At 49.3% G+C, this 71,102-nt stretch overlaps 2 protein-coding genes across 2 annotated transcripts; both read left to right on the top strand.

Annotated features, from left to right (window-relative positions):
• Positions 1-14,373: 14,373 nt before the first annotated feature.
• Positions 14,374-51,268, top strand: LOC306804247 (uncharacterized protein; the record flags this gene model as incomplete). The annotated part of the gene is made up of 13 exons (XM_079310564.1): positions 14,374-14,430; positions 14,545-15,323; positions 15,567-15,714; positions 15,922-16,112; positions 16,657-16,714; positions 16,882-17,025; positions 17,255-17,431; positions 17,554-17,709; positions 17,868-17,969; positions 18,334-18,436; positions 50,771-50,827; positions 51,109-51,123; positions 51,243-51,268. 13 exons carry the CDS (start codon positions 14,374-14,376, stop codon positions 51,266-51,268), a joined length of 2,013 nt encoding a protein of 670 aa, XP_079166690.1.
• On the top strand, positions 46,831-50,361 carry LOC306804236 (maestro heat-like repeat-containing protein family member 6; the record flags this gene model as incomplete). Its single annotated transcript, XM_079310555.1, has 10 exons — positions 46,831-46,932; positions 47,120-47,268; positions 47,592-47,739; positions 47,984-48,171; positions 48,261-48,398; positions 48,669-48,783; positions 48,955-49,095; positions 49,304-49,480; positions 49,614-49,769; positions 49,927-50,361. 10 exons carry the CDS (start codon positions 46,831-46,833, stop codon positions 50,074-50,076), a joined length of 1,464 nt encoding a protein of 487 aa, XP_079166681.1. The 3' UTR covers positions 50,077-50,361.
• Positions 51,269-71,102: the final 19,834 nt, after the last annotated feature.

Below are 71,102 nucleotides of genomic sequence, written 5' to 3'. Positions count from 1 at the left end.
CCCGAGGGGCTCATTTTCTGCAAAAGTTTGCTTTTAAAAATCACCCCTCAAACCATTTTTGGAGCTTTCCCGTGCTCAAGAGCTGGGTTTTTGCTGGGTGCAAAACTCGTGCGTTCTCCACACTTTTGGGGCGGAATAAACCCAAGAGTGGTGTAAATCCTGATGCCTTCGCCATGGACTCCCCCTGCTCCGGGGGAGCTTTGGCGGCGGAAAAACAAACCTACGGTGTGTCCGTGTGCTGGCTTTGGGATTCCCCCGAGGCACAGCATCTTGGAGAAGGGCTCCAGGCGGTGGCAGTGCCGCTCCGCCGGCTCGGGCATCACTTTTCCAAGGAAAAGTCCCCGCCAGCCGCTTCGATCCCCACCGCCCTTTGTTGCCGCCAGCTCTGCGCCGACGTCGCTTTGACATTGGGACATCTGAGAGGAGCGCTGTCCTCACCTTTTGCCCCCATTCCCAATTATCTCGCCTTTTCGGGAGGCGAGGAGGGGAGCAAAGCGGACGGCAGCTTGTGATGATGCCGGTGGGGGAAGCTTCGCTCAGAGCATCCCGGATTGCCGCCGGGAACTCTTTGGTTTGGGAAGGATTCTTCTCCCGGGGGGCGTTGCAATCCCACATCCCGATGCCATCCTCCTTCCTGGTGGGTCCAGGGGGGAAGGCATGAGCTGATCGCTGGCACTGCTGGCTGTGTTGGGCCTGGGCAGAATCGCAGCTCCTCATTATGCTCCTGCTCCCTGCAGGGAGATCATTTCGTTTTGGGGGAAAAAAATCCCGTAAAAATGGAATGGTGGAGAGGTTTCCTCAAGAGGGCACTAGCTGCAAGAGAAACTGCCTAAAAATCCAAGGAAGCTGGGCATCCAAACATCCCACTGTCCTTCTCACTTGAGAGATTCTTTCTATGTGGTGGAAATTCGGCTTTTAAAAAAATATTTAGTTTTACTTTTCTTTTTTTTTTTTTTTTAATTTTTTTTCTTTTTTTATTTTTTTGAACAATAGAGGAAGCTTTTGCAAGCATGTGCTGCATCCTCCCCTGTCTTTCTTCCCCAGTTTTCCAAAGCTGTTGAAGACTCTGCTAACATTTCCAGGGAGGAAACATGCCAGAAAGAAATACACTTCTTTTCGAGTTACCAAGATACAATGCAGCAAATTTGTTGCATTTTCAGGGTTGTTATAAATCTGAGAGGTTTGGAAGAAGTTCCTGGGGTTGTTTGGAGCCTGGCCTCAGCAAGGTGGCATCATCCAGAATATCTGGACAGTGATGGAGACTGCCTGAGCCAGCATCCCAGAAAACCACAGGGTCATTTATTTCACTCAGGAGTTTCTCCTCAATTCAGACACCGAAAGAAGAGGCCAGACTCATAAAACAGCTGAGCACGTTGGAAAATCTATCCCACTGGCAAAGCTAACCACGTTAAATTAACGGGAGGGCTCCTTGACTTGACAGCATCCTGATTTTTCTTTGGCCCACAGGCTCGGAAAGCACTTAAAGACATGGCTGCCAGCTGCTGCAGAATTGTAAAGTAAATTTAATGTGATTTTTATTCAGCTCCTGGTGATGATGGCAGGAAAATCGCAGCAACCCGGTTGTGCTTTGCATGAATTTTAAAGCAGGGAGGGAAATGGATCCCAGTTCTGCCATCCTGGACAGTCCAAGCAGCTTTCAAAGCAATACCAAGGCATTTCCTGAGAAAAATTAGCAGAGATTTGGTGACAGGGATTCATTTTCTCAGTCGTTTCCATGTGCTGCTGCCTGTGATCTGGAGGTACCCTCTGGAAAGATGATTGCAAGTGGTTTCCCTTTCTCATCTGCTTGCAAAGCTTTGTAAGGGAATAAAAGACTCATGATGGAGAAATTAAGATGCAAAAGGGCGATATGGAACAATAGCACAGTAATTTGATGTGAAAGTTAAAGAGAATGGTGCTAAAGGGTCACGCTGAACCTCTCCACACCCTTCCCATTCCCTCAACAGCCTGATTGGCACTAGCTGGGCTGATCTGAGAAAAAGCTGGACCCAAACACATTATTTCCTTCCATGACATCAAAGGGAAAACGCCTCGTTTTTAGGAGCTGAGCCCATCAAAGGAAACAGTGAGCAGCCAATGGGAAATCATCATTGCTTTTGCCCCAAACAAGCTTTGTAATCTATTGCATTTCCAGAGGGGCGTTGGTTTAAACTCCAATAAACAAGAAGCTAGCTGGGATACTGCGTTTTCCCTTTTTCTTTTTTTTTTTTTTTTTTCGTGCCCTCATCCTTGAATTTTCAGCTCAAACCAGATGTGTCACTTCCACAGGTTTATCCTCCAGCATGGTGGTATAAATACCTGGCACAGGGTGCCCAAAGAAGCTGTGACTGCCCCTGGATTCCTGGGAGTGTCCAAGGCCAGATTTGGATGGGGCTTGGAGCACCCTGGGGTAATGGAAGGTGTCCCTGCCCATGGCAGGGGATGGGAATTGGATGGGCTTTAAGGTTCCTTCCAAACCATCCTATAATTCTGTGATTCTACAAAATAAAGGCAAAAACACCCCTAAATCAGAGAGGCTGATGAGCTTGGAGGATGTGCAGAAGACCAAAAAGCGACCAGAGTGGCAGCAAGTGATGAGGGTTGTCCACCCTGCTGCTCCGGAGCAAATCTGCCCCAGAGCCGAGATCTGGGGGTGGCTGAGCTCCTTTCTGCCCACCCTGGACACCTCCATCCCCCTCCTCTTGTCTTCCCTGTGAGTAATCAGGAGCAATGGCTTCTGCCGGAGACTCTGGAGACAAAGGTTGCCCTTTCTTAACCAGCCAAGGTGATAAGAGACCCTCTGTGTATTTAACCTAAACTTTGTTTTTATGACTTTCCAGGCTTGTCTGTGTATTTTCCTGTTTTTGCTTTGTTCTCCGGGATCCTCAGCCAAGTTTCTGTCCCCTCCTTGGCTCCTGGGCCAGCAGTTCTTGCTCTTCACATATTTTATTCCTCTGTGGCAAAGAGCTTTGGTACCTTTGAGCAACGTAGCAGCTCTTCTCTTGATTGTTCCCTCAAGCACGGGCTGATTGGGGGATGGAGGGATCCTGCTCCAGCTGAGGCATTTGAGGAATGGAGCAGGTGGGTCCCATGTCCAACAGGGATTTTCAGAGGTATGAACTGGGGAGGGTCTCTAGTGCAGTAAGGAGCATTTGAGGGATGGAGTGAGTAATCCCCGGTCCAGCTGGGGCATTTGCAGGATGGAGCATCCCTGAGCAGGAGCCCCTCTGCAGCCAGTGCCCTTCTCAGCAGGATGGGAAGCACAGGGCTCACAGGGCTTCCTCCTTTGGCCTCCCAGGTTGTGCTGGGGCTGGCGGGGGGAGCTCCTCTCCTGTGCCAGGGAGGCAGAGGCTCCTGCAGAAACCTCCCTGCGCGGCTCAGCATCCCTCCTTTCAACAGGAGCGCGACGCATCGCCGTGTCTCCCGGGGCACGCTTTTAAATCCGCTAATCTCCCGTGATGGCACGCGTGTTAAAAAACACCTGTCCCTCGCCAAAGCCACCGGGACAGCGGGCGAGTGCTCGGGCGAGCACAATAAAAGCCGCAATCAGAAAGGCGGGCTTTGATCTCCGGGAGGGAAGGAGTTCAGGCAGCTGCGCCGAGACCTCTCCCGCAGCCACTCTTGTACTTTATAACATCCAAACAAAGAGGATCTTGTGTCTGCAGCTCCTCGTTCCGCTCCTTGTTCCCAGCCCGCGGCCACCTGTCCCTCCCTGCTGTCCCAGCGCGCTCCCGTCCCGTCCCTGCCGCCGGGGTCCCTTCCCGATCCCTTCCCCGGCGCTGGGACACAAATCGGATTTCACGGCCCCGACGGGCTTTGGCTCGCCCATCACTGCAAGTGCCCGTCGCAATGGCCTCTTTGTCCCGCCAACAGCCTGCCAACAGCTGGGCTCTCCATCCAGCTGTGCCGGGATGCAGGGAGGGAGCCGGGATGCAGCACGGGACCCCTGTGTCCCCCCTCCAAAGAGGGGACACTTCCAGTTCTGCGTGGGGTGAGGAATCTCTGCGCATCCTCTCTGCATCCCACACAATCATCCTGGCCCAGAGGCTGAGGATTGTAGCCAGGCAGGTTGGCCACTTCTCCAGGTAACCAGTGACAACAGGGAACGGCCTCAAGCTGTTCCAGAGGAGGTTCAGGTTGGACATCCGGAGGAATATCTTTGTGGAAAGGGTGGTCAGGCAGTGGAAGGGACTACCCATGGAGGTGCTGGAATGCCCATCTATGTTGGGTTGATGTGGCCAGCAATGTGTGTTCTGTCCCCATCTGTTGAGCCGGGTAGGGCAGTGACCCTGATCTCCCATCCTCCCTCCAGGAAGATATCATCTGCTGCTGGCCCATTCAGTGCCACTGTGGGACTGATAAAATTACATCATCCCACTGGGAGATGCTCCAGCCAGGGGAGCAGCCAAGCCTTTCCTACCCAGATAAAAACTGAGATTTTGGACAGCAAAATACTTTCTTTCCACTGGATTCCAGAGGAAAGCCAGACCTTCCCACATCATCCCGGGACCTTCAGAGGAAACTGCACCTTCTCCAGGAGCACTGCTCCAGCTGAACCACATCTGTCCCTGCAGGAGGATGCAGCCACCATTGAATGGGACTGCTGCCAACACCCTGACTGACTGACAGGTGTCAGCTTGGATTCTGACTCTGTCAGTGTTTGGGGATTGTTCTTTCTAATACTGCATTCCTATTTTAATTTTCCTGGTTAAAACGGTTATTTCTAATTCCCATATCTTTGCCTGAGAGACCCTTAATTTCAAAATTATAATAATTTGGAGGGATGGGCTTTACATTCTCAATTTCAAAGAGAAGCTTCTGCCTTTATGGGCAGACACCTGTCCTTCAAACCAGGACACCATCCCTGGAGGTGTCCAAGGAATGCCTGGATGTGGCACTCAGTGCTCTGGGCTGGGTGACAAAGCGGGGATCGGTCACAGGATGGACTTTTCCAACCTTAATGATTCTGTGAAGCTCCTTCTGAGGAGATACTTTGGTGAGACTAGAAGAGGAAATGTGTTGCTTCTTTGCTCTTTGATTTCCAAGGATTGGCTCAAATCTGCATGGTATAAAGCAGAAAATTCCAGAATAACTCCCAGGGTTTATTGGAATCATTAGCCCAGATCCTGGATCTCTCTGAATTTGGAAGGAGCCAGTGCAATGCTGCACCCCACACATTGCTATAAATTCTCATAGAATCACAGAACCCTAAATGGATCTCTGTCAGCAGGATGGCAAGGAGGGAAGTTCTTCAAAAACAAAGTTAAAAACCCCTTCCGGATTTTTGCCGCATTTTTCCCATAATTCCCGGAATAAGGCGGGTCTGAAAAGGAAGAGAAGTGGATATAAAAGAAGAGGAGGGGGGGAAAAACAAGTTGGAAAAGCAATCAAGGATGCCACACAGAATAAATATGTCATGGCACAGGCAGGCACACCCCAGGCTATCTGAGCCCTTGGGATGGAGGGGTCGCTTCCCATGGTTTGGTGTCTTCCTACACTGGGAGAGGACGTTCCCAGTGCCCCACTCCCCAAGGAATTTCAAAGTGCCCACACCCCTTGATAATTTTGCAGGGTCTTTTCTTCCAGCTTGGTTATGCTTGGTGGGAAGTGCTGATATTCCTGCTATTCCAGACTGTGCTGGTCACGAGAGGGTCCTACTCTGGTCCCTTGCTGGTGGGGGTCTGTCACCTCCAGGGGGAAGTTGGGATGGGGATCAAACAAGTGGCAGGGGAAGGGTTGTGGCCAGTAGGATCTGGAAGCTACCCTCTCTCAGTTTGGTCTCCAAAATTCGCTCCAGACCTCATTTCCCAGGTAAAACCCTCAAATCCATTCTCTTCCCCTCCTCTGCCACTTTTATTTCCATGGAAAACCCCGAAGAAAGGAAATCCAAGAAAGAAAGGGACAGATACCTGCCACTAATGGGAAAAAACATGTTTTTCACCATGATCCAACAGGATTTTCACTGGGCTCCTGGGTGCAGAAGGGTGGGATCTCTTCCTCACACATCCCAGCCATCCTCCCTTGCCTGAGGCAATGGTCCTCGCTGGCTGTGAGAGGAGAGCAAAAGATTTTCATTAGACACAGTTCAGATTCATAACAAACTTCATACATTTTTCTAAGTATTTTGTATCTCAGGGAGTGAAAACTCACTCTGGAAGAGGTTTTGTTTAGCTGAAAAGCAACTTTTCCATCAACCCCAGCAGGTCTTTGCCTGTTAAAAGGAATGGGGTGTGAGACAAAACTCCTCCTGACCTGCTCAGCTCTGGGGTTGTATTTTGGGTGCTCAGCTGGGAATTTTTCCTTGTTTTCTGCAATATCTTTTACAGTATCTTAGGCAAGTGCAAATCTGCCCCTCAAAACTGGAAATATTTGCATGTACCTTTATCTCTGGCACAATCAGATTTCACTCCTTTGTTATTTCTCCTGGGAAGGATGGGATGGCCAGTTGGCCCTTGGTCAGACCATGAGTTTATGGAAAATGATGTTTTCTCAGGAAAGAAAAGATGAAGGAGAGCAAAAGGAAAAGGTGGAGTCCATGAGCTGGGCAGACTCTCTGGCAGAACCAGGATGTGGCTCCACAAGCTTGAAGTGCCAGGGCAAAGGGGAATGGCTTCCCACTGCCTGAAAACAGGGTTAGGTGGGATATTGGGAAGGAATTGTTCCCTGTGAGTGTGGGGAGGCTCTGGAATGGAATTCCCAGAGCAGCTGTGGCTGCCCCTGGATCTCTGGAAATGTCCAAGGCTGGGATGGACAGGGCTTGGAGCAACCTGGGCTAGTGGAAGGCGTCCCTGCCTGTGGCAGGGGTGGCACTGGGTGATCGTTAAGGTCCCTTCCAATCTGAACCAGTCTCAGATTCTATGAAGTTTCTGGGACTGTGGGAACACCCCTTGATGCAGGAGCATCCTTGTTGCTGACAATGCACAGCCATCCCTTCACTTCCTTCTGATTTTTTCTCCAGAACTTAGTTTTTTTGCAGGATTTTGTGGCATTGAATGCAGCACAATTTTAATGATCAGTAATCAATAAATAATCTCTTTTCTGCACAGTTCCTACATGGACTGAGCATCATCAGATGCATCAATGGAGTAAGGTGAGGATGAGGAACAAAGGGATTTAGAAGGAGATTAATAAAGGTCCAAGAGTGTGCTCCTCATCATTAGACAGATGTGAAGCTGCTGTGGCTGCAGGAGCTGTTTGCAGACAGCTGGGCAAGGGGCACTGTGAGTAATTCCCTTTGCACATCTGCCTGTGGCTCAGAAAGTCTAACACTGGCAGAGCCAGCTGGAAAAGAATCCCTGGAACACTGAGTAAAAGCTTGCCAGGCAATTAGCATGGCTCGTACACATTTCAAGATGAGTCCCCATCCCACTCTCCTCCCTCTCCACACCCTTTCCTTTGCAGTTCCCAGCACTTCAATGCTCTGAATGGGGACTTTTTCCCATCAAAAGCTGAGCTGAAACTGCCTTGCAAGTGCTTCCACCCTTCCCAGAGGGCTGGGGCAGGGGGACACAGCTGCCCCACTGCTTAGAGGGTCCCCTCTGGGAGCTCCTCTCCAGGGGGATATTTTGGGATGCACCCAGCACCTCCATATTTCACATCCCTATTTAATTTAAGCAGCAGAGCTGTTTATTCTGTAAGAACACTGTGCTTTTATTAGCCAGTTATTTCCAGTAGGAGGCATTCCCCAACTCAGGAATGCTGGAGACCATAGGACAAAGCTATTTCTTTTGGAGCCTGCTCCAATTTACACTCACCATGGAGGAGGGATCCCTAAAAAGGCTGGGGAGCAGAGCAGGGCCAGCAAGAGGGATCTGGCAACACAGCCTTTGTGAGATGCTGTGCTTCCCTCCCTATAAACATGGGCTGGGAGCAAATCTGATTTAGGGGGAGCTTTTTTTTTAAGGAACATCCCATGAGTGAGAGCCAGCTGGGAGGCACAGAGCCAACCAGTGGTCCCCATCACCTTCCTCCCATAGGATGTGCAGAGCTGGAGCAAAGAGGTGCAGGTATCTCTCAGTAATGGGCATCTCTCGTGAGGGATCTGGGTGAAAAATGTGGAAAACATTGGCTTGGGGCTGGGAAAAAAGTGTTGATCCCATGTTTGGGTTGGTTTGGCACTGCAGGACACCAGGTGTGCTGTGCCTCAGTTTCCCCCTCTGCAAATGCTCGTGGTTTGCACTGCAGACAAAACTCCTCACCATCATCATCAGCTCCATCTGAAAATTCCCACTGCTTCATCCCATCCACACAGACTCGCAATTTGCTTTTATGAGGACAGAGCAAGATTTAGGAATTGGTTTACGAGATGCATTTCCCTCTGTGGCACCCCAAAGGTCTCTTAAGGAACCCTGGAACACCAAACATATGGATGCAGCAGCAAAAAATATGAAACAACAGTACTTTCATTGTTTTGTGGCCTTTTATAATCCATCCAACGATTTTTAAACAAACTGGATGGAAACTAATGGAAATTCCAGGCCCCGGAACCCATTATTCCCACATGCCAAGCCTGATGCCTCTAATTGTAACAAGGATTTAAAGTTAATGAAATTCCTGCCTGAACAAACTTTTGTCCTGCTGTTTAGGAAAATGGCTTGTGCATCATAAAAGCAACATCACTCAAGCTGTTAAAATGCCGTCTGTGGGAAGGAAGGCAGAGGAGCAGGAGGAATACATTTGTTAAATTCCATAGAACCAGCAATATACATTTAAAATATATCCAGTATATGCCTAAAAATTATCTTGATTAGGTTATTGGAGGTTGTGGGCTTGAAAGCACGAGGGTGAGTTGATCAACTGCTGTGCAGCACTTGAGGTCTCCAATTTAAATTCATCTCCAAATTTTCAGTGATTTTCATACAAAACATCCATCCATCACCCCACCACGCCTGGAAAAGCTCCATTCCTAAAGCAGTTTTCTGGAAAAAAAGTGTTCTGTTGACATCCAAATGAGTAAATGACCACATCCCTTCAAAGCCCCCAAAGGAGCATTGGTTTTGGTTTTTTTTCAAGAACACGTTTCAGATGACAGCATCTCCCTTGCTTCTAAAATTCCTGATGATCTTCCCATTGTGATGAAAGATCTGTTTTGCATGAGAGGAGCTTTTGCTGGAAGAAACAAGTTCTTCCAGCCAGCCCTAATTAAGTTTTGCTTTGTCCTTTTGAAGCACATTTCTAGAGCTGGGTTTTCACAGCCCTTGTGTCTGCCCCAGCTGCCCTCCAAAGGGCTGGAAAACACCCTTGGAAAGCTGGAGTGCACTGATGGCTTTTGGAAGCCCTGCTAGGGAATATATATTGATTATTGCCATTTCATCCTGTTCTTTTCTCCATCTCTGGAAGTGTTCCAGGCCAGGTTGGACAGGGCTTGGAGAAACCTGATCTAGCACAAAGTGTCTCTGCCATAGAACAAGAGGAGCTTTGAGGTCCCTTCCACCCCAAACCATCCTGGGATTCTATTACACAATCCCAACAGATTTTCCAAAGGACTCACTGGCACAATGAGCCTTCACCTGCAGGGAAAGGGCACAGCAAGAGATGGAAATCACCTGGATTTAAGCACATGCCCAACCCTTAATGAAGCACAATGTTTGCCCCTTTACAAACACCCCCAAAACCTGGCTGTCACCCACCCCTCCACCTTCCCTGGGAAACCTCTGTGGCTTTTGGGAGGAAAACCATTTTCCCTGGAGAATGCCTTTCTGCATTTGAGGAAAAGGCAGAGAAAGCATTTTGGACTGAAGATCTCTTGGAAGAAATCACTGTTTCTCCTGCTGCTCCACTGACATAAGCCTGGAGGGTTTGCTGTGTATTTCCCCCTGAATTTCATTGGAGTTGTCACTCCCAAGCCCATACCTTGGAAGATTCCAGCACTGTCCAGCCTCAGTGTTGAGTTTTTGAGGTCCCTGGGTGCCCCAGCAATGCCCCATTACTCTTCACACCCATCCTGCAGCTTGAAAAATATGAGCTGCTAAACACAGGCAGATGGGAAAACACCAGGAGGAGGGTGGGCAGTTGATGTCTTTAACACCTGCAGAGGCTTCAGCCTGGAGGCCAGGTCGGGACATGGACACCTTGTGCCATTCCCAGGTGGAGAGAGGATGGAGTGTGCCTGAGATTCCAGCACAGCCATCTCCCAACAAGTCCTGCTCCCTGTGCAGGCGTCTCTCCAGCACATCATCATTTCAGCCACGGGCTTAAGGCATGGGCAGGTCTTTTTGCCATCTGCTCCCTGTCAGCCTCTGAAACTACCTGAGGCTGACATGCAGCAGAGCTCCTTGGAGAATAATCTTAAAAGGCACAGGAAGGTCTCTCAGATGATGGGAGATCACAGAATCACAGAATGGTTTGCGTTGGAGGGGCCTTAAAGCCCATCCAGCCTCACCCCCTTCCACTAGGCCAGGTTGCTCCATGCTCTGTCCAGCCTGGCCTGGGACACTTCCAGGGATCCAGGGGCAGCCACAGCTTCTCTGGGCCCCCTGTGCCAGGGCCTGCCCACCCTCACAGGGAAGAATTTCTTTCCAACATCTGAACATTCTCTCTTTCTATTACTCTGTGCCTTTCAAAAATTCTCTCCATCTTCCAGCACCAGCCAGCCAATCACAATGACTGAATGTATCTTTGAACTTCAGGTTCTCCTTGTTGCAAACACACCTTGACACATCTTCTTCCTTCACAGAAAAGGTTATTTGAACAACAGTTGGTTTGAATGCAGAGAAGAGACACTTTTTTAGGGGCATGTGTTATTTAAGAATATCTCACTAGAGCATTGCAGCAAATAGAGACCTCGTTGAAAATGAAAATACTCATAGGAAAGAGTGACTCCATATGAGTTTTAAGTTTCAAATTTCACAAAATGTTTTGCTATAACATGGAAACCTATGGGCTTTAATAACAAATCCTGGCAGACTTTCCATATCTGATCAGAGCTGCCAGAAATGCAGTGAAGAAAGCAAAAGCAGAATGCACATGTACAAAAAAAGCATCAGCAGCATTGAAGGAGAGCAGTTTCGATGTTGCTAAGTCTGTTTCAGCCCAGGGTATATGCAAAAAAACCTGTGCAAGACACTAGGGGACATCTGGAAGAAGTTCTTGGGTGAGCAGTTGGCTCTCCCTGTGTCCTACCCTGCAGGAGTGGGCTGAACCATCACCCAGACAGCACATTGCTGTGTTCTCCTAGGAGGGACTGTCTGGGCTGGCTGGCTTGGCAAAAAAAGGAAACAATCCCAGAAAAACCCAAAAGATAAGCTTTTCTATTCAGTGTCAATTTTTTGTAATTGACTCTCAGTGGACCATAATAAGGCAAATGAGTTGCTGTTTTGAGATGGGAAGCAGATTTGCAAATATTTCATATCCTTGGGTCATGCCAATTGACTTGGAAAGTTTATAATTTTATTTTTAACTACTTGTGTTGAGCAAAGGGAAGTAACGTGCATTCCTGGTTTCCTGAATTCAGGGATATGAAATGCCAGATCCTTCTGGGCCTTCACAGCAAAGATCCTCAGCTTTGGGATGCCTAGGGAGTGTGACACAACTGGGTGTAAGTAAAATCAGAGAACAGGTTAAGCTTTAAGAATCAAGATGCTCCCAGATAATTTCAAGGCAGAAATGTGGATACCTCTCTCGTGAATGTGTTCTCATCTAATCAAAGTACTAGACTGGGAAGAAAGGGAGGATTTAGCAGTAGGAATCCGATTTGGTTTTGCCATGTGAGCCTTTTGTTACAGAACTGATGCCTGGAAAGGATAAATGAAAGAAATAAACAGTGCTGAATTGTGACCAGCATCCTTGTGTGAGCCCCTCAAAGCTGAGGTTGGTGTAAAAGTATGCAATGAGAATCCACATGATGAGATAAGAAGATAGATCAGCGACTGCACCAAGACCCAGATTTGGCCTCTGATCCCCAAGGAAGGACACACTTGTGTCTCAGCTGTTTGATGGGTATTTGAGGTATGAAATACGCTTTATCCCTTTCTTTTCAAGTAGCACTGAGCCTATGTCAGGTAGCACATGCCAGCTCTAAGAGCTATCCTGAGCTTTACAAAGTGAGGGTGATGATGACAACACACTGTGCTTTCCTATGCTAATTGGTATCTGTGTTTAGACTGAGTTTATGACTTAACATCTGGGACTTGAGTACCACACATAAGGAAAGTCTCACTCCATGAGTCACACCTACAGCAAAACAAAGGGAAGTGTATTTAGTTCAAACAATTTACTGGAATCCAACTTGTGTGTGTTGCACTTTGAGCCTGGCACTGGGGCTGCCCTGCCCTTAAAAGAATTAATACTTGGAAACAACTGATGCCTAAAAGTATTTATACTTTTAAAAATTACTTGGCTGCATAAGTATTAATTGCTTCCAGGTATTTAATGCTTAATGCTGTTTCTGTGGTAAATCACTACCATAGAATGGTAGCCTTCAAGCCCACAAAATGGGCTGAGCCTTGATCTGATGGGTCAGCAGTGCTGAAGAAGTAGCAGATGCTGAGTAAAAGTAGGGACTCCTGTGGCTGAGGTTCAGGGCTGGAGGGAAGCTCTTGGAGGAGCTCTGTGAGGAGATGGTCCAGTTCACAAGCTCAGGCTTTGCTGCTATAAGCTCTTGCTTTGCTCTTGCTGGAGGCCATTCCCTAGCAGTGCATGGCCCTCCATTGTTCCTAGATCAAGTCGCATGGACCTGTGGCCACAAGTCTGTCCCATGTCCATCTGACAGCAGGAAAGGGCAGGACACGGCTGCTTCCAGCACGTCTTGGCTGCTCCTTCACAGTGCTGCACCATAATGAGAGACACGGAGCAGCTTTTCCTCCCAGTTATCCCTATTCTCTGCACTTGCCATTGCCTCTACCTTGATGTTCACTGGGGAAATTCCCTGTTTGTGGTCAAACATTGCCGTGCTCAGCAGGCACCCAGCTGTGTTTGGACATGAGCTGCCACAGCCAGGCACGCAGCAACTGGAGCACAAAATGTCAGGCTGGGCAGAGTCTTTATTTCCAGAACTCAAGAGTGTCAGAAAAGCACAGGAAAGCGTGATAGTCTCTGTGTACAATCCAGTTGTCCTGGGAAACTGAGCTGCTGATGGTGTTGTGGTTCTCCTGCCAATCTCTTCCACGAAAAAATTCATTGCAAGAAGGATCAACATCATCTGACAGGCAGCAAGTGTTGCTAGCAGTTGCTCCAGGTGCTCCTGCCAACAGCCCCTGTAGGAAGGAGCACAGCCCCCGGTGGACGTGGGCTTTGGCTCCCTCTGGCACAGAAGCCCCCGGGGCACAGGTCTCTGGGGCAGGAGCCAGGCACCAGCGCTGCCAGGGCTCGGGGGGTGGCAGATCTGCTTGGGCAAGGACTCTGCCACACCTGCTGATTTCAGTGCTCGCAGGGCCCAGGGGTCAGAGCAGCATTTGTGCCCTGGCCCACACGATCCTTGACCGTGTCACAGCTGTGGGTTTAGGATGGCCACCAGCCAGGACGTGTCCCAAGGAGGCCGAGCCAGCTTCTGTGCAAGGCCCCGTGCCCTTCCCGCTGCAGCTGCGTCGGAGCCCTGGGGGCTCCTTCTGCTGCCCTGAGCCCGCAGAGCAGGGCAGCGATTGCTGATGGTTTGAGCTGTTCCTAAAGATCCTATCGGGCTGTCTTAGACACTTGGCGTGAGGGATTCCTTCCATCATGGACCACTTTGGTTGGGCTGGGGGCAGCCCCAGGGCAGGTGGCAGCGTGTCAAAGGACCCTTTGTGACGTGTGCTGATATAAGAGCCGACGGTGACACGGCCACGGCACAGTGCTCGGAGCACGCGACGGGACAGGACGGGACAGAGCGGTGCCGTGAGGAGCCCCCGCACAGCGCACTCGTTCCTGTCCGACCCGGAGCTTCTCTGAGTGCTACTCCTGCAGGTGACCTTGAGGCCAGACCACAGCACATGGTGACGTGGCCTACCCAAGGTTTCTCTTTTGCAGGTGCCCTTGAGGACTCGTTGACCCGGAGCTTTGCTGAAGCATCTGTCTGAAGGTGCCGAGAGCAGACTCTGGCATGGCAGGCAGATTGCACAACCTTTTCAAAATTTTCAGAAGGAAAAAGAAGAAAGGGTCGGAAGCAGCCCCAGCAGAGCAGCTTGAAGACCCGGAGCCAATACAGCCAATGCAGGATGGTGAGTGGCAGAGGCAGGGTACTGGGTTATTGACTGCTGCCATCTTGGCCCCATCCCCTGGGGACATGCCCAGGCGCAGGACAGAAGAGGGGCCGGGCAGACACCCCGCAGTGCCCGTGCTCCATCCCCTGGGGCATCCCGGGGCTGTCCCTGCCTGGGGAGCGCAGGGCTGGGCTCTGTTCTCCAGCCTTTCCTGCAGCCCCTCAGCTCTGGCTGTGCTCGCTCTTTGCCAGGTGCAGCCATGGACAGCACACACGAGCAGGACCCCACCCGGGGCCGCTTCCACAGAGCACTGAAGGTACCTGCAGCCATCCCCACCTGGGCTGGGCCTGCTGTCACTGCTCAGCCCAGCACAGTGCTTGGAGCACTCCATGGAACTTGCCGCTCCTCCCTGTCCTTTGTTCTCCTGCAGATGTTGCGGAAGTTTGTGCCTGTTCGACGTAGAAAGGCCAGCACAGGAACGGAGGGCACAGCTGAGCCTGATGTCAGCACAGAGCCTGATATCAGCCCAGATACACCTGAGCACTCAGAAGATTCTGACACTGCAAGGAGTGATGACAGGGCAGAGGCTGACATGGCAGCAACTGAGGACGTGGCCATGACATTTGATGACATTGAAGAGACTCAGGACATCACAAATGCTGACACCACTCCCACTACCACTCCGACTCTCACTGCCGCTCCCACTGCCGCTCACACTACCACTCCCACTCCCACTCCCACTCCCACTCCCACTACCACTCCCACTTCCACTACGACTCCCACTTCCACTTCCACTCCCACTCCCACCCTGTTTCATGCTTCCCCCACTACCAGTGTGAATCATTCTCCCACTACGGAATTTTTTGAGGACAGAGATTTTTCTTCTCAGCTGCAGGTAAGCAGCCTGGGGCCATGGCTGGAGGGCTCCAGGATCACGTGGCCCTTGAAGGCTCAGCTGCTGTTCCCCCTTCAGACTTTGAAGACATTAAAGTACAGCAGGAAGGGAATCTGGGAAGTTGCTTCCTTGGACAGTGCTCCAAGTCTTCCCCACACAATCCAGGTGCCAGCCATGGTAAAAAACATTCACCAGAGACTGATGTCCCGTGTAACTGTGGATACCAGGCTGCAAATTGTTATTCTGAGGCTGGCTGGAGAATACCCTGCTGACGTGGTGCTGACCCTCCTGCGCTGTGCCCCAACGTGTGACAGGTACAGGTGGCCCTTGAGAGCTCAGGGCTCAGCAGCCTTTAGGGCCCATTGCCCTGTACAGCCTGTCCAATGGGGCCTGCCAGACAGGTGGAGAGGTCCAGGACCCTCAGGCCCCTCTGCTAACTGAGCCTGCTGCCACTGCCAGGCTCCCTCCCTGCCCCTCAGGGCACTGGGGCTGTCACAGCTGCACAGGGCATGGTACTGTTACTGAGACCCCCCTGACACTGAGCTCCAACCCCACAGAGCTGCTGCAATGATGTGGAGAGTCATAGCCTCATCGGGACCAACAGTGGGGAATGTGTTGGCAACAGTGCTCTGTGTCATGGAGGACTGGCCTCTGCACAGCATGTGCACCTCTGATGGAGACAATGAATATGTTTTTGCCCTGGCTGTGAGTTTCTGGAACTGGCCCTTGCTCACCCCCAGGTCACCTCTCCAGCAGCTTTCCATCCTCTCAGTGCCTCAGGCACTGGGGTCAAACCTGGGCCAGGGAGAGGCTCAGGGGGCACCAGGCCCGCTGCTCCCCCTGCCTTTCCCTCAGGCCCTGCCCCATGGACACCTCGGCACTGAGCGCTGCCTCGGGCTGCTCCTTCCACAGGGAACTCTGGTGATCTGGGTGATGGTCCAGGTGCCTGAGTGCCGGGAGGCCATGACCCTTTATTCCTTCCGCCTGTTTGTGGCTCTGCTCTTCCATGTTGTCATCACCACACAGCAGATGCCACCAGAGGAAGTTGATAAATTCTGGAGAGCGTGCCGGGAGGAACACCGTTTTGCCAGCAAGGCCAACAGGTCCCAGTCCTCCAGTCCTTCCCATGCCCTTGTGGCCAGCACCAGTGCTCCCAGTGTGACCTGGACTTTGCTCTGCACACAGGTTTGCAGTGCAGATCATGAAGTCCCTGCTCTTCCGACTACAGCATGACAATGTGGTGATGGCCATGGAGCGCAAGCGTGGCTGGGACACGCTGCTCTGTGCTGACACCCAGCACTATGCCGTGGGTCTGCTGGCCAGGTGAGACCCCCATTGCCCCTCTGTCCTTGACATTTGTGCTGTGTGCCCGAGGTGCCCCACACAGTACCCGTGCTCATGGGCCAGAGGGCCTTGTCACCAAGGAATGGCCAAACAGTCTGGAAAAGGCTGAGAGAGGAGGGGCCCAAAAGGGGCAGCCCGCATTACCTTTACGGATGCTGGGAAAGACTGGATCTCTGTGAGTCAGTCCTGGGAGAGCATTGCCACCCCTCCACCTCAGGGTCTTGCTGCCTTTTTCCTCCCTTGCAGGGAGATGCGCCATGTCTTGATCCCTTTGTGTTAGCGCATTGCCCTCCATCTGCTCAGGCTGCTCAGCACACAGGAGTCATGCTGGGACCTGCCTGCCCTGGCATTCCTTGTGGAGGTGAGCCTGATGGCCAGCACTGTCTCCCTGAGCTGCCTCTCAGCTCTCTGTCCTCTCGTAGCCACAGCTGCCTGGGATGGTGCCCGTGCCCTGTGCTGCTGTCTGGGCCCAGCCCTGTGCGATTCTGGGCTCCTGTGTGTCCCCTGTCACTGCCCTGTGCCTTTCAGGTCCTCGAGTGCCTGGACTTGACACAATATGGTCTCAGTGTCCTGAAGATCCTGAGAAGGCACTTGGAGAGCAGGTGCACCTGCAGAGACAGGCGTCGCCTGGTGCTCAGGGGCCTTGTGGTGCTCAGCAAGGATCCCTGGATGGTGAGAAGGGGACAGCGGCTGAAGCTGTGTTGGGGAAAGCAGCCCCTCAGGCTGGCTGGGCTTCAGGAGCTGAGGCAGCTGCTCCCAGCTCTCCTGCCTCACCTCCCTGAGCTCTTTGGGACAGGCCTTTGGCTGCTGGGCCCTGTGGCTGCAGGGAGGGGTTGCAGTGCCAGGACGGTGTTGGTGGAAGCATTCATGGCTCCACAGCACAGCCTTGTCTTCCACACAGGCCAGAAAAATGTGTGGCCTGTCTCAAAGGCTCTTGAAGCTGCTGGGTGATGCAGATGGAGAGGTGGTTGACATGACCCTCCGTGTGTTCACAAATGTGCTCCAGAACAAAGACATCCTGATTTCCAGCACCACTGCCCCAAATCTGGCTGAGGCACTCCTGGAGCTCTTCCACAACGTAAGGCTCTGCGTCCCAAGCCACAGGCATTGGGTGCTTCCCAGAAACTTTGTGCCCTCTGCATTTTCAGGACTTTGCCTGGGTGGGCCTTCAGTAGTAAGTGCTTAAGTCTTTTTCTTCAGGACAATGGCCATGTGCAGCTGCTCTCCATTCGCCTATTTTGTAAGGTAATGGAATTGGTAGTGGATGAGGGAAAAATCTCCCTGAAAAGAATTGTGAAGGAAAGCCTCCTCCCACTTTCAAACTACTACCGTGATGAGAACCAGCAGCTGGTGAAGGTGAGGTTTTGTGTGCTTCTGGTGGATCTCTGGGAGGGGGCTCAGCTGCTTCCATTCTGGCATCTCCCGGGCTGCAGCCTCCTCCAGGCCTTGGCACAGGGACACGGCCCCTGTGGCCTGAACTGCGGGGACATCTCTGCATCTCTGTTGCTCTCCAGGCCTCTCGGGAAACACTGTTTCGTGCCGCCAAGTTCCTGAAGAGAAGGGATCTCGAGAAGCTGCTGAAGAAAGAGCAGCCACTGAAGTTGGCCGAGTGCCTGGTAAGGACGGCTTGGAGGCGCCAGGCTCAGGCTGGAGAAGCCCCCTGAGCGCGGCGCTCACTGTGTGCGCTTGGCAGCTGTGGCCCTGCCCAGCGCTGCAGGCAGGGGCCGCACGGGCTCTTCTCCAGGCTCCTGCGGCCCCGAGCCGGCTGCCCTCGGAGCCCCGGCCCAGCGGGGCTGCGGGGCGGGCCGGCACCGCGGCTCCCCGGGCAGCAGCCGGCCCTGTGCCCCTGCAGAGCCCGGCCAGCGGCTGCTGGCCACGCCTCAGGGCTGTGCGGGCAGGGGAGGCCGGGCCCGGGCGCGGGCAGCGCCTGCCAAAGGCCCAGAGCCCGCCCCGACCCTTCGCTCCCGCCGCTCTCCGCAGCTGGCAGAGGACAGGAGCCGAGCGGCCGAGCACCTGCGCCAGGCCCTGCCCTACCTGCAGAGCCCACAGGAGCCCCTGCGAGTGGTGGCCATCAGGTTCATGGGTGAGCCCGGGCTCCCTCCCTGTCCTACAGCAGTAGGATCTGGGACACGGTCCATGACAAGCTCTGTATTCCCAGAGATCGCAGGGCAGTGCTTGAGGAGGCAGCAAGGAGAGACTCGGCTCATCGACGAGGGTGAGGGCAGCGCCACTGGCAGGAGGAGCTGCAATCCCTGCCCCAGCTCTGGAGCGCTCTGCTCCCTGTGCGGACGGGGGGCGGCGTGGGCAGAGCACACAGAGATTTCAGGGGCACGTGGGGCATTCGTGACCAGCACCTTCAGGCTGATCCCGGTGGTCCCTGCTCCCTCCTGGCATGGCCGGAGCGGGCTGAGGCAGCCCTGGCACGGGGGTCTTGTAGTGTCCCCACTGATCCAGGCTGTGACCGTGGCTCTGTTCCTTCCTCTTCCAGCTCCTCAAGTGCAGATGCAAGATGCCAGGCCATCATGCTCTAACCTGGAAAATTAAGCCCAGTCATCTTCAAGGTCCAGTGAACCAGTGTCCCAAGAAGACACCAAGAGACACTGAAGAGGGCATAACCTTTCTGGGCTGCTGGAGCTCCAGGCAGAGCATGATTGGCACAGTTATTTTTCCCTAAGCCTTCTCCCTGCCTGCTCTCTTCCTCCAGCTGTCAGATCCTGCCCATCTCTTTTTTTTCCCTCCACTCTCTGTCCCTTTAGACAGCTCCCTCCCTGCAGCCCTCAGATGCTCCCCATACCCTTTTTTTCCTTCCCAGCTCATCCCTTTGCTTTGCCTTTCATCAATAAACAGTTTGGCTTCTTCACTTTGCCTGCATCTCTTTGGAGCTAAAGCAGCACAAATCCAGAGCCCTGGGACTCACAGGCCCCTCCTGCCACTCTCTTCTGAGCTGTGTTCTGTGCAGAGATGCAGAGGAACGAGGGCAGATCAGGCTGGAAGGGTCTCTGTGCTGAAGCTGCAGTTCCACAACACTGTGGAGTTCAAGGTCTTGCTTTGCAGCCTGAAGCCCCTGGGTTTTAGAAGAGCCACCCTGAGTATGCTCTGAACTCAGCTGGGAGGGATTCCATGGCAAGCACTCATGGAGGGCAAAGGTGCTTGGAATGCTGGCAAGTTTCAAGAATAGCTTCTTGAAAGCACAGCAAAGCTCCATCCCTGCACAGGGTCAGGAAGAAGGCAGAAGCAGAGAGCATCAGGGCTTCACAGAGAGCTTTGGGTGTTGCAGAGAGCAAATGAAGCAGCAGCACAGTGCCCGAGAGTCGGACGTGTGACCGTGCCAGTGTCCGGAGCGCTGCCAGGCAGTGCCGGGATCCTGGTGCGGTTCTGGTCCCCACAAGTGAGGAATGGCAGCCCCTCCTCAGACCCAGCCAGAGAGGCAAGCAAGTGGGACCAGAGGGAGGGCACCCTTCCAGTCTCTCCTGGGGATGGCAGCAAAACAGCCCTCGCTTCTTCTTCCTCCTCTGCTTGTGCTTGGGGTGTGCTGGTGGCAGAGCCAGCCAGGTTGTTCTCTGTGTGCCAAAGGCTGTTCAGAGCCAGCATGGAAAGTGCTGCGTGCCCAGCACAGAGTCCTGGAAGGTGCTAGCAAGAGCATCCTGCAGGAGCAGGGCCTGATCTCTGGCTGGGAACAGCCTGGTTTTGCTGCCGTGAGCGCAGGCAGGAGTGTAGGCAGTGAAGAGGCAGCGGGCAGCTTGTGTTTGCAGAGGGCCTGGGGCTGCACGTCTGAACCAGCACCTGGAAATACACTTGAGGGAACAGGAGCTGGAGCTGGAGTGCCTGTTCTGAAAGCAGTTTGTGCAGGCAGGGCAAGCAGGCAGGGTTGCAGGTTTCCTGCTGCTATTGGGGTTCCTAGTTTGTTTGTTTGTGTTTCTGTTGGTAGGTGAGTGTGGGCTTTTTCTCCCCCTTTATCACGTTCCACAAGGATTCTTTGTAATTCTGAACTAGGCAGAAAGACAAGGCTTCTAGTTGCTTAGAAAGTAACATTTATTTTCTTATCTTCTACAGAAAACATGAGTTCTTGTAACAGGTATTGAAAGCGTGGCCAGAAGTCACAAGACTTATGGCTACATGATCATTTAAGGACTTATTAACATATAACACTGCCAACACACGATATCTATGTTTCTATTCTAAGAAATTTCATCTAATTGCTGTGTAACCTTTCTAAGCCAATCCTGTTCTAACACACACATCTACTCTTAAGGCTAGTTTTTCACCTTTATACCTGCTTTACTCTTTCTATATCTTAATCTTTATTAACTAAACTTTTTTCTACTCAACATGTTTGCTTTAAACTTTAAATCTATATTGTTATTTCTAGCACCTAAGCTTGGAATCTTTTCCCAGCGCCTCAGTTCAAGTCCTGTGTTCTTTTCCAGACTTTGAGTTCAGGCCCAACATTCTGAGAATTTGTATTCTGAAATCCAACTGATGGTGTTTGGGTTTTTTGTTAATAATAGTTTCTACATGATTGAAAACTGCAGTCAGTACAAGCGTATATGACCACGTAGAAGCCTCCAAAAAGGATGCATCTGTCCAGACCCTTCCTGTGCAGTGTTTGAGCTTATCAGCAGTTCCAGAGGATGTTGCAGAAGAAGCCTGCCTGCGGTGTGAACAGCTGGATTATCTCCTTTTAATGGTGGCCGAGCTTGGGGAGCAAGCTGAAAGACTAAGGAGTAATAGGGGAAGTGAAAAGGAAATAGATTGGTGGAGTTCTGCCCTTGCATCCTTGAGGGAGGCCCACCAGGAGTCAGAGGACTCCCGTGTCCCCCCATCAGGCAATAGGAGGACACCTGGTGGGCGAAGGGGAATGGAAATGGGTCCCTACTCGGGGAGATCATAATAAACATTCCTCCTGGCCCCCATCACCTTGCCAGGTGCCACTCCAGCATAGGTAAGAAGCCCTGGATTTAGAGAGCCTGCCAGATGGAGTAGAAGAGAATAATCTGCCCATTGGGCCCAATTACAGTGCACCTGTTCGACAGATCACCACCTCTGACACTAACAAGAAGAGAAGGGTAGTGGTAGTAGGTGAGTCCCTTCTGAGGGGAACTGAGGGCCCCATATGTAAACCAGAACCCATCCCACAGGGAGCTCTGCTGCCTCCCTGGGGATCCAGTGTGGGATATCATGGAGAGGCTTCCTGGGCTGATTCAGCCTTCTGATCATTATCCACTGATGTTACTCCAGACATCCATGAATCAGTGTAAAGGTAGAGCTTTGGCCATTTCTCTCTCTCGGCAATGTCCAAGGCCAGCTGAACAGCTTTGGGTTCAGCAAGTTGACTTGCTCCACCTTCTCCTTCGGTAGCTTTTGCAACTTGTCCTGTGGGGCTCCATATGGCTGCTTTCCACTTCTTGTTCATTCCCACCATGAGGCAGGAACCTTCAGTGAAAAGAGCATAGCATGTTTCATCTGCTGGCAGCTGGTTGTACAGTGGGGCTTCTTCAGCCCAGGTCACTTGCTTCTGCTCCTCTTCATCAGCGAGACCAAAATCTTCACCTTCTGGCCAGTTTGTAATTATCTCCAAAATCCCAGGGCGATTCGGGTTGCCGATACGGGCGCGCTGCGTGATGAGGGCAATCCACTTGCTCCATGTGGCGTCAGTGGTATGGTGGGTAGAGGGAACCTTTCCTTTGAACATCCACCCCAGCACTGGCAGTCGGGGTGTCAGGAGAAGCTGTGCTCCTGTGCCAGTCACCTCTGAGGCTCCATAGGCAGCCAAGATTTCCTTCTCTGTGGGAGTGTAATTGCCTTCAGACCCTTTGTAACTTCTGCTCCAGAATCCCAAGGGTCGGCCTCGGGCCTCACCAGGCACCTTCTGCCAAAGGCTCCAGGACAGACCATGGTTTCCAGCTTCAGAGTAGAGGACGTTCTTCTCCTCTGGTCCCATCCTGCCTGGGCCAAGGGCTACTGCATGGGCAATCTCCTGTTTTATCTGGGCAAAGGCTTGCTGTTTTTCGGGGCCGCAGTGGAAATCGTTCTTGCGAGTGACCAGGTATAGAGGGCTCACAGTCTGCTGTACTCATGGATGTGCATTCTCCAAAAGCCTATGGCACCTAGGAAAGCTTGTGTTTTCTTCTTGCTTGTTGTTGGAGACATTGCAGTGATCTTATTGATGACCTCAGTGGGAACCTGGCACCATCCATCTTGGCACTTCACGCCCAGGAACTGGATCTCTCAGGCAGGTCCTTGACTGGCTCCCAGCAAACTCTGGATGATCTTCTCCCTCTTCGCAAATACCTCCATTGCCGTGTTCCCCCACACAGTGATATCATCGATGTACTGCAAATGTTCTGCAGCCTCACCCTTTTCCAATGCTGTCTGAATCAGTACATGCAGATGGTGGGGCTGTGTTTCCACCCTTAGGGCTGTCAGTTCCAGGTGTCCTGCACGTCCCTCCATGTAAAAGCAAACTGAGTCCTGCTCTCTGCTGCCAAAGGAATGGAGAAGAATGCATTTGCAGTGTCAATGGTGGCATCCCACCTTGCTGCCTTGGACTCCAGCTCGTACTGCAGTTCCAGCATGTGCAGCAAGGCAGCGCTCAGCGGTGGAGTCACTTCAGTCAAGCCACGATAATCCCCAGTCAGTCTCCATTGTCCATCAGATTTGCACAGAGGCCACATGGGACTGTTGAAGGGTGAGTGGCTTTTCCTGACCACCCCTTGGCTCTCCAGCTCACGAGTCATCTTGTGGATGGGTATCACAGTATCTCGATTTGTCCGGTACTGCCGGCGGGGCACTGTCATGGTGGCAATTGGCACCTGTTGCTCTGTTACTTCCAGGAGTCCCACTGCAGAGGGGTTTTCTGACAGTCCAGGCAAGGTGTTCAACTGCTTAATGCTCTCTGTTGCTACAGCAGCTATTCCAAAAGCCCACCTGAACCCCTTTGGGTCTTTGTAGTAGCTGCTCCTGAGGAAGTCTATGCCTAGAATGCGCGGTGCCCCTGGGCCAGTTACAATTGGATGTTTCTGCCACCCCTTCCCTGTCAGGCTCATCTCAACTTCCAGCAAAGTGAATACCTGTGATCCCCCCATCACCCCAACCGTGGAAACAGGTACCTTCCCCACATGTTCTGATGGTGTCAGTGTGCACTGTGAACCAGTATCGACTAGTACTTTATGTTTCTGTAGCTTTGATGTACCAGGCCATTGCACCCACACTATCCAATAGATCCTGTCATCCCATGCCTCTCCCTGGCAAGAGGCAGGGCTCCTCTAGCCGTGGTTATTATTTCTTTCCTGGGCATACATAGTGGAGGTTTCCTTCCAGGGGATCTGAGAGATCATCCTCTTTTGTCTAATACCCTTCATCTTGCTTGTGGGAAGGTGAGGCTACCTTCATTTCAGCGCAGTTCCCTTGGTTAGCATTTCCCTCCCTGAGCTTATGCACCCATGCTGCCAGGACAGAAGTGGGTTTCCTATCCCATTTTCCCATGTCTTCCCCATGGTCTCGCAGGAAAAACCACAGGTCAGCTCGCAGGGCGTTCCCCCTCTCCTTAGCTGGGGGGGTTGTTGGGTTCTTGATTTGGGGCCTGTGACTCACACTGGTGCCGCACTGATCTTCCTTATCTCCTCCCTTATCTCCTCCCTCATCTCCTCCCTCATATCCCTCATCCTATCTTGAACCTCTTGGAGGTCCCTGGCCACGGCTGACACATTGGCATGCATTGGGCCATTCATCATACTCTCAAAATTTCTGAGCTTGTTGGCAACAGAACCCACTGTCTCTTGGTGGTTATCAGCATTAATCATTGCTTTGTAGGTGGTATATTGAGATGGCCCCAGGGCTGCCAAATTCCACATCTGCCCTGTGCACTTGACCTTGTCAGGGTCATTGTCATGCTGTCCATCCCTCCCAAAGAGTACCTCTAATACTGCCACTTCTCTCAGCTGCTGGATCCCTTCCTCAAGGATCTTCCAGCACATTCTACAGTGGTGCTCCAGCATTCTCTCTCTGTGGACAAACCTCTCTCTCACACTCATTAAAAGCCGGTCCCAGAGGGAAAGGAGGCCTTGCTCCCTTACGAATATCTGGTCCACACCTGAATCCTGGGCCAAGGATCCCAAATTCCTGGCCTCAGTTCCACCCAGTTGCACTCCTGTTCCCATAAGGTCCCAGACCAGGAGTAACCAAGTTGTAAAATGCTCACGGCCCCTCCGTGCAATGTCTTTACGCGGGTTATGGAGACTGTCGTATGAGAGGGACTCGGTGACGATCTCAACCTCTGGATCCCTTGCTGGTTGTGAGGACCTTCCTTGCTGATCCCCATTATCTAGGTGCCTCGTTTTAATCTTCGATTTTGTAGTTTCCACAGAGGCAACTGCTGCTGGCTGTGGCTGCCCATGGCTCAGCTGGAACCTGGGCAGATACAACATCTATGGGTTCCAATGCAGGACCATTAGACTCTCCCTCTTTAGGGCAGGGGGAGGGTTTCTCACCAGCTGGAGAAAAGTGCTCCTTCAACATCTGGTTGTGTTCCTTCAACATCTGGCTGTGCTCCTTCAACATCTGGCTTTGCTCCTTCAACACCTGGCCTATATCCTTCACTAGAGCCCCCACCCACTCTGGGTGGTTCATTTCTGCAGTGGCCTGTGGGGTAGGGTTAGACTCTGGGGCAGCATCCCTCGTCACTTGGGCAGGGTTAGGCTCTGGGGTAGCATCCCTAGTCGCTTGGGCAGGATTAGGATCTGGGGCAGCATCCCTCGTCCCTGGGGCAGGGGCAGGCTCTGGGGTAGCATCCCTAGTCCCTTGGGCAGGATTAGGCTCTGGGGCAGCATCCTTACTCCCTGGGGCAGGGCAGGCTCTGGGGTAGCATCCCTAGTCCCTTGGGCAGGGTCATGTTCTGGGGCAACATCCCTAGATCCTGGGACAGTGGCAGACTCTGGGGCAGCACCTCTATTTCCTGGGATAGGTATCAGGGTTTCTATCCAAGACAATATTCCCTTGTCTCTGAATGCTAAACAGAACAGGCATATCAGCATCACCAGCCACTGTGTGATATCATTAGCATTTAAAGCAGATCTGAAATCCTTGAGAACTGGTGGGGTAGCCTCAAATAACTGGGTGATGGGTTGGGAGAAAATTTCCTTCGCATTCATTACCTCACAGTAAGTACCATTATTGAAATAACCCTAGAAACACACGGTTAGAGTAGGCTAGCTCTGGATCCATGTGGCCACTTCCCAGAAAAAATTTAAAAAACATGAGTTCCTGACATAATCAATCCACCAAATGAACAGGATAATAGCTACATTAACTTTGATGAGGGGGTCCATATTCAAATAAGGGCCACGTGGAGCCCAAACCAGATTGAACAGGACAACATGTTGCCACTTAAGAGAGCTGTTACTCCTGTCTTAACTCTCCACTCAGTGCCCTCTGCCTCCCACTGAGCACCAAAATCTGTCCTGGTTTGAAGGACAGGTGTCTGCCCATAAAGGCAGAAGTTTTCCTTTGAAATAGAGACCTTAATTCCACTCCCTCCAAGTATTATAATTGTTTGAATCACAGACTCTGAGGCAGGGTTAAAGAGGTAGGAATAACAGCTCTTTTACTAATATATCTAACCGTACAAGCAGAAACAAGAGCAGTTGTTAAAATTACCAACAAAACAGAACAGATAACTCGGATCCAGTCCTTTCTTTAGCTGCAAGCACCTCTCTCTGTGCTCGGTCCCAGTGCTGCAGCTGGAACAAAGCCCGGCAGCCGCAGAGAGGCGGGTGGGAGCACAGGCGGGAGGGGGCGGCGGCGGCCACGCCGGTCTCGGGTGGGAACGGGCTGGAGCGGCGGCTCCTCGCTCACCGTTTGTGTCCGGGTGATCAGCTGTGTCTGCAGAGGCAGGAGGCTGGAATGGGGAGATGCAGGGCAGGTGATCACAGACCGTCTGGTTCTCCTGCGTTCGGCCGCACGACTCACCCCTCCGGAAGCTGCTGCCACCTACCCCTTTTGTCAAGAGTCGTCAAACATCCTGGGTGTAACCCGGCCAGCTCCATTGGCATGATAATGGGAAAAATTCTTCCATTTGACACAGTAATAGAAAAACACTCAACCCCCAACACCCAATACGGCCACCCAAAATATTACCAAATTCCCAAGGAACAGTGTGGATGATACGAAGGTGCCTGAAAAAGTCCCTTGGCATTTTGTGCCCTGAGACAAAGGAACCTTTCATGAGAGATGTGCCCCCTCCCTGCCAAAACCTCTGTTACCATTTAGGATTTCTATTGGTTTTTAACTTTACTAGATGATTGGTCTTTTTCTTACCTAGAATCTTAAAGTCATTGGAATGTTTCTCAACTCGTAATTTTACAGGTTAGAATCCATCCCTTTGAAACCTATAACGACCCCTTGCTATGCTATGCAACCAGATTTGCTAGTGGAAACCCTCTGGAGAAATAAACTGCCCTCGGAACCTCTGCAGCAAGTCCCGGAGTCTCTGTCCCTGGCTAGCTCGTAGCTGGCACTATGCCTCGGGAGCTCTCGGAGCTGTCCGGTCTCCCGTAGCGGCCGGGAGCTGGAACCACCTTAGCCCCGGCAGCTACAGAACAGCAGCATTCCAGGTTTCTGAAATTTACAATACTACAGTTCCCCACCCAAATTGCTATGGAATAAGAGCCTTCCAGGCATTGGAAATTTGGAAACCTCCAGTTCCCCTCACAAAATCCCATGGAAGTATGGCATTCTGGGCATTGGGAATTTAGAATTCTCCAGTTCCCTTTCAAAATTTCCAGGGAACAATAGAATTCTAGGAATCAGGAATTTGGAAGATTTCATCACTGCACCCAAATCCCCATGGAATAACAGCATTCCACGTGTAAGGCATTGAGAATTCTCCAGTTTCCTGTTCATATTCCTATAGATTAATGACACTCTGAGTATTGAGAACTTGGAATCCTACCTTACACACTCTATAATTCCCACCAAATTCCCATGGAATAACAGCATTCCAGGTGTCAGGAATTTTGAATTCTCCATACGCCCTCCCAAATTCCAAGGGAATAACAGCTATCCAGGCTTGGGGAATTTGGAATCCTCTGGTTTCCTTCCAAAATTCCCAAGGAATAATGACATTCCATGTGCCAGGAATTTAGAATCCTCCAAATACCCCCTCAAATTCTCATGGAAAAATGGCATTCCGAGCCTTGAGAATTTCAAACCCTGCAATTTCCAACTCAAATTCCTATGGCATAACGGCATTCGGAGCACTGAGAATTTAGAAACCACGAGTTCAACTCCCAGATTCCCACTGAAATTATGAAATTACAGCATTCCCAGCATCAAGAATTTGGAATCCTCCAGCCCCCACCCAAATGCCCTTGGACTAATGGCACGCCAGGTGTCAGGAATTTAGAATCACCCATAGCCTGCTCAATTTCCAATCCTGTTCCTATGGAATAACTACATTCCAGGCTTCAGGAATTGAGAATCATCCAATTCCACATCCATACTCCCATGGAATAATAGCATTCCAGGTATCGAGTATTTAGAATCCCCCAAAAGGCTTCCCAAACTTCCCAAGGAATAGCAACATTCCAGGTGTCAGGAATCAAGACTCCATCAGCTGCCTTCCCAGTTTCCCAAGCAATAATGGCATTCTGGGTATGGGGAATGTAGAATGCCCCAGTTCCCTTTGAAAATTCCCACAGGAACCCCAAAGAATAAAAGCATTCCAGGTGTCAGGAAGAGAACCCTCCAGTTCCACTGCCAAATTCCCAAGGAGAAACAGAAATCTGGGTGTCAGGAATTTGGAATCCTCCAGCTCTGCACTCCAATCCCCAGGGATTAGCAGCATTCCGAGTGTCGGTGATGCCTTAAGGTCCAAGTTTTCTGTTCTGCTTGGGTATGCTTTCCATTGTGCTTTAGGGTGATAAAGGCAAAATAGTCCAATACCAGCTATGGACTCAAGGACAGTTTCTTCAGACTCCAGGCCAAAAGTATAAACAATGGGAGAAGAGGAGGGCAGGCCAGCCTGGAGAAGAGGAGGAGGACACCTTACAATTTGAGACTATTAATTGGATGGTGGACTGCTGTATGTAAATGGGCTGAAGTCTATAAAAATGTGAAATGATGTGACCAAGCCCTCTTTTACTTCCATCTTGGAGCCACTCAGGCAGGGCAGGGGCCACGCTCAGGCACTGTACTGCCCGGGTGTGGCCTTTGCAGGCCTTTCAATAAATACCCATTTATTTCCCCTAACTCTGTGTGATCTCTGTTCCAGCTCCTAAAGGCAACATCGGGAATTGAGAATCCCCCATAAAGCATCCCAAAATCCCACACAATCCCAAGAATAGCAACACTGCAAGTGTAAGGAATTGAGAATCCGGAGGCTCCTCTCCCAAATTCTCTTGGAACAATGGCATTCCAGGTGTCAGAAATTTCATATCGTCCATATGCCGTCCCAAAGAGCCATGGAAGAAAAGCGTCTCAGGCACAGGTAAAGTAGAATCATCTAGTTCCCCTCCCGAATTCCCATGGAATTACGGCTTCCATGACATTGGGAATGTAGAAATCGCCGGTTCCCTTTCCAAATTCCCAGGGAATAACAGAATTCTGGGTGTCAGGGATTTGGAATCCTCCAGTTCCCCACTCAAACTGCAACTCAAATAATGGCATTCTGGGTATCAGGAATTTGCAATCTTCCAGCTCCTCAATGAAATTCCCATGGAGTAACAGACATCAGGAATTGAGAATCATCCAATTGCAGTCCCATACTCCCATGGAATAATGGCATTCCGGGTGTCGGGTACTTAGAATCCCCCATAAGGCTTCCAGCACTTCCACCTAATTCCCAGGAATAGCAACATTCCGGGTGTCAGGATTTGAGATTCCACCAGCCACCCTCTTAAATTCCCACCAAGACCATTGAATCGTAGCATTCTGGGCATTGGGAATTTAGAATCCTCCAGTTCCCAACCCGAATTCCCTTGGAATAATGGCATTCCAGACATCAGAAATTTAATCTTGTCCATATGCCCTATCAAGTGCCCATGGAATAAATGCGTATCAGGCAGGGGGAAAGTAAAATCATCTAGTTCCCCTCCCAAATTCCTATGGAATTACGGCATTCCTAGTTTGGGGAATTTAGAACAATCCAGCTCCCCTCACAAATTCCCATGGTATAGCTGCAATTGAGTCTGAGAGAATTTTGAATCATCCTGCTTCCCTCTCAGATTCCCTCCAAACTTATGGAATTACAGTATTCCTGGTGTCAGGAATTTATAGTCCTCGGGATCCTCTCAAAACTTCCCATGGAATGATGGTTTTCCAGGCATGGAGTATTTGGAATCTTCCCGTTCTCCTACAAATTCCCATGGAATTCCAGCATCCCGGGTATTGGGAATTTAGAATTTTCCAGTTTCCCATAAAAATTGCCAGAGAATAACAGAATTCTAGGCGTCAGGAATTTGGAATCTTCCAGCACCACACGCAAATCCCCACGGAAAAACAGCATTTCGTCTGAGCTTTGGTAGTCTGGACAACTCCAGTACCTGTCCCAATTTCAATGGAATTTCAGCATCCTGGGCATTAGGAATTAAGAATTCTCCACTTGCGCTCCCAATTTCCCATGGAATAGTGGCACTCCGGGTTTCAGGAATTTCAAATGCCCCAGTTCCCTTCCCAAATTTCCACCAGAACCCCAAGGAATAACAGCGTTCCAGGTGTCAAAAATTGAGAATCCTCCATTTCCACTCCCAAATTCCCATGGAAGAGGGGGATTGAATTTTGAATCTTCCTTGTGCCATGCCAAATTCCCATGGAATAATGGCAGTGCGGGCACTGGTACTTTGGACCCCTCCAGTTCGCCCCCCCAATTCCCATGGAATTGCAGCATCCCTGGCATTAGGAATTTAGAATTCTCTAGATGTCCTCCCAATTTTTCACGGAATAATGGCATGCCAGGTGTCAGGAATTTAGAATCATCTCCCATAGTCTTCTCAGATTCCAATCATATTCCCATGGAATAACTACATTCCAGGTGTCAGGAATCCAGAATCATCCAATTCCGCTCTAATATTCCCATGGAATAATGGCATTCTGAGTTTCGAGTATTTAGAATGCCCCATAAGGCTTCTCAAACGTCCATCCAATTCCCAAGGAATAGCAACATTCCAGGTTTCAGGAGTTGAGAATCCTCCAGTCACCCACTTAAATTCCCACCAAGACCATGAAATTACGGAATTCTGGGCTTTGGGTGTTTGGAATCCTCCAGCACAGCACCCAAATCCCCACGGAAAACCAGCCTTCCGGGTGTCAGGAATTGAGAACCCTCCAGTTGCCCTCAATATTTCCAATGCAAAAAAGCATTCCAGGTTTCAGGAATTTAGAATGCCCCAGCTCCCTTCCCAAATTCCCAACAGAACCCCAAGGAATATCAGCATTCCAGGTGTAAGGAATTGAGAATCCTCCTCTTCTACTCCCATATTCCCATGGAATGACGTCATTCCTAGTTTTGGGAATTTAGAACAAGCCAGTTTGCCTCACAAATTCCCATGGAAGAACAGCAATCCGGGCAGCGAGAATTTTGAATCCTCCTGCTTCTCTCCCAGATTCCTAACGAAATTATGGAATTACAGCTGTTATAAATGCACGACATGTTGTTGGCTCTGTGCAAGTATTGGGATAATTGCTATATGTATAATGTTAAACTAGCATTTCTATATGGATATAGTCTTGGTTAATAGTAAAAGTCAGACATAAGTTTTTTAGAGATAGTTTGCTTAAACTACCCGCTTAGTCAAAGATAACAGCCCGTGAACACGTGATGGGGACCCTGCAGCTGACAGGACAATTATCAACACTCACCAGCTGGACCACCACCCAAATTAAAAGGGATAAGGAGCAGGATAAAAGCACAAGCCAAGAAACACGCATGCTCTAAAAGGGCGGACCCAAGGAGCGGCCATGCTAAACAGTTCCCAGAAACAGTTGACTATGCATGAAGGTCTAGGAATATGTAACTAATGGATGGATTGTAAAATGCATTTAAAAGGGTGTTCCCGCAGCAGAGGTGTGCTCTTGGCAGCACGCCAAGCACCCGGCCGTTTTAACCCTTTGCTTTATGCATGTCTCCTATTGTCTTTTTATTAAACCTTTTAATTCTCCCAAACCAGTGAACCGTGTTTTTCGCAACAGCATTCCCGGCGTCAGGAATTTAGAATCCTTCAGATCCTCACAAATCTTCCCATGGAATGATGCTCTTCCAGAGATAGGTATTTGAAATCCTCCTCTTCCCCTCCCAAATTCCCACTGAATTCCTGCATCCCAGGCAATACAAATCCAGAATTCTCCAGTTCCACTCAGAAATTCTCATGGAATAATGGAAATCCTGGCAGGGAGAAATTTTGAATCCTCCTGCTTCCCTCCCAGATTCTCACCGAAACTATGGAATTACAGCATTCGAGGAGTAAGACATTTGGAATCTTCCAGTTGCATTTCCAAATTTTCAGGTAAAACCACCATTCTGGCTATCAGAAATTTGGAATCCTCCAGCTCTGCATTCAATTCCCCAGGGAATAACAGCATTCCGGGTGTCAGGAATTGAGAACCCCCCCATAAAGCAACCTAAAATTTCACCCAATTCCCAAAGAATAGCAACATTCTCGGTGTAAGGAGTAAGAATCCTCCAGTTCCCAACCCAAATTCCCTTGAATTAATGGCATTCCAGGCATCAGAAATGTCATATATTCCATATGTCCTCCCAAGTGCCCATGGAATAAAAGTGTATCAGGCAGGGGGAAAGTAGAATCATCTAGTTCCCCTCCCGAATTCCCATGGAATTATATCTGCCACGACATTGGGAATTTCCACTTCCAAATTCCCAGAGAGTAACAGAATTCTGAGTCAGGGATTTGGAATCCTCCAGTTCTCCACCCAAACTGCGACTGGAATAATGGCATTCTGGGTATCAAGGAATTTGGAATCTCCCAGCTCCGCAACCAAATTTCCATGGAGTAACAGCATTCCAGACATCAGGAATTGAGAGGATTTCAGTTGCCCTCCCAAATTCACATGGAATAATGGCATGCTGGGTGACAGGAATTTAGCACTCCGTATGCTCTACCAAATTCCCCCCTAATTCCCATCCAATAAAAGCATTCAAGATTTTAGGAATTTTCAGTGCTCCAATTCCACTCCCAAATTCCCATGCAATAATGGTATTCTGTGTGTTGTGAATTTTGAACCCTCCAGTTTCCCTCCCATGGAAAAATGGGATTCCAGGCATCATGAAATTGGAATTCTCCATGTGCCCTCTGAAATTCCCATGGAATAACAGCAGTCCAGGCATTGACATTTTGGAACCCCCTCCCCCACCCTCTAATTCCCATGGATTTGCAGCATCCCGGGCATTAGGAAATTAGAATTCTTCAGATGCCCTCACAATTTTCCATGGAATAATAGCATGCCCAGTGTCAGGAATTTCGAATCCCCCATCGCCTTCTCTAATTTCAATCATATTCCCATGGAATATTGGCACTCTGGGATTCGGGAATTGAGAATCACCCCTACACCCTCCAAATTCCCACTGGTATCCCAAAGAATAACAGCATTCCAGGTGTCAGGAATTGAGAATCCTCCAGTTCTACTCCCAAACTCCCATAGAATTCCAGCATTCCCGTTTTTCCGAATTTTAATTCCCATGGATTAACAGGAATCCTGGCAGATAAACTTCTGAATCTTCTAGCTTCCCTCCCAGATTCCCTCTCAAATTGTGGAATTATAGCATTCCTGGCATCAGGAATTTGAAAACCTGCAGCTCCCCACACAAATTCCCAGAGGACAATGGCATTCCAGGTATGGAGAATATGGAATCCTCCAGTTCCCCTTCTAAATTCCCAGGGAATATCAGAATTCTGGGCGTCAGGGATTTGGAATCCTCCAGCTCTGCACCCAAATCTGGGTGTTGGGAAATTAGAATTCCCCAGAGTCTTCTCAAATTCCAAACATATTCCCATGGAATAATGATATTCCAGGCATCAGGAACTGAGAATCATCCAATTTAACTCCCATACTCCCATGGAACAACACCATTCTGCTTGTCGGGAATTTAGAATCCCCCACAAAGCATCCCAAAATTGCACCCAATTCCCAAGGAAGAGCCACATTGCAGTCGTCAGGAATTGAGAACCCTCCAGCTCCCTACCAAAATTCCCACAAACACCAGGAATTGCAGCATTCTAGGCATTGGGTATTTGGAACCCTCCAGTGCTGCACCCAAACCCCCATGGAAGAACAGCATTCCGGCTTTGGGGAATTGAGAATCCTCCAGTTGCAGTCCCAATATCCCATTGAATAATGGCATTTCCAGGTCTTGGGAATGTAGAATCGCTGTAGGCCCTCCAAGTTCCCACCAGAATCCTTAAGAATAACAGCATTCCAGGTGTCAGGAATTGAGAAACCTCCAGTTCCACTCCCAGAAGCTAGTGGAATTACAGAATTCTGGGCCTTGGAAAATTTGAACCCTCTAGTTCCACTCCCAAATTCCCATGGAAAAGACAGATTGCAGGCATCATGAACTTCAAACTGTCCACGGTCCATCCCAAATTTCCATGAGATAACAGGAGTTTGGACACTGGAAGTTTCGACATCTCCCGTTCCCCTCCCAATTCTCATGGAATTGCAGCATCCTGGACCTTAGGAATTCAGAATTCTCCAGATGCCCTCCCAATTTCCCATGAAATAATGGCACGCGGGTGTCAGGAAATAAGAGTGCCCCAGAGTCTTCTCAAATTCCAATCATATTCCCATGGAATAACTAGTTCCCTGGTTTTAGGGATTGAGCGTCATCTTGTTCTACTCCCATACTCACAGGGAAAAAATGGCATTCTGGGAGTCAGGAATTTAGAATCCCCCATAAGGCTTCCCAAACTTCCACCCATTTCCCAAGCAATAGCAACATTCCAGGTGTCAGGAATTCAGAATCCTCCAGCCCCCTCCCAAATTCCCACCAAGACCATGAAATTACAGCATTCTGGGCATTGGGAATTTGGAACCCTGCAGTTCCACTCCCAAATTTTCACGCAATTACAGCATCCCAATGGAATACTGGATGTCAGGAATTGAAAATCTTTCAGTTCCCCACCCAATTTCCTCATGGAATAATGGCACTTCAGGTGTCGGGACTTTAGAATCCTTCATACACCCTCCCCAGTTCCCACCATTATGCCAAAGAATAACTACATTGTAGGTGTCAGGAATTGAGAATCCTCCAGTTCCAATCCCAAATTCCCATGGAATTATGGCATTCCCAGTTTTGGGAATTTTAAACCCTCCAGTTCTCCTCAGAAATTCCCATGGAATAATGGCATTCCGGACAGTTAGAATTTTGACTCCTACTGCTTCCCTCCCAGACTGTCACCGATACTAAGAAATTACAGCAGAAATTCCAGGTGTTAGGAATTTGGAATCCTCCAGGTCTGCACCCAAATTCCTATGGAATAAAGGCATTCAGGTATCCAGAATTTAAAATCCTCCAGCTCCTCTCACAATTGCCCATGGAATAATGGTTTTCAGGATTGCTAAGATTACTGTGTCTTTTTCCTAATTACTAAGGATCAGACAAAGTATCCGCATGGGTTAGAAAAGGATACAAAAGAGGCTCTTTCAGGTCCCAGGTTTATTTCATGGCGGTGGTGTGGCAGGAAAGAGGCAGATTCTCTCACGGAGCGGGGTATTCAGGAGAAGGTAATGGGAGTGGCCTTGGATGGCAGCCAATGGGGTAAGGACACAGGGGGTAATACAGGAACTCCAGGTGGGCTACAAGGTCACAGGGGAAGGTCACAGGACAGGAAGAGGGACAGGGAGCCAGGGACCAACCGGAAGAGACGGACAGAGGTTTGCTGAATCATTCTTTATACCTCAATACAACATCTCCCCGTTTTTTGTTTTTTTTAGTAGGGGGTGATATTAAACTAATTCTAGTCCGAATTATTTTTTTGCCCACCATTTGTAATAAGGAGGGTTAGATTGTTCTATATTTGTCATCTCTATATGATTGTCTTCTGAGGTAGAAGGAATGATACCATTAATGGCCTTAGAAATTAAATGACATAAGATCCCAAATGCCATTATTACAAGGAAAATAACAACAAAGAATAACAAAATTGTTTTACAATAGAAGTCAACCACCCTGAGAACCCCCAGCTTCTAAACAGTTCATTGAGTCAATTTTCTGATTTTTTGTTAACAAGAAGACAACTTTGATGAGGTTCTTCACAGGGTTAACTGGAGGGCAGTTTTTCTAAAAGGAAAAACATATATTTTAAAACATGTTATAAGTCTCTTTCTGTTGAAGGGTATTCCTTCATGAAATTTTTGTTTTCTTCTCCTCTGCGGCGTCTTCTTTTTGAAGCAACTGTTACTTGCTTCTCATCCTCTTCTGCTGTAGCTGGAGTTTTGGGAACAAAAGGTTTAACCCACTTTTGGGGAATCCACCGAGGGCCTGAGGGAGTGGATACACATGCATAACCCCTTCCCCAGGTTATTAGCTCATAGGGACCCTTGGTTTTCCATGTTTCTGGATCCCTAATCAACACTGGTGGGTGCTGAGACAATTTAAACTGTTTACTGCTGTTAAAATGACGTACCACAGGAGGACTCATATTTTCAAATGAACAATTCAAGAAATTGATTGTGTACAGAGCTTTACAGAGCTTTTGCTGGGGAGACATCCACACAGTTGAACTGCTTTGCCTAGCTAAAACTTGTTTGAGTGTCTGGTGTGTGCGTTCGATCACAGCTTGGCCTGTAGGGGAGTATGGGATGCCTGTTTTATGATTTACTCCCCACTGCTGGGTGAATTCCAGGAACTCCTTGGATATGTATGCTGGGCCATTGTCTGTTTTTATTTCTCTAGGGATTCCCAGAACTGAGAAGGCTTGTACTAGGTGTTGTTTTGCATGTGCTGCCTTTTCCCCTGCGTGAGCTGAGGCATAAACTGCACCTGAATATGTGTCAATACTCACATGAACATATTTGAGGCGTCCAAAGCTAGGAATGTGTGTGATGTCTGTTTGCAACACCTCACAGCTGCCAAGGCCCCGAGGGTTAACCCCTGTACCCAGCGATGGCATGGCCTGGAGCTGGCAGCTGGGACAGGTGGCCACAATGGCTCTAGCCTGACTCCGTGTTAGCTGGAACTGACGGACCAAACCTGGTACATTCTGGTGATATTGCTGGTGGCTCAGCTTTGCCTGTTGGAAGATGTCAGGAAGGCATGCCTTTTCAGCTGGAGCTGCAAGAGTGTCTGCCATACAGTTCCCTTCTGTGATCTCACCTGGCAAATCCATGTGTGACCTCACATGCATCACATAGAAGGGATGTTCTCTGTGTGAAACCAAATAGATTAGTTTTGACAGCAGCCTAAAGAGCTGCTCATTATCAATGTCTTTAAGCACTGCCTGCTCCGCTCTAGACACTACCCCAGCAACATAAGCTGAATCTGTTACCAGATTAAGAGGCTCTGAGAACTTCTCAAAGGCTCTCACAGCTGCAGCCAGTTCTGCAATTTGGGGTGACCCCTCCACAAACTCAACATCAGCTTCCCAATGCTGAGTCTGTGGGTTTCTCCAAGTCATCACCGACTTATGAGAGGCCCCTGATGCATCTGTGAACACTGTGAGTGCCTCGAGCGGTCTCCTGCTCCTCTTCTCACGAGGGATGAGGTGGAATTCCTCATTAAACAACTTATGTGCTGGGCTGTGAACAGATATCTGTCCACTGTAGCTATCCAGAGATATCTGGAGGCTGGCATTGCTTTGTAGCAGATGTTCAAACATATCTTTTGTCAGCCTTTCAGGAGAATTCTTTCCCTCCCCAGAAAGTTTAACTGGCAGGTGTATGCATGTGAAATCACAACCGGACAGTTCATGCAGCCTCATTCTTGCTTTTTGAATCAACTGAGCCATAAGCTCCTGTGGTTGTGTAATAGTTTTGGATCTTTGGTGGGAGAGGAAGACCCATTCTATGATTAGGAGTGAGTCCCTCTGCCCCTCAACCCACTGAAATATTAAACCATGTAAGTGTGGCAGTTTCCCCAAAACAATGAAATTGAAAGGCAGTTCAGGCTGATAGCGGTGAGCCTGCCTCTCAGACAGAGCTTTCTGTACCTTTTCAATTGCAGCTTTTGCCTCAGGTGTCAGTTCCCTGGGAGAAACCAGTTCTCTCTCCCCTTTCAATAAATTAAAAAGAGGTTGTAAGTCCTCAGTAGTGAGGCCTAACCAAGGTCTTACCCAGTTCAATGAACCACACAAAGAGTGGAGATCTGCTAGGGTTTTGGGATTACAATTAATTTCTAATTTCTGTGGAACAATGGTCCTGGCAGTGATCTCTAGGCCCAGATACTTCCAAGGCGGCATCCTTTGAACCTTGTCATCCTGTAATTGAAATCCAGCAGAGGTTAAAACTTTAACTACTAGGTCAAGCGTGTTTTGGAGTATGAAGTTATCAGGAGCACACACCAGGACATCATCCATATAATTTAATATGATTGCTTCTTTTCTCTGTGCACGCACAGGAGACAACAATGAAGCTACATACCACTGGCAAATAGCAGGACTGCACTTCATACCCTGTGGAAGCACTTTCCAGTGGTATCTCTTCATTGGAGCCTCTCTGTTCAATGATGGTACTGAGAATGCAAACCTGGGAGCATCTTCAGGGTGTAATGGGATTTGGAAAAAACAATCTTTAATGTCTAATACTGCTAATTGCCAATCTCTAGGTAACATAGTTGGAGAAGGCATCCCAGGTTGGGGAGATCCCATGTCTTGAATTACTTTATTTATTTCTCTAAGGTCATGTAATAATCTCCATTTGTCTTTCCCTGGTTTTTTTATTACAAAGATTGGAGAATTCCAGGGGCTTGTTGTTTCTTCGATGTGATTTTTTGCTAATTCCTCCTCTACAAGTTTTTCCAGTGCCTGTAACTTTTCTTTTCTTAATGGCCACTGAGTGGTCCAGACAGGTGTATCATTTAGCCATGTTAGCTTCTGGACCCGGCACTGCACAGTGGCCGCTTCTAAAAATCCTGAGGAGTTTTTGGAATTATCATTTTAATTCCCCATTGTGACATGGCATCTCTTCCCCACAAGGGACACTTGTAATCAATTACAAACGGACGAACACTGGCCAATTTGCCGTCCGGTCCCTCAATCTGCACAATGCTTTTTGCTATTTTAGCCAATTTAACTCCTCCTATACCCTGAATTTGCCCAGCCACAGGCTGCAATTCCCACTGTGAAGGCCACATCCTTTCAGGTATAATGGTTACATCTGAGCCTGTGTCCAGAACACCTTGCACATGTAGATGGTCTGATTTATGTGTCAGGTTGCATGCTAGGGAAGGCTTTTCTTCACGTACCGTCTCTGCCCAGTAAACCTCTGGCGACTTATCATCTGCTGTAATATCTGCTGGAATAGGAAAAGCTTGGGCCAGAACTTGCCCCTCACGCAAATAGAAAGGTGGCTGAGAGCATCGTGCTAATATGATAACACTGGATATTTTTCCCTTTATGATCATAGGTGCTATCTCAAGTTCTAAAGGTGTGTGTGCTGTGTCTCCCACAACAAAATACTCACGCTCTGTGTGGCAAACCATCCTATCAATTAGGGGGCTTGAAATGTCCATCAGGATGATAGTCCACTCAGCAGATCTGAAATGAAAACCTTTGGTAGTCTGGAGCCTAACACGGCCACAAGACTGCCTGACCTGGTCAAGGGAACATTTAACATTTACATTATCTGTTATACCCACATTGTCCATCCCCTCCTCCCCCTTTATTTTTAAGGGAGAGTCTTTTGCTAGAGTGTAGCCTGCAGAATTTATATCCTGGCGCGTTATGGTGTTTATAACAGGCCCGCGCCTCATTTCTAGTTTTTTTGTTTGTTGAATTTATTCTGTTTCCTGTTCTGAGGACAGTCTCTAGCCATATGTCCTTGCTGCTGACACTGGAAACAGGTGATGTTTTTCAGCTGCTGTGATGACATCTGCGGCTTCTTCATCTGTGGTGGTTCAGGTGCTGAAGGCTCAGGTGGTGCTGGACTCGGGGTCCTCTCTGGAGTACTGAACATCTCCGCTCTTTGTGTGCAGGCTTCTATCATCTGTGCTAGGGTTGGTTCTGGGTATAGTGGCAGACTGAGGATGACTCTCTGACAAGCTTGATTGGCGTTTTTCTCTGCTAATTCTCTAATCAGTTCTGCCTGCATGGCTGGATTATTCACCTGTCGTTCCACCTGTGCCTTTAAGCGATCTACAAAGCTTAAAAAAGTCTCAGAAGAATATTGTTTAATATTAATATAACTACTAGTTACTTCAACTGTTGGCAATTTGATAAAGGCGTTTTCAGCAGCATTACAAACCTTATCCAAAATAAATTTAGACAACAATTTAGTTTGTTTTTCAGGGCAGTGTATTTCCCCCTCCCCACATAAATGATTTAATGTAAGTTCATTATTATCAGAATCCTTAGAATGTTCAGGATTTTGGTGAAGCTCTATTAAAAGACTGCTTAAGGAACGTTTCCAAATATTAGACCATAATTCATATTCAGCTGGGGTTAGCAAACACCTGAAAAGGTCCTTTAAATCATGCGGAACAAGTTCATTTGATGTAAAAGTTGCTTTTAAAATGCCTTTAAATATTTCACTTTGTCTCCCAAACTTTTGTTGTAATTTACAAATCTCTTTCCGATCTTGGTATGATAATGGTTGGTAGCTTCTTCTACCATTATTTCTACCTACATAATGAACCGGGGCTGAATCCAAAATACGGTCAGGTTCAGGGTTAACTGGTACGTTAGGGGTTATTTGATTCTGTGCCTCTGCAGTCTGTGGCTGTGTAACTGAGACACATGCTTCCCCTCCCCCTCCTGCTCCCGCTCCTGGGTGTGGCTCCTCCCTCCCGGTGTGAATAGAAGGGTTAGGAGGCGGTGTAGGGTTACAGGGTTGGAAGAATGGGTTAAAATAGCCAGAAAAATACTGAGGTATAGGTGCTGGATGCAGGAACGGATTATTTGGAGAAAAAGGCATATTGTAAGAAGGTACTACAGGTTTCTCTGTCTGCACTAGAGAAGGGTGATTTTCTAAATTAGCATGCTCAGAAGGCAAGGCTGACGGAGATGGATACACTGGCAAGTTTGTAGCAGGCTGTTCAGAAGTTTTTAAGTCTGTATATTTCGGGGGATCTTTAGCATTAGTAGTTTCTTGAGGTATTTCTAATTTACTTTTTAATTTAGGGACAGAAGGTTCCGAATTAGGTATAGGGGGCTTTAAAGAATTTCCCTGTGGTTGATCATTGTTTTCTAATTGTGATAATTGTTTGTGAACATTTAAAAATATAGGCAAAAATAAAGCAGCAGTGGTATCACCTTTCTGTATTTTAGAAGTTAATAAATTTCCAACAGTGTTCCAAAATAAAATCGAATTGATATTTTGCTTCTCAAATTCTATAATTTCTCGAGACAACCAGCTAACAAACTTTCCAATCTGTTTCTTAGAAATTACAACATCCTGTGCATCTAACATTTCTTTAAGCTGAGAAATAATACTCTTTTGCTGTGCAGAGAAATTCCCCCCCATTCCGATGTTATAAAAACAAAATGCACAGGTCGCGTACTCTCGCAAAAAGTTACACAATAGCAGTTAGTCGCAAACCCAGGTGATGTTTCTGTGTGGGGGTACTGGGCTTTGTCACAACACGTGGCTGCCGTTATGGCCACACAGCCGTTCCCGGGGAAACCCTCCTCAGGGAATTCCCCGCGCCTGTGATTAAGAGCAATAAGGCAGCACACGCCAGGCAGAGCTCGGCTGAGCACGTGTAATGCCGGCGGGTTGCGCAACACCGCGCACGTGCTCCCTGCTCCGCACTGTAACTGCCGCCGCCGCTACCACCCCGCGGGGTACACCCCCCCACGGGCCTGGAGCCACCCCGTCTAAACCCCCCCTGTACCTCGGGGCTAAATTGGGGTTCACTTACCTCTCTCAGACGAGGCGCGGTCCCACCAGTAACTCAGCGAAAGTTCTAACCCAGAAACGGCTCTTCTAGTACCTCAGAAGAGTTCCCCGTCCCCTCCCCGTGTGCTCGGGGCTGGTAAAAGCAGCTCCGAAGTCACAGAGGTAGATGACCAGCACAGACGGCCTTTTAAAGTCCAAAAAAAACTGGGACTTCCAGGCTAGTAGGGTCTTAAAAGTAAGCCCTCGTCAGGCGCCACCTGCTAAGATTACTGTGTCTTTTTCCTAATTACTAAGGATCAGACAAAGTATCCGCATGGGTTAGAAAAGGATACAAAAGAGGCTCTTTCAGGTCCCAGGTTTATTTCATGGCGGTGGTGTGGCAGGAAAGAGGCAGATTCTCTCACGGAGCGGGGTATTCAGGAGAAGGTAATGGGAGTGGCCTTGGATGGCAGCCAATGGGGTAAGGACACAGGGGGTAATACAGGAACTCCAGGTGGGCTACAAGGTCACAGGGGAAGGTCACAGGACAGGAAGAGGGACAGGGAGCCAGGGACCAACCGGAAGAGACGGACAGAGGTTTGCTGAATCATTCTTTATACCTCATTACAACACAGGATGTTAGGCATTTCCAACCATCTGTATGCCCTCTGAAATTGCCATGGAATTGCAGCATACCAGGCATTGGGAATTTATAATTCTCCGCTTCCCCTTCCCAATTCCCAGGGAATAACAGAATTACGGGTGTCAGATACTTGGAATCTTTCAGCTCTGCAACCAAATCCTCACAGAATAAGAGCATTCCCGGTGTCCAGTATTGACAATCCTCCATTTCCTATCCCAATTTTTCATGGAATAATGACATTCAGGGTGTCATGAATTTAGAATCCACCATACGCCCTCCCAAATTCACAGCAAATTCCCATGGAATAACAGCATTGCAGTTGTCAGGAATTGAGAATCCACCAGTTCCCCTCCCAAATTACCAGCAAATTACCATGGAACAACTGCATTCCAGGTGCTAGGAACTGAGAATCCTCTTGTTCCCCTCCCAAATTGCCATGGAATAATGATGTTCTGAGAGTTGGGAATCTTGAATTTACCAGTTGAGAACTGTTAGGAATTGAGAATCCTCCAGTTCCCCTCCCATACTTCCACGGAATAATGGCATTCCGGGAATCAGGAATTCAGAATCCCTCATAAGGCTTCCTAAACTTCCACTCAGTTCCCAAGGAATAGCAACATTCCAGGTGTCAGGAATTGAGAATCCTCCAGCCTCCCTCCCAAAATCCCACCAAGACCATAGAATTACAGCATTCTGGACATTGGGAATTTTGAATCCTCCATTTTTCCTCCCAAATTCCCATGTAATAACAGCATTCCAGATGTCCGAAATTTCTTATCGTCCGTATGCTCTACCAAATTCCCAGGGAATAACAGCCTCCCAGGCATGGGGAATTTAGAATTCTTCAGTTCCCCTCCCAATTTCCCAGGGAGTAACAGAATTCCGTGCGTCAGAAATTTGGAGTCCTCCAGATGCCTTCCCCATTTCTCATGGAATAATGTCATTTCAGATGTCAGGAGTTTACAATCCCCCATTCACCTGCCAGAAATTCCTATCATAATTCCATGGAACAACAGCATTCCGATTTTCAGGAATTTAGAATAATCCACTTCCCCACCCAAATGCCCATGGAATTACAGCATTCCCAGTTTTGGGGTATTTTGAGCCCTCCAGTTCCCCTCATAAATTCCCACTGAATAACTGCATTCCAGGCATTGGGAATTTACAGTCCTTCTGCATCACTCCCAAATTGCCTGCCTTCTTCCCAGATTCCCACTAAGTCTATGGAATTACAGCATTCCTAGCATTGGGAATTTAGAATCCTCCAGGTCTCCTCCCAAATTTCCACTGAAACCATGGAATTAACCACATGCCCAATCAATTTGAAGTTGGAATCCTCCAGTTCCCCTGCCAATTCCCATGGAATAACCACATTTCAAATTCTGGGAATTGCAAATACTCCATTTCCTCTCCCAAATTCCCACTTAAACCCTGGAATAAGGGCATTCCAGGCATTAAGAATTTGGAATCCTCCAGGTCCCCTCCCAAATCCCCATAGCATAGCAGCATTCTATGCACTGGGATTTTCAAATCTTCCATATGCCCTCTTAAATTCCCACCAAAACCTTGGAATTACAGCAATCAGGGAGTAGGAAACTAAGAATCCTCCAATTCCCCTCCCTAATTCCCATGGAATCCTCCAGTTCCTGTCCCATACTCCCATGGAATAATGGCATTGCGGGTGTAAGGAATTTAGAATCCCCATATGCCCTCCCAAATTCCCACCAAATTCTCATGGAATAACCACATTTGAGGTGTCAGGAATTTCTAATGCTCCAGTTCCCGTCTCAAAATCCCATGGAATAATGATATTCTGAGTATTGGGAATCTTCAATCCCCCAGTTCCTGGCATGTACTCTCATGAAATCATGGCATTCCAGGTGTAAGGAATTTAGAATACCACATAAATCGTCCCAAAATCCTACCAAATTCCCAAGCAATAAGAGCATTCCAGGTGTCAGGAATTGAGATTTCTCCAGCTCCTCTCCCAAATTCCCACCAAAACCATGGAATTACAGCATTCTTGGCAATGGGAATTTGGAATCCTGCAGTTCCCCTCCCAATTTTCCATGGCCTTGTGAAATGGAATAGCATGAAAACAATTACCAGGGAACTGGACTGGCCAATGTACCATGGGATACCTTCTCCCTCAGTTACAGGTTACAAACCAAACGGATGAATTGACAGGTCGTCTTCAAGGACTATGGAAGCACAGACTCACTAAGACAACACCCAATAACCCACCAGTGTCATACAGCACCAGGCTTCACAGATTGTTAGGCCGTTGCTCCCAAATTTAGGAATTGCACAGCTGCAACATGCCATTTCAAGCATCTCAGCCAAAATAGAATTGACTGCTAATTCAACAGCGGGTGCTTTAAGAAGACTACAAACTGAAATAAACTCAATTAAAGAAGCAGTCTTTCAAAACCACATGGTGTTAGATATGGGAACAGTCAAATGGGAGGAGTTTGTATTCTAATTTATACCAGTTGTTGCACTTATATAGACCAGTCAGGGCAAAAGCTAACCACTGGCTATTTGGGCAGACAATCCTATAGAGCATGCCCAGGAAGCAGGGGTGGAAAGTTCAAACCCAAGGAAGACTTATGAGCCTTCATCCAAAACGACCAGCAGGAGGCTGACAATCACCTCGTGCAGAAACCATGCACGTGTTCAAGGGCTCACATAGTCATGTCATTACAAAATATGTTGCAAGATGAAAGATAGCAAAAAATAATTTGCACATTAACTAGAAAACATATACAGGCTAGTACTGTGCAAAGAATGGACAGGTGATTTAGTTGTGGAGCAATGCCCGTCACTCCAGGTATCAAATAAGCAAATAACTGGCCCATAGGCCTTATATTATAGAGTACTACTGGTTTCTAGCCTAGTTTTCAGGCATCAGAATGCAGTGGATTTCAGCATCACCCTACTGAGGAAAGAATTTGGTCCAAGCCTGCATCCCAATTTCAGACTGTACAGGAACCCTGTAGAATTCTTCCCACTCAACCTGGAACTGTGCAACAGAACAGAACTGCACCCATTATAGCCCTGCATGGGAGAGACTTTAATTCATCTAGGAAGTGTTTCCTAAGGCCTTGTGTGCAATCCTTGCTTGGGATCTATAGTCATAATTTGTATCCCAGGAACAAAGGAATTAATTTGATTATTCCAACATGTCTTTGCAGATGTTTGTCTTTGGAAATGGAGACAGTGCCTGTGTAAAATCTAGTTGCACTGGGAAACTCAGCTGCTGATTGTGTGCTGGTGCTCCTGCCATCCGTCTCATAAAAGAAATTATTTCAGGATTAAGAGTTTCTGCCTTGTGACAGACAACAAGTGTTGCTAGCAGTTGCTCCAGGTGCTCCTGCCAACAGCCCCTGTAGGAAGGAGCACAGCCCCCAGTGGACGTGGGCTTTGGCTCCCTCTGGCACAGAAGCCCCCGGGGCACAGGTCTCTGTGGCAGGAGCCAGGCACCAGCGCTGCCAGGGCTCGGGGGGTGGCAGGTCTGCTTGGGCAAGGACTCTGCCACACCCACTGATTTCAGTGCTCGCAGGGCCCAGGGGTCAGAGCAGCATTTGTGCCCTGGCCCACACGATCCTTGACCGTGTCACAGCCGTGGGTTTAGGATAGCCACCAGCCGGGACGTGTCCCAAGGAGGCCGAGCCAGCTTCTGTGCAAGGCCCCGTGCCCTTCCCGCTGGGGCTGCGTCGGAGCCCTGGGGGCTCCTTCTGCTGCCCTGAGCCCGCAGAGCAGGGCAGCGATTGCTGATGGTTTGAGCTGTTCCTGAAGATCCTGTGGGGCTGACTTAGACACTTGTGGTGAGGGATTCCTTCAAATCTGGGCTACATTGGGTGGGCTGGGGGCAGGCCAGGGCCGGTGGCGTGTGCAAGGGCCGTTAGTGAAACGGTTCAGCATGGTCACCATGGCATGGAACAGGACAGGGTGTCAACGACCGTTGGAGAGCTGTGGTGATATAAGAGCCAACGTTGACACGGCCACGGCACAGTGCTCGGAGCACGCGACGGGACAGGACGGGACAGAGCGGTGCCGTGAGGAGCCCCCGCACAGCGCACTCGTTCCTGTCTGACCAGGAGCTTCTCTGAGTGTCACTGACTGTTTGCCACGCAGCTTTCCCAAGGCATCTCTCTTACAGGTGCCCTCGAGGCCAGACTCTGGCATGGCAGGAAGATTTCTCAACATCTTCAAAGTGTTTAGCCGAATAAAACGGAGAGGCTCTAAAGTTCACCCAGCCCAACAGCCTGAAGACCCAGAGCCATTTCAGCCAATGCAGGATGGTGAGTGGAGCAGCTGGGTAAAAGGGCTGAAGGCTGCTGCAACCTTGGCCCCATCCCATCCCATCCCATCCCATCCCATCCCATCCCATCCCATCCCATCCCATCCCATCCCATCCCATCCCATCCCATCCCATCCCATCCCATCCCATCCCTTTGGGACATGCCCAGGCACAGGAGAGAAGAGGGGCCAGGCAGACACCCCTCAGTGCCCATGCTCCATCCCCTGGGGCATCCCTGGGTTGTCCCTGCCTGGGGAGCGCAGGGCTGGGCTCTGTTCTCCGGCCTCTCCCGCAGCCCCTCAGCTCTGGCTGCGCTCGCTCTTTGCCAGGTGCAGCCATGGACAGCACACACGAGCAGGACCCCACCGCAGTCCTCTTCCACAGAACAGCGCAGGTACCTGCAGCCATCCCCACCTGGGCTGGGCCTGCTGCCACTGCTCAGCCCAGCACAGAGCTTGGAGCACTCCATGGAACAGCCTTCTCTTCCTGTCCTTTGTTCTCCTGCCACACTTGCAAATTTATCCAATACTTTTGGCAGGAAGTGACCAGCACCATGGGCACCGAGTCCACAGAAAACTGTGAGGACTACACCACCAACACGAGTGCTGCCCTGCTCGACAAGCTTGTAGAAGAGTGTTTGGTCAATCCCAAGCAAGTAAGCAGCCTGTGACGATGGTTTGATCTCCCCAAAAATTGGTTGGCCTCGCAAGTCACTGGGGCCTGCTGATCCCCATCAGCCTTTGAGGCCACCACAGTGTGGTGGGAAGGGAAGCACTTCTCTGGGAAAGCTGGGGACATTACTGCCTCTGGCAGCTTTCCAAGTCTTCCCATGCCATCTTCAGGTGCCTGCCATGGTGAGGTTCATCCACCAGTGGCTCATGGCCAATGAGTCTGATGAGCATAGGGTGGAGAAAAACCTGCTGGATCTCACCGAGGCACTGCCCACTGATGTGGTGATGACTCTCCTGCATGTGGCCCCATCATGTGACAGGTATGGGGCCCACCTGCCCAGAGGGCTCAGGGCTCACCAGCCCATCACCCTGTACAGCCTGCTCCAGGTCTGTCTGAACAACAGAGAGTTCCAGGGCTCTCTGGCTGCTCCCTTTCCCAGCCCTGACTTGTCAGCACCCACCCCTGCTGCCATGCTCCCTCCCTGCCCCTCAGGAGCCTGTCCCCACAGGGCTAAACTCCCTGGGTGTTGCCGGTGAGGGACAATGGGCAGAGGCAGAGCTGGCAGCCAGCTCAGGTCCCTGCTGCTGCCAGGCCACAGTGCTGTGTCTGAGACTGCCCTGAGACAGAGCTCTGACCCTACAGAGCTGCTACAATCATGTGGAAGACAATCTTGTGCTCGCCCAGGACTGCAAAGCCGGCGCGGTTGAGACTCCTGGATGTGCTGGGGAGCTGGCCAGAGCACAGCACACGTACCTCAGATGGGGACACAACGAGAGTCTTTGCCCTGGCTGTGAGTTTCTGGAACTGGCCTTTGCCCACCCCAAGGCTGCCCCTCCTGCAGCTCTCCACCCTCCTTCCCCCACTGCATCTCCCAGCCTCAGGTGCTGGGCTGAATCCTGGCCCAGGGGCAGCTTCAGGGGCACCAGGCCCAGTGCTCCCCCTGCATCTCCCCTGGCCTCTCCCTGCCACGCTCGGGCCCTGCCGCACGGACACCTCGGCACTGAGCGCTGTCTCGGGGTGTTTGTCCTTTGCAGGCAACTGTGGTGGTGTGGAAGATCCTCCAGGAGCCCTGCATCCCACAGATAGTGACACTGTATTTCACCCGCATGTTTGTCCACCTGCTCTTCCAAGCGTACTTCAGTACTTGCGATACACCAGAGGAGGTCGATAAATTGTGGAAAAGATGCCAGAAAGAACACGGCTTTGCTGCCAGCCCCAACAGGTTTTCCATCCCAGTCCTTCTGTCCCTGCCGTGTCCCCAGGGTAGGAGCCGGTGCTCCCGGCATGACCTGAGCTTTGCTGTGCACACAGGTTTGCACTGGAGACCCTGAAGTCCCTGCTCTGCCGAATGCAGTGTGAGGATGTGGTGACGGCAATGGAGCGCAAGTGTGGCTGGGACACGCTGCTGTCTGCTGACTCCCAGCACTATGCCGTGGGTGTGCTGGTCAGGTGAGACCCCACGCTCCCCACTCTTTGTGCTCTGTGTCCGGAGTGCCCTACACAGTACCCGTGCCCATGGGCCAGAGGGCCTTGTCACCGAGGCACAGCCAAAGAGACTGGAAAAGACTGGGAAAGGAGGGTGCCCAAAAGGAGCTGCCTCCAAAATAGCTCAGGTCCCCTTGCAGCAGGATGGTGGGGAAAGACCAGACCTCTGGGAATCAGTCCTGGGAGAGGTTTGTCCCCCTCACCCAGACCTTGCTTCCCTTTTCCTCCTTTCAGAGTAATGCGCTCCTCATCCACACCCTTGTCTTCTGGGATTGCATTGTACCTGCTCAGCCTGCTCAGCATGGAGATGCCATGCTGGGATTTTGCTGCCCTGGCATTCATTGTGGAGGTGAGCCTGATGGCCAGCGCTGTCTCCCTGAGCTGCCTCCCAGCTCTCTGGCCTCTCATAGGCACAGCTGCCTGGGACGGTGCCCGTGCCCTGTGCTGCTGTCTGGGCCCAGCCCTGTGCGGTTCTGGGCTCCTGCCGGCCTGGTCCCTGTCACTGCCCTGTGCTTTTCAGGTCCTGGAGTGCTTGGATGTGTCCAAATACGGGGCCAGTCTCCTGGAGATCATCTCAAAGAACCTGCAGAGCGAGTGCAGGGAGAGGCGGCACCTGGCGCTCAGATGCCTCATGGTGCTTGGCCCCATGAATCCCCCCATGGTGAGAAGGGAGCAGCTGCTGAAGCCCTGCCAGGAGCGTGAGCCTGGGGCATGCCGTGGCTTGCGCATGGCTGGGCTTTGGGTGCTGGGGGAGCTGATCCCAGCTCTCCTGCCTCCCGCGTCAGCTGCCCAGGTTCTTTGGGACAGGCCTTTGGCCTCTAGGCCCTGTGGCAGCAGAGTGGCCTTTCACACAGTTGTCTTCCAAACAGGCAAAAAAAATGTGGAACCTCACTGACAATCTTGTGGACATCCTGCAGGAAAACAATAGCTTCACGATCAGGATGACCATTGTTGTTCTCCAATATTTGTTCCTCCACAATGGTGCCCCTGTACGCAGCCCCATCGCCCTGCGGCTGGCTGAGGCGCTCCTGCCACTCTTTGACCACGTAAGGCTCTGTGCCCCAGGCCACGGCCACCGACTGCGGCCCGGACACTTTGTGACCCGTGAATTTCAGCGTTGGTGCCAACGCGGACCTGAAGGAACCAGTGCTTAGGTCTTTTTTCCTTCCTTTCCTACAGCATGATAGACAGGTGCAGCTGGGATCAATTACTGTGTTTGAAGACATGATAGGTTTATTAAGGAAAAACGACAGAAAGGCTCTGAAGACACACGTGTGGCAGAGCGTGTTCCCACTGTTTATCCACTGCCACGATAAGAATCCGGACGTGGCAGAGGTGAGGACTCATGGGCTGCCGGTGTCCCCTGGTGGGGGCTCAGCTGCCGCCTGCCCTGGTGCCTGGCGGGCTGCAGCCTCCTCCAGGCCTTGGCACAGGGACACGGCCCCTGTGCCCTGAACTGCAGGGACATCTCTGCATCTCTGCTGCTCTCCAGGCATCTCGGGAAACACTGATTTGTGCAGCCAAGTTCCTGAAGAGAAGGGATCTCCTGCAGCTCGTGAAGACAGCGGAGCTGTGGAAGTTCGCCGAGTGCCTGGTAAGGACGGCCTGGAAGCGCCAGGCTCAGGCTGGAGAAGCCCCCTGAGCGCGGCGCTCACTGTGTGCGCTTGGCAGCTGTGGCCCTGCCCAGCGCTGCAGGCAGGGGCCGCACGGGCTCTTCTCCAGGCTCCTGCGGCCCCGAGCCGGCTGCCCTCGGAGCCCCGGCCCAGCGGGGCTGCGGGGCGGGCCGGCACCGCGGCTCCCCGGGCAGCAGCCGGCCCTGTGCCCCTGCAGAGCCCGGCCAGCGGCTGCTGGCCGCGCCTCAGGGCTGTGCGGGCAGGGGAGGCCGGGCCCGGGCGCGGGCAGCGCCTGCCAAAGGGCCAGAGCCCGCCCCGACCCTTCGCTCCCGCCGCTCTCCGCAGCTGGCAGAGGACAGGAGCCGAGCGGCCGAGCACCTGCGCCAGGCCCTGCCCTACCTGCGGAGCCCACAGGAGCCCCTGCGAGCGGTGGCCGTCAGGTTCATCGGTGAGCCCGTGCTCCCTCCCCGCCCCGCCACAGCTCGGCCCCAGCCCCGCCTGCTGCCCCGGCAGCTTCTGCCATCCGGGCCCGGCGCCGCGGAGCCCCGGCTGCCCTCGGGGCTGCTGCCGCCCTCTCGCAGCCGTGCCCTTGGGCGGCAGCGTGCGGCAAGGGCCCGGGCTGAGCCCTGCCGGGCCACGAGGGCCAGTGGCCACAGGGCTGGCAGCGCCGCTGGCAGGGAGCTGTGCCGCTGGGCAGAGCCGTGACAGGGTCTGTGCTCCCAGGGACGGCCAGGGCACTCATGAAGGGGAAGGAGGAAGAGCTGCAGGTGCTCAGTGAGGGTGAGTGAGGGCTGCGGGCTGTCAGCGGGGCTGGCAGGAGGAGCTGCAATCCCTGTCCCACCTGCGGAGGGGTTTTGCTTCTTGTGTGAACGAGGGCTGGTGTGGGCAGAGCTCACAGAGATTTCTGGGATGCGGGCAGGGGGATTCGTGGCCAGCAACTTGATCCCGTTGGTCCCCTATTGGCCATTCCAATAGCTGGGAGGAATGCCCCTGACTGGAAGATCTCCTTGGATTCCCACAGATCCGGGCTTTGACCGTGGCTCTGTTCCTCTCTCTTCCAGCCCTTCAAGCGCTGAGTAAGGACAACAGCCCTTCCCGTGCAAGCCCAGTAACTCAACTTGCACTCAGGCAAAGAGCTGCAGAACTACCTTCACCTGGTGGCTCAGACAAAGCAGTGTCCCTTTAACACCTCCAGGTGCCACAGAAGAGGAGACCGCCTAGGGACCAGAGACCAGCTGGAGCTCCAGGCAGAGCTGATGATTGCACAGCTCTTGTGGCTTCGGCCCTCTCCCTGCTTGTAGACAGCTCCCTTCCTCCAGCCTTCAGACTGCGCCCATCCCTCTTTTTTCCCCACCACTCTCTGTCCCTTTTGACAGCTCCCTCCCTCCAGCCTTCAGAACCTGCCTATCACATTTTTTCCTTCCCAGCTCATCCCTTTGCTTTGCCTTCCCTCAATAAACTGTTTGGCTTCTTCACTTTGCCTGTACTTTACTGTAAGTTGCACTTACCCAATTTTCAGGCCTTTCTTGGTATCTGAAGAACTTTTAATGAAGTATTCTTTAACAGAACATGATTTTTTCCATCATTTTCAAAAATGTTCTTACGCTCTCAAGAAAAAGCCATTTAGAAAGAATTTCATGGGAATCTTGGAATGCTTTGGGTGGGAAGGGATCCCAAAGCCCATGTCATTCCACCCCTACCATGGGCAGAGACATCTTCCACTATTCCATATAGCTCCCAGCCCTGTCCAACCTGACCTGGAACACTTCCCCCTCACAGGGAAGGATTTCTTCCCAATGTCCAATCCAACCCTGCCCTCTGTCAGTGGAAAGCCATTCCCTGTGTCCTGTCACTCCCTGCTTTTGTAAACAGTCTAGAGGAGGCCTGAGAGTGGCCCCAGTCCTTGTCTGCAGGCAGAGCAATGGTTCTGTGTGTGCTGAGGCCTTCAGAAAGTGAGGCAGAGCAGATGGGAGTCTGCAAAGGAGTGGCAAGTACATTAATTAGTCTTTGCTTCCCAGTTTCTTCCAACATCTTTGCAAAATAGCGACAATGAGTCATCCTGAAGGCTGGTCATTTTTCCTCTGGTTAAGAGTTCCCAGACTTTTGTGCGATGTGTTGGAAGCATGGATTTACTCCAGACCTTTTTTTATAGGCATCTAAGCTATCATTAATAAAAGTCAGGAAACCTTAACTAAAAGCCTTTTAAAATCAACTTAAAAAAAAAAATCTAATCAGTCAAGGTAAATATAAGGGGCCGTGTGGGTATGCGTATGGATATAAACCAAATCCTATTTCTTGTAGGCAGGATTTAAGTCATATTGTTGCAGTGCTGCATGGAAGACCTTCCAGTGACTTCAGAGAGGACAAGGATCTCAGATCCAGCACAACTTCTAGAGTGCACATCTGGCCAGTGGAAGAGAACAACTGTGACAAGGAATTCTGCAGGAAACCAATGAGTACAAAACTAAAGCATAGGAAACAGCAGAAAGGCAAGGAAAAGTTTTTAAAAGTGGATCTCTTTAACCTTAAATTCAATTTTATTTCTGTTTTTCAGTGTCTTTTACATGAGGAAGAAGGCAGTGCTGCTTTTGTCTCTACCTCTAAACTTCACGCTGTCTCTAGGCATATAGTACAGAACTTAGATTCCAGTAAATGAGTAAATTTACCACTTATAACACCAAAATTATGAAGTGGGAAGCTGAACTCCAGAAATACCAGCATGTCTGGTCTGATCAACTTAACAGCACACCCCAGGAGCACTTTCCTCTGGTTGTGTTGTATCCCACACAAGGAAGTCATGCAGTGAGAGGGTAGACTCAAACCCCAAAGTTTTGACTCCAAAAGAGGTATTATTCAGAGTTACTGGAGGACTTTTCTTGTATGTCACAGATGCAGCTCAGCTGGAAAACTCAAAAGAACTCTCAGCTTCTTGTCCCTGTAGAATTTGTTACAGAATCTGGCATCCTTCAGCATTCATGTGTGAAACCAATTAGGTTCAGCTGTTTGTGTTTGTTGGTGGAGCTGTTACCAGCCCTTGCCTCCACAGTGTGTGAGTTGTCAGCTCCACAGCAGCAAAACCAGTCAGCAGGATGAATAATCTGGGGAAATCCAAGTTATTGCACTGAAAGCATTTTCATTTTAATGTTTTGGCCTGGCAAATTGCTTATTCAGGCAATCCAAATTAACTAAAGCCTATAAAAGGGAATAAGAGTTGCAGACAAAGGCAAAGAGATGGGGACTTTGAGGGTGAACTATGATATTTGGTAATGTATTCACAACATGAATGTGATTGGGGACAGTCAGAAAAGGAAATGATAACAATTCCCATAAAATGGAGCACTTCCCCCACATGTAATATGTGATGGTTTTGTGTACCTAAGCACTCTGGACCCTCTGAGGTGACTGAGGAGATGGATTCAGCCTAAAGATCCTGGGAATGCAGCTTAGAATTAGAAGGAAGATAAGACACTGTGGACTCAGAGATCTCTTGGCAAGTTCATTAACTCACCAAAGGCTTGTCTTAAGTTTGAGACTGGGTTTAGAGCTGGATCCTTTGATTCTTGTTTTGGGTTTTTTATAAGTTTTAATTAGGTCTTGAGCACCTTGACAGTGTTGCAGCCATCCCTGAGAAACCCAGAGGGTTTCTGTGGCCAAAACAGAAACCCTCCGAGTCTAGCAATGCAGGGATCTCTCAAAGACTTTCATCTCAAACACTTTGCTGTGTTTGTGACACTGAAGGACCATGACGTGCCCTGCTGAAACCCCTGTGTCTTGCAGGGTCACCTGTGGCATCCTTGTGTCTGTCAGCCCAGTGGCATTTTGAGGAGTGAGCCAGTGGGGAGAAAAGCTGTCAGAGGTTCTGCTGGACAGTTTGTACCCATGGCAAGCCAGAGCAGCTCCTTGAACTGTTTTGGAGCTTGACTCATGCCAGGAGGGGACCTTTCTCTCAGCAGTTTCCCGACTGCCTTCTGTGCTCATTTGTTTTCCTTGCAGGGGTGGTTTGTGCTGCAGGGAGTGCAAGGAGAGTGCATTCATCCTGCCTCTGACACATCCCTGCCTTGCCCCTCCTGCTCCTGGAGAGCACAGCTGGCACAAACCCCTCCTTGAAGAGGTTAACCAAATGCATTGGATTCATTGCAGGATGGGGCTGGTAAGGAAATGCAGAGGTGTGCAGTGCCAAAGCCACCATGTGTATGCTCTTTCCATTGGGAACACTGACTCATGAAAGGGAATAAAAAGCTGTTATATTTCTGCATGATGAAAAAAACGGGCCTCAGTCATATCCCTCTTATGCATTCACACAGTCCCTGTCCAGTGAAGGCTTTCCCTGTTAGAGCTTCTGAAACCTGCCCTCTCTTGGTAGGAATTAAAATTATTTCAGCTGAAAAGAATTGGGTGTCACCTTGGATGGGCCTTCTCCTCACCCCTAGCCAGGGCCAAGCACTGATCTTGTGACTTTCTAAATACAGTCCAAATTATTTATTTGCTGTTATTTTCATTCAGCTGAGAAGAGTTTGGCCATGTCTCCCTTGGGTTGTGCTGTCAGCTGGCTGCTGATCAGTTATCCAAGGTATGCTTGGTAGAAAATGGAGAAAAGGCCCTTCCCAATAGCCATGGTTCCCACTTGTAATTCCTGCTTCAGGGACAGTGTGAGAAACCAGCAGAAGTAGATCAGATAATCAGAAGGCAAGGAAGCTTTGGAGAGGGTGGGAATATTCTCACAGTGTCCAGCATGAGGTGCAACAGTTAAGCACTGAATTTTATTGCGTGGTGTGTTACAGAGTGATTGTGATGTGGTGTTAGACCTTGTGCACTCTTCTTTCCAAGTAGATAAATTTTATACAAAAAAACCCTTGAGCCTCTAATTATTGCAGCTATGAAATGAGATGCACAGCTAAGTTTCAGTTTATATCACTGTGGCTATTGAGCCATGGTCTCAAACTACCTGAGATTTCTGCAAATGCCTCTTTATATTGCCTAAAACAGGAACAAATGCAATATAATTCAAGTTGACTGACAGATCTCAAACTGCCTTTGGTAGGAGCAGCATAATAAATGCAGAAGTTAAATAGGCTCTGTCTGGAGTTGGATCAATGATCCTTGTGGGTCCCTTCCAACTCAAGATATTCTATGATTAAGAAAGGAAGATAAGTATTTTGCTTTGCACTGAGGCTTAGACACAGCTCAAGTCATCACTGCTGCTTGTCCACACCCTCTCAGTTGATAACTGTGTGAGCTGTGCCTTAGCCAAAGCCTGTTCCTCATGTTTTGTGCACCCCAGGCTTGGATGCTCAGCTCCTGTGGTTTTTGCTGTCTTCTGCCAGGTTAAATCCATTTCTCTTTGTTCTGTCACCCCAGGCTCTTGGGAATAGTCTCTCTCCATCTTTCCTCCAGGTTCCTTTGGATACTGTAAGGCCACAGTTGTGTGTCTAATTGAGTGTCTGATCTGGGTGCTGTAAAGAGATGGCACTGTTGTTGTGGCAAGACTTGTCCTCTCAAGCAATACCTTCTAGGATTGCTTTTTTTAGGGGGAATCCAGAGGGATGTATAAGCAAGATTATGGTTATTTGGTGACTGCTGCATCTCTCTCAGTGTCCTGCTTGGGCCACTAAATTCAATTTTCGTGAGCTTAAGGCGTCCTAGTGAAAAAAACTTTTGTTGCTTGGATGGGACTTGGCTTTCTTTTCCATGTGCTCTGGGAATGTATCCTTGCCTTTCAGTTCAGTGTTCTGGAGAGATGAAGTTATCAGTGTGTGTAAATTTCTGGAGGCAGGGTGATTTCCTGCTCACAGTGGTAACAAAGTTAAAGGCCAGGAGCTCTGCTTAAATCTTTTTGTTATTAGCAGAATGTACTGTGGCCTCTGGCATCCCCTAATTCTGCTTCTCTGCAAAGTGATAGATGATTATGGTGATTATGGTAATTATGGTCATTAGGGTACCTGCCATTTGTGGGAGTGTGGAGGATCCTGGAGAAGAATGCAGCCTTTTAAAACTTGCAAACAATGCATCTGTTGTGTATTAATGGTTTGTTAAATTTATTGAGTGCTTTGGGACTGCTAAATGAAAGACCTTATATAAATGACAATTATTGTTACAGCTAGAGAAGGGCTTGCACAAAAGCAGCAGTTATCTGGGAATCTGGGAAACAAAGGTCTGGAGCTCACTGCCAACATCTGCTACCACTTAAAACATACAACATGAGGCACTAATTTGGAGAGAGAGATTCTGCATCCCCTGAGCGTGGCAATGCTTTGGTGAGGTTCTTCATATCCTGAATGTGTTCTGCCCACCTTAACCCCTTGGGAAGGGACTCTCCCCTGGATTGTCACAGGGGTCTTGGGATACTCTGGTTACAAATCTGCTTGGAACACTGTTTCCTTCCTCAGGGAATTGGAAATAGGCAGTGATGTTTTTTACTCACGACCTCAGGTGTCCTCACAAACGTGGGCAGGACCTTGCTGCAGAGCAACAAGCAAAGTTTTCCAAGGCAGGGAAGGAAGTTTTCTATTTCTAGGAGCTCCTTCAAGCTCTTGGGTCTCAGCATGTGGAAAAATCCATTAATGTGTGGTCTTTGGCTCTGGCTGCATTGCTTCTGGAGCAGTGGGAAGATCCACCCCTCCATCTGAAGAGAAACTGGGAACCTTGCACCACCAATCTAGTGTCAGTCATCTACCCAGTGGCTTCAGAGGAGAGAGGAATAAAACCTGCTATCCCCCCTTGCTGATTGCCAAGGAGTGCTGCTGTGTCCTAGCAATTTCATGGATACTATTATGAATTCACTGACAAACTTCTTGGAGCCTTTCTGTGCTGCCACAACAGCACAGGCAACAGGGCAGGGCAATGACATTTATTTAATGCTTCTATTTCTGTTCCTCTTCTGGACCAATAAACTGTGAGCTGGCTTTTGACCAGCAGGTTTGCTCACAGTCATGAGGAGCAGGTAGTGGTGGCTGCTGAAGTTTGGTGTGTTGACTGAACTGAACTAAATTCTTCCCATAACAGCTAAAATGGATCACTTAGCCATTCTGGGAGCATATTCAGCTAAAAACAAAGCCCATGATTCAGTAAAACACTGTTTTATTTATCCTATTTTTAAAATATAATCCAGGGAGCTTCCAAATCTTGTTTTGATGGCTATTTTTTAGCTTTTTCTATTGTCTGCAACCAGAAGCTGTAGGAAGAGGCCAGAACAGCACCTCAGATGTGTGAGCAGCCCTTCCAGGGCACACAAGATCCAACCTGAGCTTTAGTTTTTCTATCAGGTCAATGAGTTTGCTTTTTGAAGATCTCCCATGTCATCACTAGGGGAAGAGAAGAGAGAACTCCACCTCACCCTCTTTGTCCTCTTTCAACTAGCCTCAAGTTCCATCTGCTGCAGTTGTGCCACCCATGGTCATAATGCTATTTTAACTCCATTTTATACATAAATACTTCATTATCCAGCAAACCCTTTTGTTAGTAGTTGTGAGGAAAAAAACCCAGGTTCTTCTGAGATCTCTTTTCTTTAGCACCTCAACTACAAATGGAGGCAAAAAAAGGAGAAGCAGTGAAGGAGTGCTTTCACTCCTGTTTGATCTTCCCTGCTCTCAGGACATTTTTGTTGCTCTTTCCACTCTGTAGAGATGAATATTTCCTTCAACATCTGCCCTTTCCTGAACCCATCCCCACAAAGGCCAGTGGTTTGTCAGCACACTTGCATTAATAATAATTTGGCTGAGAGCAGTGCCCTGTGTGTTGCTGGAAAAAGCAGCCCTGAAGCCTTGGGTTTCTCAGACTGCTCAAGGATAAGAAATTATAGAAATTATAACAATGATTAAACACCTGAAGGGTTCGTGAGAGACGTGTTGTTTTGCTGAAAGCATTTTCAAAGAGGTGTTGCCTTCTTGGACCAAGAGTCTCTTCTATTTTGTTTTGCACGAACTACCCTATATAACTGTGGTGTTTCTTTAAGTAAAGCTCTCTTTCTGCTTCTCCTTTACACAATTTGCATTATCCTTTCCACAGCTCCTACAGCCAAAATGCAGCACCTATGCTCAGGACAGCTGGGGTTGCTCTTGCACTTTCTTTCCCAGAGTATAAGAAGGAAGATTGCCTCCACAGCAGCCCTGCATAGCTCAGGAGAAAGTGGAGAATGGAATGCCAAAGATCAGTTGGTTCCCAGACAATATAATGGTGGCAGGAGCTGTAATTTCCACAGTGGTTCTGGTTTTGACCATGAGTCTTTCTGCTTGCGTGCTGGACTGGGAGAGTGGAAATATTAATTTGAGCATGGAAGGTTCATCCCTTTGCCAGTGGCTCAGGAGAATGGAGAACTGGTATTTGTCTATGGATGTGAACTCTGGTTTTGCAGAGATCTTGTTTCTTTACAAAGCAGCAGATACATATTTCCTTCCAAAGGCATGCAAGACCTTTTCACTCAGGATTTGCCTATGTTTTCATAGACTCTGAAATCTGATTACATCTCAGATCACGCTCAGTAGTTCATATTCGCAATCCAAACTGTTTGGTTTCACTACTTCATGTTCTACTCTGCAAAGTTGTTGATGCTTAATGGGTTAACTCCCTTAGTTAATGAGGAAACTGAGTTTTTTTCTTCCTAGTCTTCAAGTTTCCCCTTAGGAACAATTCAAGCTGACACTGCAGAGTGTTATTTTAAACATTTTAAACATTTCAGTAGTGTTTGATACTGCTGAGAGTCTGATTAAAATTTTGATGTGCTCATCCTCAGGTTGTCTGTGCAAGAGGGAAGTGCCTAGGCTGGATTTGAGGCAGATGGATTAAAATCTTGGCTCTGTGCAGAGCACATGGAGCATCTTCCTTGCATTCCCTATCAGTGAAACTGAGGACAAGCACCAGTGTGGTTGGAAAAGATCATTCCCAGTGTTGGACTGAGTAGGTGTGCAGATACAAGAGCCCCTGATGTCAGGGAGAGAGAAATCCTGTGCTGCTGCAGCTCAATTTGCACTCCAGTTTTTTTGGTTGTGATCTCCCAGGCACGGCTACTGTTGAATTTGCCCCTTGAGACATTCAGCATATCCATATTGGGGATTGTATTTGGAACTAGAGAGAAAACACAATGCTAGTGTATTTTATGCCCTCTTGGATCAAGAGCTGGATGAATTTTCTGTCTTCCCCTGCAGTAGTTTCAGGAAATGTTGTTTTGTTCCTGGTGATGCTCCATCAGAGCTGCTCTCAGGAGATGCTCTGGCTGACACACAGCTCCAGCCTTGGAGCCTGCTCCAGGAACATTCCTGCCAAATGCCTGGCCACTGAGTCCCTGCTTCCCAGCACCAGCAACTGGCTCCTTGCAAGGTGGGAAACTGCTGGGGGAGGGAAGCATTTCATGAATCACAACTTCCACGCCTTTGCATACCCACCAATTCCCAGCCAAAATACTTCCACCCTTATTCACACCAGATCCCACCTTTACTCCAGAATCTTTTCCATCTGTCCTGCAGGCTGCTGTGCAAAAGGGAGATGAGAGAATCCAGGGCTTCTCTGACAAGACAGAGAGCTGAGTTGGAGCAATAAATGTGTGTGCCTGCATCCACAGGCTCCTGTTCTCCCCTATTCCTGCTGCCACTGCCATCACCAGCACGGGTGACAGCAGGAAAAGAATGGATTTACCAGTCCATCTGCTGTAGGAATATCTTGCAGCTGGACAAGAAGCAGTCTCAATTTCTAAGTGGGTGCCTTCAGAAGCTTTCTCAGCTCTGAGAGCTTCCAGAGGGACTCTGCTCACTTTTCATGGGATGTGTATTTCATAATAGGCCAGGGAAGATATTTCTTCTGAATTTTAAACCAGTGGCAGGGATTTCCTGCAGTGTGGACTGTTTTAAGCACCTAAAAGCATGTGCTGACTGGTGTAGGACACTAAAATGGCTTGGTTGGGAGGACCAAGGACTCCCACCTTGGTTTGGGTGGGAGTATCAGGCAACACTCAAAGCTTTTGTGCTCTTGGGGTATTAGCAGTGCCTGGAAGGGCAAAGATAGTGATTTTCTTAATGGTGAATGCAAACCACCCTGCTGCTGGAACATTAATCATGAAGGTACAGGCAGTGATTGCCATTTCTACCATATGCTGGGATGGTAAAAGTGGTGTTCTCTTCCTCTTTCTTTCCCCATATCTATGAAATATGGATTGCCTGTTTCTCTATTGCCTGTTTATCTTCCTAGATGTAATGCAAGGATATTTATCCCATATTCTTTGAGTTGGTGTTTCAATACCCAGTGAAATGGATAGGCATTAAGATGCCAAATCCCACTGGGCTCATCTCGTCCTCAAAGAGATTCCCAGGGGCTGGATCTGCTCCACCAAATTAGTATTTCAATATGAATAGAGCCCCTTGAGCCAGCTGAGGATGCTGAAGGTTGGCAGGAGTGGCCGCAGCTGGCTCAGGGTTTGAGGAGGAAATGCCAGGCAGGAGTTTGTCACTGTGTAATTGACATTCTTAGCTCCACCCTGCTCCCCATCCTCCTGCTAAAGCTTTCCATGGAAAATGTAGCTGCCATTGGCTCTGCTTGAGGCTCTAGGCATTGAGGCAGCTTTCATTTGTGCTGTTCAGGTCTTTAAAAAAGCACAGCAGGGACTAAACCCCCAGTGAGGTCACAGTCTGAGTAGTGACTGATGGAGGAAAAGTTGGCCTTGTCCCCCAAAATGGTGATTATTACTGTCTTTATAGTCATGTCTGGGGTGTTCAGGTTACAGAGAGGGGGTGACTCAGCTCTATCAACATCTGAGTTGCCTTAGAGCATTGTGTGTCTTCATTAACCACCTAAGGCACAAGGAGTCAAAATACTTCTTTTTACTTTTTTTTTTTTTTCGTCTCTGTGATAAGATTTCAAAGAGTTGGTCCAGCCAGAGGTAGGCCTTCAACACCTGCAGGTTGACACCAGGTATCTGTGTCAGAGCTAGAAATAAATGCCATGTCTCCAAAGACTTGATCTCATCACTGCAAGAGAGTTAGAGGTGCTTTTCCCTTATGTTATGTGAAAAGAAGGTTAGGCTGGAGTGTCTGCCTTGGCAGACACTGTTTTTCCTTTTCCAGGGAATGAGGGGAAGGGATTCACTCCTTCCAGTGGCAGTGAGAATTGCCTTTGTGTTCAAGTCCATAAACTGCAAGAGATGAAGCTGAACATTATATACAGATTAGAAATGTAGCTTTGCCCAGGAGCTAAATATGCAGGAAAAAGAATCAGTGCCTTGGCAGCAGACACACACCAAGTTCTTACGTTGGGCGTGGGATTAAAGCCTCTCCTTATGGCCATTGCAGGGAAATCTTTGAGACTGTCTTCCAGTGATTGTAGGAGTTTTCCTGGGAAATGGGTGCCATGGGGGAATGCTGCAGCATTTCTGTAAACCAGACCAGCTGCTTATTAGCCTTAAAACTCCACTCCCCAAGCTGAAGGTGTTCCACTGTTCCAGGAGGAGTCGTGCACTTGAATCAGAAAGCTTGAAGCACTCTCTTGTTCTTTGGGTTTTTTATGTCTGGGAGAAAAAGACACTTTTTTTTTTTTTTTTTCTCTTCACTATGTTAGGGTGGGGAAGAGGTTTTTTTAACAAGAATGAAAAAGATGAGCTGTAACTTTTTTCTGTTTGGAATCTGAGGGGGTAGAAATCACACCTCTAAAAAAAAAAAGGAGTGAAGAATTTTATTGGACCTGTTGAGGACATAAAAAATGTCTTATATTTCAGTTCAGCTTCAACAGCTGATCTTGGAAAAGAAAATTAGTAGAAGAAAGAAACATTGTTTTAAATAAAACCACTTCAAGTTCTAAACTTGGAACTTTTCCCTTGAAAAATGTTACAGCAAAACATTTTGTGAAATTTGAAACTTAAAACTCATATGGAGTCACTCTTTCCTATGAGTATTTTCATTTTCAACGAGGTCTCTATTTGCTGCTGTGCTCTAGTGAAATATTCTTAAATAACACATGCCCCTAAAAAAGTGTCTCTTCTCTGCATTCAAATCAACTGTTGTTCAAAGAACCTTTTCTGTGAAGGAAGAAGATGTGTCAAGGTGTGTTTGCAACAAGGAGAACCTGAAGTTCAAAGATACATTGTCAGTCATTGTGATTGGCTGGCTGGTGCTGGAAGATGGAGAGAATTTTTGAAAGGCACAGAGCAATAGAAAGAGAGAGTGTTCAGATATTGGAAAGAAATTCTTCCCTGTGAGGGTAGGTAGGCCCTGGCACAGGGTGCCCAGAGAAGCTGTGGCTGCCCCTGGATCCCTGGAAGTGTCCCAGGCCAGGCTGGACAGAGCATGGAGCAACCTGGCCTAGTGGAAGGGGGTGAGGCTGGATGGGCTTTAAGGCCCCTCCAACCCAAACCATTCTGTGATTCTGTGATCTCCCATCATCTGAGAGACCTTCCTGTGCCTTTTAAGACTATTCTCCAAAGAGCTCTGCTGCATGTCAGCCTCAGGTAGTTTCAGAGGCTGACAGGGAGCAGATGGTAAAAAGACCTGCCCATGCCTTAAGCCCGTGGCTGAAATGATGATGTGCTGGAGAGACGCCTGCACAGGGAGCAGGACTTGTTGGGAGACGGCTGTGCTGGAATCTCAGCCACACTCCATCCTCTCTCCACCTGGGAATGGCACAAGGTTCAGCCATGCCCCGACCTGGCCTCCAGGCTGAAGCCTCTGCAGGTGTTAAAGACATCAACTGCCCACCCTCCTCCTGGTGTTTTCCCATCTGCCTGTGTTTAGCAGCTCATATTTTTCAAGCTGCAGGATGGGTGTGAAGAGTAATGGGGCATTGCTGGGGCACCCAGGGACCTCAAAAACCCAGCACTGGGGCTGGGCAGTGCTGGAATCTTCCAAGGTATGGGCTTGGGAGTGACAACTCCAATGACATTCAGGGGGAAATGCACAGCAAACCCTCCAGGCTTATGTCAGTGGAGCAGCAGGAAAAACAGTGATTTCTTCCAAGAGACCTTCAGTCCAAAATGCTTTCTCTGTGCCTTTTTCTCAAATGCAGAAAGGCATTCTCCAGGGAAAATGGTTTTCCTCCCAAAAGCCACAGAGGTTTCCCAGGGAAGGTGGAGGGGTGGGTGACAGCCAGGTTTTGGGGGTGTTTGTAAAGGGGCAAACATTGTGCTTCATTAAGGGTTGGGCATGTGCTTAAATCCAGGTGATTTTCATCTCCTGCTGTGCCCTTTCCCTGCAGGTGAAGGCTCATTGTGCCAGTGAGTCCTTTGGAAAATCTGTTGGGATTGTGTAATAGAATCCCAGGATGGTTTGGGGTGGAAGGGACCTCAAAGCTCCTCTTGTTCTATGGCAGAGACACTTTGTGCTAGATCAGGTTTCTCCAAGCCCTGTCCAACCTGGCCTGGAACACTTGCAGAGGTGGGGAAAAGAACAGGATGAAATGGCAATAATCAATATATATTCCCTAGCAGGGCTTCCAAAAGCCATCAGTGCACTCCAGCTTTCCAAGGGTGTTTTCCAGCCCTTTGGAGGGCAGCTGGGGCAGACACAAGGGCTGTGAAAACCCAGCTCTAGAAATGTGCTTCAAAAGGACAAAGCAAAACTTAATTAAGGCCGGCTGGAAGAACTTGTTTCTTCCAGCAAAAGCTCCTCTCATGCAAAACAGATCTTTCATCACAATGGGAAGATCATCAGGAATTTTAGAAGCAAGGGAGATGCTGTCATCTGAAACGTGTTCTCGAAAAAAAAAAACCAAAACCAATGCTCCTTTGGGGGCTTTGAAGGGATGTGGTCATTTACTCATTTGGATGTCAACAGAACACTTTTTGTCCAGAAAACTGCTCTAGGAATGGAGCTTTTCCAGGCGTGGTGGGGTGATGGATGGATGTTTTGTATGAAAATCACTGAAAATTTGGAGATGAATTTAAATTGGAGACCTCAAGTGCTGCACAGCAGTTGATCAACTCACCCTCGTGCTTTCAAGCCCACAACCTCCAATAACCTAATCAAGATAATTTTTAGGCATATACTGGATATATTTTAAATGTATATTGCTGGTTCTATGGAATTTAACAAATATATTCCTCCTGCTCCTCTGCCTTCCTTCCCACAGACGGCATTGTAACAGCTTGAGTGATGTTGCTTTTATGATGCACAAGCCATTTTCCTAAACAGCAGGACAAAAGTTTGTTCAGGCAGGAATTTCATTAACTTTAAATCCTTGTTACAATTAGAGGCATCGGGCTTGGCATGTGGGAATAATGGGTTCCAGGGCCTGGAATTTCCATTAGTTTCCATCCAGTTTGTTTAAAAATCGTTGGATGGATTATAAAAGGCCACAAAACAATGAAAGTACTGTTGTTTCATATTGTTTGCTGCTGCATCCATATGTTTGGTGTTCCAGGGTTTCCTAGGAGACCTTTGGGATGCCACAGAGGGAAATGCATCTCGTAAAGCAATTCCTAAATCTTGCTCTGTCCTCATAAAAGCAAATTGCGAGTCTGTGTGGATGGGATGAAGCAGTGGGAAGTTTCTGATGGAGCTGATGATGTTGGTGAGGAGTTTTGTCTGCAGTGCAAACCAGGAGCATTTGCAGAGGGGAAACTGAGGCACAGCACACCTGGTGTCCTGCAGTGCCAAACCAACCCAAACATGGGATCAACACATTTTTCCCAGCCCCAAGCCAATGTTTTCCACGTTTTTCACCCAGATCCCTCACGAGAGATGCCCATTACTGAGAGATACCTGCACCTCTTTGCCCCAGCTCTGCACATCCTATGGGAGGAAGGTGATGGGGACCACTGGTTGGCTCTGTGCCTCCCAGCTGGCTCTCACCCATGGGATGTTCCTTAAAAAAAAAGCTCCCCCTAAATCAGATTTGCTCCCAGCCCATGTTTATAGAGAGGGAAGCACAGCATCTCACAAAGGCTGTGTTGCCAGATCCCTCTTGCTGGCCCTGCTCTGCTCCCCAGCCTTTTTAGGGATCCCTCCTCCATGGTGAGCGTAAATTGGAGCAGGCTCCAAAAGAAAAAGCTTTGTCCTATGGTCTCCAGCATTCCTGAGGTGGGGAATGCCTCCTACTGGAAATAACTGGCTAATAAAAGCACAGTGTTCTTACAGAATAAACAGCTCTGCTGCTTAAATTAAATAGGGATGTGAAATATGGAGGTGCTGGGTGCATCCCAAAATATCCCCCTGGAGAGGAGCTCCCAGAGGGGACCCTCTAAGCAGGGGGACTGCTGTGTCCCCCTGCCCCAGCCCTCTGGGAAGGGTGGAAGCACTTGCAAGGCAGTTTCAGCTCAGCTTTTGATGGGAAAAAGTCCCCATTCAGAGCATTGAAGTGCTGGGAACTGCAAAGGAAAGGGTGTGGAGAGGGAGGAGAGTGGGATGGGGACTCATCTTGAAATGTGTACGAGCCATGCTAATTGCCTGGCAAGCTTTTACTCAGTGTTCCAGGGATTCTTTTTCAGCTGGCTCTGCCAGTGTTAGACTTTCTGAGCCATAGGCAGATGTGCAAAGGGAATTACTCACAGTGCCCCTTGCCCAGCTGTCTGCAAACAGCTCCTGCAGCCACAGCAGCTTCACATCTGTCTAATGATGAGGAGCACACTCTTGGACCTTTATTAATCTCCTTCTAAATCCCTTTGTTCCTCATCCTCACCTTACTCCATTGATGCATCTGATGATGCTCAGTCCATGTAGGAACTGTGCAGAAAGGAGATTATTTATTGATTACTGATCATTTAAATTGTGCCGCATTCAATGCCACAAAAACCTGTAAAAAAAACTAAGTTCTGGAGAAAAAATCAGAAGGAAGTGAAGGGATGGCTGTGCATTGTCAGCACCAAGGATGCTCCTGCATCAAGGGGTGTTCCCACAGTCCCAGCAACTTCATAGAATCCGAGACTGGTTCAGATTGGAAGGGACCTTAACGATCACCCAGTGCCACCCCTGCCACAGGCAGGGACGCCTTCCACTAGCCCAGGTTGCTCCAAGCCCTGTCCATCCCAGCCTTGGACACTTCCAGGGATCCAGAGGCAGCCACAGCTGCTCTGGGAATTCCATTCCAGAGCCTCCCCACACTCACAGGGAACAATTCCTTCCCAATATCCCACCTAACCCTGTTTTCAGGCAGTGGGAAGCCATTCCCCTTTGCCCTGGCACTTCAAGCTTGTGGAGCCACATCCTGGTTCTGCCAGAGAGTCTGCCCAGCTCATGGACTCCACCTTTTCCTTTTGCTCTCCTTCATCTTTTCTTTCCTGAGAAAACATCATTTTCCATAAACTCATGGTCTCACCAAGGGCCAACTGGCCATCCCATCCTTCCCAGGAGAAATAACAAAGGAGTGAAATCTGATTGTGCCAGAGATAAAGGTACATGCAAATATTTCCAGTTTTGAGGGGCAGATTTGCATTTGCCTAAGATATTGTAAAAGATATTGCAGAAAACAAGGAAAATTTCCCAGCTGAGCACCCAAAATACAACCCCAGAGCTGAGCAGGTCAGGAGGAGTTTTGTCTCACACCCCATTCCTCTTAACAGGCAAAGACCTGCTGGGGTTGATGGAAAAGTTGCTTTTCAGCTAAACAAAATCTCTTCCAGAGTGAGTTTTCACTCCCTGAGATACAAAATACTTAGAAAAATGTATGAAGTTTGTTATGAATCTGAACTGTGTCTAATGAAAATCTTTTGCTCTCCTCTCACAGCCAGCGAGGACCATTGCCTCAGGCAAGGGAGGATGGCTGGGATGTGTGAGGAAGAGATCCCACCCTTCTGCACCCAGGAGCCCAGTGAAAATCCTGTTGGATCATGGTGAAAAACATGTTTTTTCCCATTAGTGGCAGGTATCTGTCCCTTTCTTTCTTGGATTTCCTTTCTTCGGGGTTTTCCATGGAAATAAAAGTGGCAGAGGAGGGGAAGAGAATGGATTTGAGGGTTTTACCTGGGAAATGAGGTCTGGAGCGAATTTTGGAGACCAAACTGAGAGAGGGTAGCTTCCAGATCCTGCTGGCCACAACCCTTCCCTGCCACTTGTTTGATCCCCATCCCAACTTCCCCCTGGAGGTGACAGACCCCCACCAGCAAGGGACCAGAGTAGGACCCTCTCATGACCAGCACAGTCTGGAATAGCAGGAATATCAGCACTTCCCACCAAGCATAACCAAGCTGGAAGAAAAGACCCTGCAAAATTATCAAGGGGTGTGGGCACTTTGAAATTCCTTGGGGAGTGGGGCACTGGGAACATCCTCTCCCAGTGTAGGAAGACACCAAACCATGGGAAGCAACCCCTCCATCCCAAGGGCTCAGATAGCCTGGGGTGTGCCTGCCTGTGCCATGACATATTTATTCTGTGTGGCATCCTTGATTGCTTTTCCAACTTGTTTTTTCCCCCTCCTCTTCTTTTATATCCACTTCTCTTCCTTTTCAGACCCGCCTTATTCTGGGAATTATGGGAAAAATGCGGCAAAAATCCGGAAGGTGTTTTTAACTTTGTTTTTGAAGAACTTCTCTCCTTGCCATCCTGCTGACAGAGATCCATTTAGGGTTCTGTGATTCTATGAGAATTTATAGCAATGTGTGGGGTGCAGCATTGCACTGGCTCCTTCCAAATTCAGAGAGATCCAGGATCTGGGCTAATGATTCCAATAAACCCTGGGAGTTATTCTGGAATTTTCTGCTTTATACCATGCAGATTTGAGCCAATCCTTGGAAATCAAAGAGCAAAGAAGCAACACATTTCCTCTTCTAGTCTCACCAAAGTATCTCCTCAGAAGGAGCTTCACAGAATCATTAAGGCTGGAAAAGTCCATCCTGTGACCGATGCCTGCTTTGTCACCCAGCCCAGAGCACTGAGTGCCACATCCAGGCATTCCTTGGACACCTCCAGTGATGGTGTCCTGGTTTGAAGGACAGGTGTCTGCCCATAAAGGCAGAAGCTTCTCTTTGAAATTGAGAATGTAAAGCCCATCCCTCCAAATTATTATAATTTTGAAATTAAGGGTCTCTCAGGCAAAGATATGGGAATTAGAAATAACCGTTTTAACCAGGAAAATTAAAATAGAAATGCAGTATTAGAAAGAACAATCCCCAAACACTGACAGAGTCAGAATCCAAGCTGACACCTGTCAGTCAGTCAGGGTGTTGGCAGCAGTCCCATTCAATGGTGGCTGCATCCTCCTGCAGGGACAGATGTGGTTCAGCTGGAGCAGTGCTCCTGTAGAAGGTGCAGTTTTCCTCTGAAGGTCCCGGGATGATGTGGGAAGGTCTGGCTTTCCTCTGGAATCCAGTGGAAAGAAAGTATTTTGCTGTCCAAAATCTCAGTTTTTATCTGGGTAGGAAAGGCTTGGCTGCTCCCCCTGGCTGGAGCATCTCCCAGTGGGATGATGTAATTTTATCAGTCCCACAGTGGCACTGAATGGGCCAGCAGCAGATGATATCTTCCTGGAGGGAGGATGGGCTGTGGAAAGATAAAGATGATTGCTCCAGCTGGTTTAAAGCTGGCCCATTAGCAGATAATATGTGCCAGGAGATCAGGGTCACTGCCCCACCCGGCTCAACAGATGGACAGAACACACATTGCTGGCCACATCAACCCAACATAGATGGGCATTCCAGCACCTCCATGGGTAGTCCCTTCCACTGCCTGACCACCCTTTCCACAAAGATATTCCTCCGGATGTCCAACCTGAACCTCCTCTGGAACAGCTTGAGGTAGTTCTGTGTTGTCTCTGCTTACCTGGAGAAGTGGCCAACCTGCCTGGCTACAATCCTCAGCCTCTGGGCCAGGATGCTTGTGTGGGATGCAGAGAGGATGCGCAGGGATTCCTCACCCCACGCAGAACTGGAAGTGTCCCCTCTTTGGAGGGGGGACACAGGGGTCCCGTGCTGCAGCCCGGCTCCCTCCCTGCATCCCGGAACAGCTGGATGGAGAGCCCAGCTGTTGGCAGGCTGTTGGCGGGACAAAGAGGCCATTGCGACGGGCACTTGCAGTGATGGGCGAGCCAAAGCCCGTCGGGGCCGTGAAATCCGATTTGTGTCCCAGCACCGGGGAAGGGATCGGGAAGGGACCCCGGCAGCAGGGACGGGACGGGAGCGCGCTGGGACAGCGGGGAGGGACAGGTGGCCGCGGGCTGGGAACAAGGAGCAGAACGAGGAGCTGCAGACACAAGATCCTCTTTGTTTGGATGTTATAAAGTACAAGAGTGGCTGCGGGAGAGGTCTCGGCGCAGCTGCCTGAACTCCTTCCCTCCCGGAGATCAAAGCCCGCCTTTCTGATTGCGGCTTTTATTGTGCTCGCCCGAGCACTCGCCCGCTGTCCCGGTGGCTTTGGCGAGGGACAGGTGTTTTTTAACACGCGTGCCATCACGGGAGATTAGCGGATTTAAAAGCGTGCCCCGGGAGACACGGCGATGCGTCGTGCTCCTGTTGAAAGGAGGGATGCTGAGCCGCGCAGGGAGGTTTCTGCAGGAGCCTCTGCCTCCCTGGCACAGGAGAGGAGCTCCCCCCGCCAGCCCCAGCACAACCTGGGAGGCCAAAGGAGGAAGCCCTGTGAGCCCTGTGCTTCCCATCCTGCTGAGAAGGGCACTGGCTGCAGAGGGGCTCCTGCTCAGGGATGCTCCATCCTGCAAATGCCCCAGCTGGACCGGGGATTTCTCACTCCATCCCTCAAATGCTCCTTACTGCACTAGAGACCCTCCCCAGTTCATACCTCTGAAAATCCCTGTTGGACATGGGACCCACCTGCTCCATTCCTCAAATGCCTCAGCTGGAGCAGGATCCCTCCATCCCCCAATCAGCCCGTGCTTGAGGGAACAATCAAGAGAAGAGCTGCTACGTTGTTCAAAGGTACCAAAGCTCTTTGCCACAGAGGAATAAAATATGTGAAGAGCAAGAACTGCTGGCCCAGGAGCCAGGGAGGGGACAGAAACTTGGCTGAGGATCCTGGAGAACAAAGCAAAAACAGGAAAATGCACAGACAAGCCTGGAAAGTCATAAAAACAAAGTTTAGGTTAAATACACAGAGGGTCTCTTATCCCCTTGGCTGGTTAAGAAAGGGCAACCTTTGTCTCCAGAGTCTCCGGCAGAAGCCATTGCTCCTGATTACTCACAGGGAAGACAAGAGGAGGGGGATGGAGGTGTCCAGGGTGGGCAGAAAGGAGCTCAGCCACCCCCAGATCTCGGCTCTGGGGCAGATTTGCTCCGGAGCAGCAGGGTGGACAACCCTCATCACTTGCTGCCACTCTGGTCGCTTTTTGGTCTTCTGCACATCCTCCAAGCTCATCAGCCTCTCTGATTTAGGGGTGTTTTTGCCTTTATTTTGTAGAATCACAGAATTATGGGATGGTTTGGAAGGAACCTTAAAGCCCATCCAATTCCCATCCCCTGCCATGGGCAGGGACACCTTCCATTACCCCAGGGTGCTCCAAGCCCCATCCAAATCTGGCCTTGGACACTCCCAGGAATCCAGGGGCAGTCACAGCTTCTTTGGGCACCCTGTGCCAGGTATTTATACCACCATGCTGGAGGATAAACCTGTGGAAGTGACACATCTGGTTTGAGCTGAAAATTCAAGGATGAGGGCACCAAAAAAAAAAAAAAAAAAAAAAAAAAAAAAAAAGAAAAAGGGAAAACATAATATCCCAGCTAGCTTCTTGTTTATTGGAGTTTAAACCAACGCCCCTCTGGAAATGCAATAGATTACAAAGCTTGTTTGGGGCAAAAGCAATGATGATTTTCTATTGGCTGCTCACTGTTTCCTTTGATGGGCTCAGCTCCTAAAAACGAGGCGTTTTCCCTTTGATGTCATGGAAGGAAATAATGTGTTTGGGTCCAGCTTTTTCTCAGATCAGCCCAGCTAGTGCCAATCAGGCTGTTGAGGGAATGGGAAGGGTGTGGAGAGGTTCAGCGTGACCCTTTAGCACCATTCTCTTTAACTTTCACATCAAATTACTGTCCTATTGTTCCATATCGCCCTGTTGCATCTTAATTTCCCCATCATGAGTCTTTTGTTCCCTTACAAGCTTTGCAAGCAGATGAGAAAGGGAAACCACTTGCAATCATCTTTCCAGAGGGTACCTCCAGATCACAGGCAGCAGCACATGGAAACGACTGGGAAAATGAATCCCTGTC

Source organism: Erithacus rubecula, assembly GCF_903797595.1.
Source record: "Erithacus rubecula genome assembly, chromosome: 8".
In the NCBI taxonomy this organism is placed as follows: Eukaryota; Metazoa; Chordata; class Aves; order Passeriformes; family Muscicapidae; genus Erithacus; species Erithacus rubecula.
This window is presented reverse-complemented; position numbering and strand designations above follow the sequence as displayed.